The 72,089-nt window shown below is 40.5% G+C and overlaps 1 protein-coding gene across 1 annotated transcript; it reads left to right on the top strand.

The window, feature by feature from the left end:
* Positions 1 to 16,768: 16,768 nt before the first annotated feature.
* On the top strand, positions 16,769 to 66,885 carry TAFA4 (TAFA chemokine like family member 4). Its single transcript, XM_075714313.1, has 4 exons — positions 16,769 to 16,848; positions 19,954 to 20,069; positions 57,730 to 57,885; positions 66,734 to 66,885. The coding sequence occupies exons 1-4, from the start codon at positions 16,769 to 16,771 to the stop codon at positions 66,883 to 66,885; spliced, it is 504 nt and encodes a 167-aa protein (XP_075570428.1).
* Positions 66,886 to 72,089: the final 5,204 nt, after the last annotated feature.

Below are 72,089 nucleotides of genomic sequence, written 5' to 3'. Positions count from 1 at the left end.
TCTTTTACAAAGCTTTAGAATCCCAAGTGTAAAACCAGAGTCTGTTTTGATGTGCAAATATTTCAAAACTGTAGAGTGGATAAGCATTTAGACACTCGCATCTAACCAGTGCTACAGATTAGCTTCCAGTCTCTCAATTCATTACGGACTATGAAGCTTTTTGATAGTGTTTTCTATAATATAACTCAGTATTAGGGATGAACTCTCTAAAACATTTCGTTGAACTCCTGTAATAGTTTTTAATAGTTTTCTCCCTTTTCCTTTTATATTTATAAGCTTTTTAAAAAAAATCCATTATGTATATTTTAGTCCTACTGAAAACCACTAAGCTTTTGGTTCATGATTCAGACTTCTAGGACTATGAAAATGTGCTCAATAGCATTTTCTTTGGGCTTGTTAATAAAGTTAATGAATTATTTTTCTATTAGGCTGTCTTATCTTAGCTAATACTGCTCACTTGTTTGAGCTGTAGCAAATCAGGACAACATTGATTTTCTTTAAGAGATGAGTGATGAAAGATCTACATTCTTAAATATGTAGATAAAGATAAGTGACTTAATTAAAAATTATCAGTGGAAGGTAGTAAGATGAATTAGCTGTTTTAATTTGTTGTATATGTCAATATGCTGTAACATAACCTGGAGTACTACATAAAATCCATTTACGATATCTTTTTATTTTCAGTGTGATTTCAAAGTGTCTTCAGTTGCTTATTCTTTTGAAAATTGCTCATGTATTGGGAATGTTAAATTCTTGGAACTCATGTACTGAGAATGTTAAATTCTTGGAACTATCTGCTCTGACTTCAGCTTATGTAGACCTTGACTCTGCAGATGTTTAATGTCCAGTGCAATGCAGCCTGATGAAAATAGTTCTACTTTGATCAATAGTAATGTTTGCAGGCTTTGTCTTCCATGGTGGAAGTCAGGTTATGAGCCTGATTGTTTTTCCACTGACTGGCAAGTTCTGCTCTTTGATCCCGTGTGCTATGAGTATCAGAGCTGGCAAAATTCCAGGCTAAATTCCTTGCTATTTTTTGACTAGCTTTACAAATCATACATGATGAAAAAGGGACATCTTGGGGCCTCCGTCCTTCATCCAATGTTGCTTTTGATATCGTGTAGCTCTCGTCAGGGTACACAATATAGAGGAGGAGCTGTGAGGAGGAGCTGCCCTATTAAGACATGGTAGTTGATCTTATTAAAGGAGGAGATAAACGGCCTTCTGCTGGAAGGGCTGCTCTGTGTCTCAAACTCTTTTGGCTTTTTTTGGTCTCACGTAATAAGGCAAGCACTCCCCCAAGTTCCACTGGTGGATTCCCTGGTGGGAATAGTTATGTGTATAGTACTGTGCCTTGAATAAGACTTCCACAATTCTCATGCTTAAATTCTAAGTGACTCCCAAGTCATGCTGGTTTTCAAGCTTCAAGATCCTGTTTTTTCAGAATATATTTTCTCAAATTTCAGTGAAGCTACAAATACATCATTTGACAAGCATGGGTGAGCTTCTGCTTCAGGTTCTTGGGTCACTGCCTTTCTGTTGCAAATGCATTGTCCAATGGTTGTTTTGAAGGTTAGTTATTCCTATCTTTTCTAGACATTTCTGTTAGCTTTCTAGGGTAAGACAACAGCTGGTTCACAAAGTTTTTCAGACTTTGCCTTCTCGTAATGCTAGAATCATGGTTGCCCTGTTTGAAGTAATTTGGCTGGGTGATGGAAAAGAGTGGTTTGCTGTAAGTAGGCTATACTTATAATGGGAAGGGATTGGAGAGACACTTTATAAAATCTCTGCATAAGGTTGTTTGGTAGATAGGACATGAGTGGAGAAGTCTGTTAGGATGTCTCTGTAGAGCTTCCATGGGTCAGTTTGACAATACGGTGTGTGATTTGGGCAGGCAAATTTTACTCTTTGAGATTCTAACGAGCAACTTCCTTCCAAACTGCAAAGTGTTGAGGATAGACTGGTGCTTCAGGCTCTGCATTGTTTTATCTTGTTTTATTCATTTTGTCTTGCTTCAGTTTTTGATTAAACGTAATACTTGTGTCAATGAAATGAGTAGCAAACACCTGCCACATTATGGATTTTGCTATGCTAGGAGTAACAAATGGGAGCCAGTGTTTCTTGTTCAGAAGAGGAAAACTGCCAGAATCAAAGATGTAAATAAGAGCCAAGGAAAATTAATTGCAAATGTGTCAAGTCTGGTCTGTCTTTATTTTTATTACATGGTGCTCAGCAGATCTTTGTTAGAGATGTTTAAAAAAAAATCCTGCTCCTTGTGCGAATTCAGCTGAAACTGACCCAGTCACAGTGGCGATACTGTTACTGGTCTTCTGTGCCAGGGGAGCAACCTCTGGATTTTTCTTTCACTCTGAAACACTTTTGCTCCACACCATACAACACACAGACAGGATGTGGCTGTGGTTCTGCGCTTTGGGACATGAGTCTCAGGAGACAGGTGGGCCAGAGGTCTTTGGTGGATGAAAGCTCCAAGGGGTCCCAGATAACCTACAGCTGTGACTAGACTGTTGCACTGGAGCTTAGGCCAGGCTTGAGCACTGTATTCAGAGAGCTCTGCTAACTTAGCATAGATCCAAGCACAGAGCAACAATGGCAATGCTAAAACCCAGCCTGCTATCTCCTCAGTGCAACGCTCATGCTTCTAACCTGAATGCTGACAAATAGCATGCAGGTCTTGGCTCTTCATGTGACAGCCAGCCTGCTCTTGATCTGTCCCCGCACTTCTGCGTCTCTGCTGGAAGAAGACGCATTGTCATCGAATGATCTATTTGACCCTAAATCCTCCTGAGTGGAGAACAGGAAGCTTCAGAAAGTAATACTTTCCAGTTAGGGTGACTATCATAGGAATATTCCATTATTGAATTAGAAATTTTTCATATTCTTGAAGACCAGATGTTGAGACCTTCAGGTTAAAAAGGCAATAGATTATTTATGCAATAGTGCTATTCTCAGGTAGTAAGTTGGATGGTACTATCGCAAGCAGAGAAATGATTAGGAATTCATGTACAATCGAGTAGTCAAATTAAAAAGGACAAAATCATGGTTTAAGAAACGAACTGTCTTTGGCTGGAGTGAAAAAATAATTTAAAATGATAAACCATGCCCTTCACTGGCTGTTTATTCTGTTTTACACAGTAGTGTCAGTATACCAAGCAAGTTACGCTGTCTTTCTGACATACGGATGCTATAAAACGCTTCATATGCACAAATACCTCCTCAAAATTGTACAATATGAATGAAGCTAAACAGATAAATACCCAAGTATTTATTCTATTTGCTCGAAGCCATCAGGTTAGAAAAAGAAAAAGGACCAGGAGGGTAAAATAGGGGCAGTTACACTCTCTTGAAAATATCCTTTGGGTGCTCACCAAACAGCATGAGAAGGGAATTTTGACCATTGTCTGTGAATTTTAGGGGAGGATAGAGGCGGGCAGGACTTCATCCCTGGTTGAAAACCAAAGTATTAGACTAGATTGACAGTAGATAGCTATGTTGAAACAAGTGGGGTTTGCCTGAAATAGTGCAAGGCACAGCTCTAAATTAAAAGTCTGTATCTTTCTTTTTGGATGCAGTGGTACCCTCTGGTGAGTGAAGGTTCGGTTACCTGCAGGCTCTCCTGCTAATCTTGGCCAAAATGCTTGTCGTTTGCAAGGAAGGGGTTTCACTTGGAGAGGGGAAAATATAAATCCAGTAAATGATTTTTCCATACGCTTTTTTTTTTTTAATTAGTGTTGCTGCTTTACATTTAATCAGTGACCAGTATTAAAGTAAAAGACCCAACAAATTCCTGCTATGGTCCATGAGATGCAGTGGATTTTTAATAACAGCGGTTTTTAATCTAAACCAGTCCTGTGACTGTCTTGCCTACAGGCTATGGAAATGCTCTGTGCAATAACCCTAGAATTTGAATCAATGATGCAACCACTCCGTAGGCCTCTTTAAAAATGTATCTCACAGTGCAGGAAACTCAGATGGGAACAGTTAAAGCGAGAGAGTTTCACTTTGGTGTTCCAGTTCATCAATCTTTAAAGAGACACTAGTAGGTCAAATGGGTCTAACACTGATCGATTTACAAGAAGAATCTCTTTTTAAAGTGAATCACAATTCATCTCCAATAGGCAATTGAAAAAATAAAATTAAAAAAAATACAGCCACTGGGGTCCTGGTGGGGGAGTACTTAATTAGCTCAGCCCCTCACACACTCTTTAGTTAGTCATCCCTTAGAATCCATAATCCAGCCTGATCTATTTTTTACAGCTCATTACATTTTTGTTCAGTTAGCCCTTACTGGATCTGAGAACTTGTATTTGACTAATGCCTGCCATCAAGAAGGGCATCCCTTCTTGGCTTTGAGGACAGGTTCCCTGCAATGTAACAACAAAGCATGTCTGTCCCCCGGTCTTCTTACCAAAGGCTGCTGCTACTTAACTGCACCTTAGGAGCACACACAGGACATTGTCTGGCCACCACCCCAAAAGGCAAATATCTGTTGAACAGTGGTTCAGCAACAGCACAACAGAACAACAGCAGTTGTCTCAGGTTCTAGCAAAGTGCTCATGATTGATCTTGTTTTCCTGTAAGGATGACTGCATTTGAGTTACAACCAGCGTACTGGTAAAGGTGTATGTGTCAATGAGGCACGTTGAGGATATCTTTTCATGGGACTGTTGGTGGGGAAAGCAACTGGAAAGTTGTGTGTGAGATGGAGGGACTCTGTTTAGCTATGTTGCCTATCTGAAATCACAGAACGGTAGTATCTGCCGAGACATTGCATACCTGCTGCTAATTCTAATATGATTGAAATTTGGAGGCTGCTCTCTTTATTGTAGTTAAGTTTGAGTACTCTTTCCCCCAGGAAGTATTCATAGTTCATTTACTCAAAAATGGAAAAAATGTGTACTGTGGGGATCTGAAAGACAAGATTCTGTGAGTAGTCAGAGATCTGAGAAATGGAAGACTCCTGCAATCTCTTTCCCTAAAAAAAAAAAAAAAAGAAAAGTCAGCAGAAATAACTGAGTGTCCACCCAAAGTGACTGAAAATATTGGTTCTTATTCAGGTTCAAATATCCATAACAGCATACATCAGGAAGCACAATCCACAGAAAGAGAAATGGCAATTATTTTCTTTAGCTCTGCCATTGTGAGCATGACTGCAGACAAATTATATTTGGGGGAGGTGAGGGGAAACAGCTGCCAATATGGGACTAAACCTGGGGCTGTGGTAAAAGGACAGTGCTCTGGGAGACAGAAGGTGGAGAGAATCTTCAGAGAGAGATTTGGAAGGGGGAGAGCAGGGCAATGCTGGCTGTGACAAGGAGTACGAGTCAATCAGCACTCAGCTTGGTGGGTGACTATCTGTGACAGACATTGTGGACAAATACTAAGTATGGTTCACTTTTTCATGTTTTGTTTCCCCACCTCTCTGGCAAGCGGTATCTCGTTGTTAAAAGAGTGAACTCAATGTGCCACCAAGTTAACTTTTTTTTCTGTGAATCTCGAGGGTTTTTTTCATAAAGTCCCAGTTTCCTGGATGAAAATAATTGAAGGACATTTTTCTTTTCTGTTTTCTAATTATTTTTAAGACAGTTAATAGCTCTCTAGCAGTGATGAAAAGCTGATTAAAAGCTGATTGTTGTCTACCCTGAAAATAAACAGACAATCAACAATTTATTACTTTCAATGGATCCCGCATCTTTAAGGTAATCGTAATTGACTTAAAGTGAGGTAGGGAAAGTGGGGGGATCTCACACTTCATTTCCAGCCCTGAGCATTTCAAAGCATAATCAAAATGATGCTACTTACCCTCCCCCCAGCTCCTCCCATCGATCATGCACATGGTTATGTGATCATGAAGTGGTTTGTGCATGAATGAAGGGACAACAGAAAAACAAAAATCCATCCCAGGCAGATTGGGAACTGAAAGCCTAAAGTTCAGTCTTTCCTGAGCTTTGTGAAAAAGAAAATTCTTTTTTTTTTTTTAAAAAAAAAAAAACCAAATACAGAAGAAAGTCTCTAGCTTAGCCATGAAGAGGACATGGTGTTATTCAAAGTCTGGCTGTGGTCTCACTTCAGCCAGAGTAACTGACTGAGCCTCCTGTATAGAAACATGTCATCACTTCAGCTGTGACAGGTACTGGAAGGAGGACCCTCTGACAATTCAGGTGCTTGAGGGGGAAATACCATGCTAGCAACTTCTCTTACTGCTTCTGAAGAGCAGTTTCAGCTTGCTGTGGCTGCTGATGTCCTGCCTTGGTAGTGCAGCAACAGGAGGGTGTCTGGGACCGTTCTCCTCACCAGTCGCTCAGCACCTTTTGAGGTTTGCTCCTTTTCCATTGCAACAGTAGCCAGAGCTCTATCTGGCTTTCTCATGCCTGTGAAGGGATGAAAAGAGCAGCCAGCAGATAATTAACCTGCTCTAAACAGGGAGACCTTTTTCCACCATTGATCTCTATGTAACTCAGGTGTGGTCTCTTTCCTTGCCTGCCAACCATTCTCTTGACACAAACATGCTGCTGCCAAGCAGGTGAGCTTCCCAGAGGAGGCAGGAAGAGGTGCTAAGCAAACGAGAAACAGAGAGGCCTGAGAAGGGACAAGGAAGGAGGCCTGGAGTATTGGTCTGGAAGAGGAAAGGATGAAGGAAAAAATCCCTTCTGGAGGTGAGGAGGAAAAATGTAATTTATGGGACTTCTGAACTTCTCTTGTATCAGGGCATGCAGTACGTGGTACTGTTGGAAGTAAAAATACCCGAGAGAGAGTGTTACCTTATGTATTCATATTGGAATTTGGAATTTTTCTGGTTACAAGGAGAAAGACAAGGGCCTGCGGGAGAGAGGCAGAGTCACTCCATGTACATGTCAGTGGTCTGCTGGGGCAACCAAGCCAGCTAGGGCATGCTGCTTACACATCACAAATGATACATCTTTCTGAGGTCTGGCCACTGGTTAAATTTGCTTTTTCTTCTGGCAATGTAATATTGATTCCAGGGCCACAGGACCAATGGCTCAGGAGATAATTAACAGATATATCTATCTGCTCATTCTTCTTCTCAACTTGGGAGTAGGCTGCTGTCAGGAATTAAAAAACATTACCTGACTCCTGAAGAGCACAATACAAACAAGTGCATAGCTACAGCCTCACCCAGGTCTCTCAAACTCAGTGAGAGCTAAATCCAGCCACGCCATGCCCATGACTGTGGTGCTCCAGTTACCTCCAAACAAGCAGATACTTCTCCATGGTACAATGTTGAACAGAGACCAGAGTCGAGACTCAAGATCTAGTGCTATCCATGTTGGAATAGGAATTAAGTTATCCCCAGCTCAGACAGTGCTGTGTATAGTGTGGGTGCACTCTGTGTGATGGGCAGTTCTTCCATCCAGCATGATGTCGCCAAACCATAGAAAAGCAAATGCAACTTTGAGATTGGTTCTGAATATGTTTTGTTCATTTAACTAGGATCAAGATTGAACAAAATTGCATTCTCCTTTAAAATGCAATTGTTTATTGACCCAGCTCCAAGTCCTCATGCCATACAAATGCTTTGCTAGGTTATTAGCAGTATTTTGCCTCTGTCATTCAATTACAGAAAATGAGGAATGATATTACACTTTTTTTTTTTTTTTTTTTTTTTAGTACCAGTTCCTGAACTGATGGGTGAGGAACCCGGTTCTGGAATTTCCCTATCTAGTAGAGCAATGATTTTCTAAAATAACTTGAGGAGCAGGCTCCAGTAAGCAAACAATGTTTTCTAACACTGAGTAAAAAGCTTGTCCCATAGCATGAAAGTCAAGTGACAAAACAAGATCACGAAGTTGGGTTATAGCTCTCTGGTCTATTCCTCTCCCCTCCTGTGCAAGTTTTCTTCTTCACATTCTTTATTCTTTATTGCCACAAGAGATTCTGTAGGCTAGGGGCAGAATTTTCAACCAATCCCAAGCTGACTGTGCTATCTTTGTACAAAAATGGCAATGTCAAAAACGTTACCTTTTAATTTGCTAGTAGTTATCCTGTGTACTGCCCCAAGAATGATAGAGAGAACAGAGATAGCACACCACAAGATATTTTGCTATTGGCTTGTGTAGTTGATAACACAGGTGCTAAAAATGTGCGTTCAGCCCATAATTGCACTTATGGAATTTTTGTGCTGTATTTATGAAATGCTTTTCATTAGGATCTTTTAACAATTAGCTAATGAGTCCCAAGTGGAACAATTATCCCATATACCCAGACAGTTGGGATTCTTCATCAGCCAATGTGCATCCACTGCTCATAAAGCATGTTTGTGTTCTAAAAGCAAAACTAGCTATTCTGTGCTTTCCTCTTGGAGCATTTCATGAATTGAAACAAAAGCAGAGACCAGTTTACATCGGTGACACAGAAACGGGCAGACCCTGTTGGAGTCAGGGCCTAATACAGCTTAGGGAAGCATGAGTGGACATGCTGTAACTATTTACTGTGAATGAGGTGTTTTGGGGAATAGCAAGAGAATATAGTATTCTAATGCAGTAGAATCAGGAAGAACCAAATTTGGTTGCATAAGGACCCTCAGAACCACCAGAAAGATATCTAAATATAACACAAGCTGACCCTGTCTGCATGAAAAAAAATCAATATGTGTAAGAGGTATTTTCAGTTTCTTTCTGCCACAATTTTCCGTTACTAACCTCTGACTTGATGACTGTCTGTGGTCAGGGTACTGAGGATGACACTGTGAACAGCGACTATTTACCTTGCATTTATATTCCAGTGATTTTTTTTGCTCCAAGGCATAAAGGAGGTGTAGTCCTGTTACAGACCCTGAGCAAACATGTAATCCAGCCCTGTGGATGGAGAAGGGAGCCTTGACCATCTCATAGGTGTTCAGCCAATTTTAAAACAACTCCATCGAAGCAGGCTCCATGAGTTTTTTGAGCGGCTTGTGCCACTAGTTTCCCACACTTAGATACAGAAAGTTTCTCCTCATGCACAAACCAAATTATCTTTGCAGGACACTTCATTTATTTTTCTGCTATTTGCAGTAGCTACAGAGAACCGCTTTGTTGAATCATGGCCTTCCTTAAAGCAAACCTCTTCAAAGAGACAGCCTGTCTCCAACAAACCCTCTTTTCTCAACTAAACAAACACAGCTACTTCAACCTTTCTTTACTGCTTGCACTTGCTGAATCTCTTAATTTTCTTGTTATTTCCTTGCGATTGCCTCTTGTTCTTAATTTGAATGGTCACCCATAATCAGTGATCATCTACTTCTTGAATGCGAGCCCTGGGCTGGCCACCAGCCACCCAGAACAGGTCTGGGACCTCCCAGTGCATTCTCCAGAGACACAAACTGACATGAGGCCCCCTCCTCCACCCCTTCTCTCCCTCCCTTCCCGAAGTGATCTCTGCAAAGTAACCTATTGGCTCACCTGGGTCCCTGGTGAGTGGGAAGAAAGGTGAGTGACCTGCGGTATAGCTCTTAGGTTAGTTATCTTTTCCTTCCACGGGAGAAATGAAATTTCTCCATCAATTCAGGCTGTAGAGAAGGGTCTTATTGCTCAAGATAATCTGTGCAAAAACTTTACTGCTTTGCTACCTGGCAGGCAAATTTTGCAGCAGGGGAAAATGCATATTTGCCTTGTCTGAAACATCCCGCTGAAGAGATTTCCTTCAAAGACGTTTCTCTCCACATTTTCTGGTGTGCTGCCTGCTTTACATGGGTACTGCTCTGCTTCTGGGAGGTCAGTTGGGAGTGGAGCCGGGCACTGTCTCCGCTCTGCCTCCTCTTTGAACAGGGTCGAAGCAATTCCTGTGCTTCCTTGAACACAGTGCCTACAAGTCTGCCCATCTCTTAAGTAGGCCATACACCAAAGGGCAGGGGAGATTTTTGAACTGTAGTGAGGAACTGAAAGAACCTGGATAATCACAATGAAAAATTCTCTCTGATAAATGTAGTTGAAGACTTGAAACGCTGGGCTGTAAAGAGGAGATATGCTGTATTGGCTTTCCAAGTTGGGAAGTATGTTTGTGCAACCTTAAAAATGAAACCTTGATAGCAATACTTACCTCTTCAGGAGTTTAGTTTGGCAGAAGAGGATCTTTGTAGGATGGTGATGAGTAATAAATGATTCTGTATGGAGAAAAGGGTCTATTCTGATTCTACTTTACAGCTTGAATAATTGTACGTTACTCTCTGAGCACTCCTGTTGGTCTGGGCAGAATTTTTCTTGGAGGGAAGATGTGGACGCAGTTTGAGTTGAGAGAGCAGGTTCTAAAACATTTTCCTAAAAATTAATATTCTAAATAAGATTCTATTTAATTTAGGTGATTCTGTCATACACAGAGATTATACTTTTGAACTGCAAGTGATCAGTTATTTGTGCCAGCATAACTCATATGCTTCATTTGCAAGACTACTTCTTGCCACATATATACACTTGAAAGCTGTGAGTTCTGGTGACCACAGGTCCCCAGAATATACACTGGAGTTAGTGTATATGAAGAACCTACAGTTCCGTTGCCTAGAGGGGACCCGAACTAGCCCATGCAGTTTGCATTGCAACAGGTTCTGAGTAGACACCTGACTTGTTCTGCCGCAACACAGGAGGCAACAGCTTCAATTTCAAACTCCTCCTTACACTGTGTGAACTTGAGATCTTCCGGCAGTCCTTTAGTTCTCACCTTCAGTCCCTTGCTTGAATTTGTTTTCTGATTCTGCATGCTGCTGTTACTGCTTCTATGTGACCTGAGCTCCCCTGGATTAAACTTGGAGGGCACAAAGGCTCACTTAAAATTAGTCCAACTGAAAAAGGCTTTCCAACAGAGCATCCACCCAACTCACTAGTCTCACTCCGGCAGAATTAACTGAGGAAGGCTACAGTGACAGGGGCAGAGAATTAGGGTGGCTTGGGCATATTCTTACAGTCCTCCCAGCACATCCTCTTAACATGCCCGCAATGAATGGAAGGTTTGTTCTCATCTCTAAAGGAGACACTGAAGACAGATATATCCTAGAGAACTCCGAATGCTGGTGAAGATGGACAATATTTCCCCCAAAACACATGGCACGTAGGATGTCTGTGTGTGGATGGTCCGGCTGCTGGTATGGTCAATACTTCATGCTATGTGGATTTAATAGCAGTTCACTACTCCCTTGTTAGGAAGCTGTGGGTTTTATTTCCTTTAGCTCTCATTGGCATTGTTTTCTTTTCTTCCCCAGTTGCTGTTAAGTGAGGTTTTGAAATATTCCTGTAGAAAGGGCTGACTAGTGGTGACAGACCGAGCTGCCGCCAACAGAGACTGATGTCATAAACGGAATGTGATGTTATAAAAGAGCACTTCAAAAATTGCAGGTGAAACGCGTTGGGAGTCTGCTAGGGTCTGAGAGGTGCTGGGAACTGCCGCAGTCCCCCAGTGATTTTTCTTTTTTCCTACATGTCTGGCTTTCTTAAAAGTGAGGAAGCACACTTGCAGTTTGCCGCCACCTTGTTTAGCTAATTTTCTTGCTGTCTGAAAAGCCTTCTCAATTCAGTTTGCCTTAACAGAGCTTGATGTTATCGAGCCTCCCTCAGTGATACCTCTAGGGAAGTAGATGCAGCAGAAAGATTGATGTTTACCTTGGGAGTAAATGATAGAGGAATTGGGCTCAAAAAAAGTTTTGCTTTCTTGCACTGTGAGAATAATCTTATGTTACTATGTGCGTAACTTTGTGTCCTTTCTCAGTTTGCATAGTGCCTTCCTAGCTGGAGTAACTGTTACTTGGTGTGCGTAATTGGGCAGAACTGAGACCTTTAAGCACCTTACTTGTCCCCTTGTGATGTGCCAGCCAGGTAGACAAGCAGGATATATCTGGAGGGAACGTGAAGTACAAGCTGGAAGGTTTGTTACCTCTGTTTGTGGTATTGATAAAGATCATCTCTGGTTACTGTATCTTCTGAGGTTCACTTCAAAATACCCGATGTTGAGAAATTGGCAGCGATGAAGGGGAAAGCTGCACGATGGATTTGGTAGTGAAAAGCCTTCCAAGGAGAGGCTTCCTCCATCTCACTTATGTGAAAGTCGGGGACTTGATGGCGGGCTGAGAGCAGCGCGTGTGGGCAGCGGTACCGGAGAGCGGAGCGCGCTTCACTGCTGGCAAGAGGCCTAATGACATCAGAAGCCTAGAAGCCAAAGCTGGACAAATTCAGCTTAGAAATCAGGTGCAGCGTTTAAAGTGAGGGAGGTTTAGATTGGATGTTAGGAAAAATTTCTTCACGGAAAGGGTGGCCAAGCATTGGAACAGGCTGCCCAGAGAGGTGGTGGAGTCACCATCCCTGGAGGTGTTCAAAAAATGGGCAGATGTGGCACTTCGGGCCATGGTTTAGTGGGCATGGGGGTGTTGGGGTGATGGTTGGGCTGATGATCTTGGAGATCCTTTCCAACCTTAATGATTCCTAGTTTTACTTTCATTAAAAAATAATCCAGCCACCAAGCCAGGAAACATGAAATTACTGCTCTACCCTTAACTGTTTCAGTGGTGGACTTGGTGGTGTTAGGTTAATGGTTGGACTGGATGATCTTAAAGGTCTTTTCCAACCTAAACGATTCTATGGTTCTATAATGACTTAGCTGTGGTGAATTTACTGCCACTTGACGTCTTCAGATCAAGCTAAAGTTGCCTGACCTGACGTAGAGATTTCTGGGTGAGGGCTGAGGGACCAAATTCAGCATCTAAAGCGCATTATTTCCCTCTGGCTGGCCCATCTCTGCCCACGGGGGACCTTGAGGAGACGGGGCACAGCCTGCGCGACAGCGCGGGGAGCCCACCGGCCCAGCTCTCCGAGAGGAGGCTGAGCGGAGGAATCCTGTGACAGCAACGCGTTAATGTGATTAATGACAGAACTTAATTTGCACGGACAGTTCATTGTCGCACAAAGGAGCGCCGGCAAATTAGAGGCTTTGCTGCAGGCGGAGGCCTCAGGGCGGGCGGGGGGGATGTCTCTGAGGGCCAGCATGGCTCCGGCGGGGAACAATGAGCGGGGTTCGGCGGAGGAATTGGCGCACGGTGTAGGGATGAGATTTAATGAGATTTCCGAGTAATGGCAAAAGTTGGAAGTGTTTAATAGCTCGCCGCTAAATTATGCATGCGGCCGGGGCCGGGGCGCGGCGGGAGCCCTCGGGGCCTGGCGGGGCGGCGGGCGGCCGCCAGGGGGCAGCAGCGCCACGCCTCAGGACCGCCCGCCGCCCCGCCCCGCCCCGAAAGCGCTTCAGCACCGGCAAAAAAATAAAGTTACTGCACACAGACAAAACCATTTCCCCACTCGCGGCCCTAAAACGGCTGTGGGCTGCCAGGCCGGGCCGAGGAGGGTCACCCTTCAGGTGTCGGCCCTCCCCGGAGGGGCAAGGCCTGCCCTGCAGCCTGTGGGCCTGGGGCAAACTGCTTCTGTGGGGCCTTTGGAGGGATATTGAGAGAGAAATATATATATGTGTGTCCCTTTTATAGTCGTTTAGCCCTGAAACGGGCGGTCTGTGCTAGTTAGCTGGTGTGTAACAGGTAGAACTGGCCAAGCAAGTGTTCACTCTTGCTCTTTTCTTGATTTTTGTCCCTATTTCCCCTCCAACGCGAATAGCGGCGCTTTTCGAATATGTACAGTGACCAGACTAGATTTCCACCCCCCCCACTCTTCTAAGACATTGCAGATGTTTTCTCTCTGTTCTTTATTCAGTGGGACATGAGTTTAATAGGGCTGACCGTGGGGTTAAATGATCAGGCTGGCAAATCGCCCTGTGAAGTACGTGGCGTCCGTACTTGCTTCCTTCTTACCAATTGCTTTACAGAAGAGGAGTCCTTTAAGGGACGCACTATCTTTATTTTAAGTGAGGAATTACTGAGAATGGAGAAATTAAGGCCTTTTAAATATTTAATTGACGGAGGTTTTCTAAATTATTAAATAGCTTATTATAAAAGATGGCATAAAATGGCTTAGTAATTTATTCTTTACAGAAAGTAGCCTTAAGAAGGATTTTACAACATGTAAATATCAGTAAGAAAAGTACCTAATTTAAAATGCTATCTTACTCCACCTGTCAAAGGAATTATACAGCACCCATACAATTTTCAAATAACTTTAGACCTTTATTGTTTCTGTTCTTGAAACGCTTCTCCGGCATAGGGAAATGCTCTTTATACCCATTTTACCCACATAGAGAGGCACAGACAGGCTGTGCTGGGACTGAGGCGCAGCAGATGTGACCATTGCAATTCCCGCTAGATACTGGAACCCACAGTCTTAGTTTGAGCTCGTGGATGCCGTAAATACTGACATGGGAGACTTGCGTGGCCTGAAGTGGGGTCTGGGGCAACTTGGGTGCAAAGCAGGACAGTGGGGCCCTTCCCCTCTCCCCCTTCTTCCTTCCTTCTTTTCTTTTTTATAGCTTTGCTAGAGATGGAAGTGGGGGTTTGGTTGCCTCCCGGCTAGAGCTCATTGTATAAAAATGACCCCGTTCTTCATAAGATTACTTTCCATGGGTAACTTCTGCGCAAACCCCTCATGTCTAAATTAACCCTGCTGCGTTGAAGTCAAGGACTTCATCCAAAAAGTTCCAGCTGTTGTCAGACGTCTTGGCGCCTCTTGGGAGGTGACGTTGATTTTTATTTTGTTTAAAGCGGCACTGGGTTTGCTCGCAGGTGGCAGTGGGAAGGCTGGTGCCTGCTCTCCACGCTGCCCCGGCAGAGCTCCTGCGGCAGGAGGTCAGGAGGATTTGCTTGCTTGTGCAGCCTGCAAATAAGCAGCTCTGCTTTCCAAAGTAACACTGTGCCCTGAGACGAGGCAGGGTCCAGCATTAAAACCACCGATCACAAAATATGCACAAAACATGGTTTTGGTGTGAGAAGCCTGGAATTCCTTTTACCGTTATTAACCAGGTGAGCCTCTTGCTTCTGTTCTGATCTCCCTCCTTCACTGAAATAAAGCGGCTGAATCTCAGACTTAAGACTGCACTGTAGGAGTTTGCCTTACGCTCCCCTCAAACAGCCCTATTTCCTTAAGAAATATCACTGCCTGGAAGGCATCAGAAAGCCCTGAGATTTGCTGGTGGCTGTATCATCTGCAGCTTTTGCTGTATCCATTTAATTAGGATGAGTTAGAATAATCAATACTTCCTTGTCTTTTACTGGTGTTTAACATATGTTTACAGAACAGGTTATACTAAAGTTAGTATTTACCTGTAGGTTCATCCACACAGTTGTGGGGTTTTTTTTTCTCTCTTAATAAAAATTATGGCACAGATAAGTGCTAAAACCTGATTTAGTATATTGCAATATTGATTTCTACGAGAGCACTGTAAGAATATATTTATCTATCTGTCCTATTATGAAATGGGTAAAAATGTACCACCATTTCAGTCATTCAATACTGAAAATTGAAAAGCCTGTTTGTTTGCTTTTTCTCAACAGGCCTTTTGAGGCATGCTGATTTTTTTATTTTATGTGTATTTGTGGAAGAAAGGATTAATACAGGATGGTAGTGCTTTGTCTTAAGACATCTCTTTGCCCACGTTTAGTTTTGATTCGAACTGCTGCCTTACAATTTTGGCTCACTCTGAAACCCTCCACATTGGAAAGCAAAGGCAGAGTAAAATGTGATTAATTATAGATTGCTGGCCTGGTACCTCTTTAATTCCAGCAATTACTCTATTTTCTGATAGCGTTCTGAATAGAAAGGAGCTGAGTGTACTGAGCCAGGGGCTTTCCTGTCCTAAGCTTCTGAAAGGTGTCTGCCTACGTGCTTTTATGACCCCAGAGATGCTTTGCCCTCCAATGTGATAGTGTAATTTTGTGTTTCTTAAAAGCAAATTTCTAATTGATCAAAGGAAGAGTGAAATGAAAAGAGTGGTTGAGAAGATGAGAAAAGGTTATTGTGATCGCTCCGTAGGTGAAGACCACATTATTATTACTCTCACAAATTGCACTGTGTCATGTTTTCAATAGCAGAAGGTCAAGTTGAGCCCAGGGATAGAAGTGAGAGAACAAATATAAACAATAAAAGCAAAGAGACCCGAATGTCTATGAAATGGAGTATTTGAGCTCATTATTCTGTGGAACGTGTGTCAGTACTGCTGCAAAAAGGTCTCCATATAGCGACTTCAAAGTGTAGCTGCTGGGTATAGGTGGGCTGGGTGTGAGGTGTGATGCTAGAAGCAAGTAGAGACCAAAGTGGCAGAGGGTGCTGTAATGCATTGATCACACAGACACGATCCTATGCGACCCTACAGACCCTCTGCTCCTGAGGCAGCCAGACCCCAAGGGCCTTGGCCAAGTCTTTATGAAGACAATAAAAGATTTTCCCCCTGTCTTTAGCAATCTCCAGTTCAAACTGTTGGAGGTTTCACGTAAGCATGCAGAAATTTATTTGCACCGTGGTGGTGTCTTAGACCTTACGGCTTTCGCAGCGGTTGGGTGGCGAGAGGGCACGTGGTTATAAGGACACAGTGAGCTGTGCACATTATGTTTGTAATTTCTAGTATAGCAAACTCTGTCTTTAGTTAACGTAGTGATATTTCAGAGCTGCCTTATCACAGTTTCTCTGTGTTCTTGGAAACAAGTGAAAAGAGCAATATGACTGTTGCCTTTTGCCTTGGATTGCACTGTAGATGGCACTGTGAAACAATGATTTCAGTAACGAAGATCTATTTCATAGCACCATTCCAGACGTTAATTGCAGTGTAATATGGCTTTCTTTCTAGGTCCCCAAAGTGAGGAAAAATTCTGAAATGCAGAAAGGCTTATTTGCTGCCGCAAATGGGAATCTGGAATAACTATGAAAAACACACTGAAATAATTGTGTTTGACTGGAACAAAATTCTTGCAAAGTCCCCAAGGTAAGAGCACTTTTTATCTTTCAAATGACACTGAAGATTTGCTGTTCTGGTTAGCAACGATATCCACTTGAATCCAACAGAGAATGAAGGCTTGACATTTTTGAAAGTGGCAGCCCACTGACGCTGAAGGGCTTAGCACCCCTTGCTGCATCTGTCTGCCAAATTTCATTTTTTCCCTGCCTTTTTAACGATCCCCTTGTATTTCTTTATATCAGTGGGCTGAAGACTGGTGTCCTGTCTACCTGCAAGGCAGAGTAAAGTCTGCAAATGTTCTGTCATTGTAATGGCACTGGATGCTTTTAGCAGCCTTTCAGTTTGGATATAACTAAGTCAATGCTTTGTAGTGATACACTTATTCCTGGACTTGAATATACTTACAGAGGGGTAACATTACCCTGTTGACCTGATGAAACCTGGTTTCACATTCCCTGTCTAACATCACAGCCATGGCTTCAAAAGAGTCAAACTCATAATCTGGGAAAGGTCAGCGCACAACCATTTCCACCGAGACCAGCTTTGCTCCTGCACTGGGAATGGTGGGAACGCCTGGGTTCACTTACATGCTGAAACAGCAGCTTTTGAGCATGGGGTGCATGATTTGGGACTAAATGCCTGTCCCTTCCATCAACTCACACCAGAAAGGGCATGCTCAAAATGTCTGATCTGTAGTATTTAATTCTAAGCGTTAAATCCTGCTTTCAGTCACACCTCAGGAAGCTTGAAGGAAAGTCCTTGTCTTCAGTGTGGTACCACAGAGTGACACCAGAGCTGATATCTCTGATACTTGGATCAGATTCCTGTGTTTGCATTTAGGGCAACACAGGGATGGTATGGCAAGACAAACAGATGATGGCTTCCTATTTAGTGGTAACTGGTGCATGAGGGGTAAACTGTGTCTTTCTCATGGAGAGAGCAAGAAAACTAAGGTTAAATTGAGTTCTCAAGAAAATGAGGTTCAGTTACCTGGGGAAGATTTGGGTGACTAAAATCTGAAATGGTACGTTGATTTCAAAGCCTGCTGGGCAGTTTCCTTAGGCTGGTATTGGATCAACAGCAATAATAACATTTATGCTGGTTTCACAGTGACTCAATCCCATTAGCTGCAGTAGCATTATGTGGCTCAGATGGGTGCAAGAGGTGAATTATGTCCATGCTTATTAGCTGAAGTGTAGCTGCTCTGAATTAGCCTGGGAGTGCTCTATAAGAGGATACTTGTAAGGTAGGCAAGGACCAGTGACATCTTTATCTTCTGGGCTTGATTCATGCTTGCAGAAGACTCCTATATACTGCTGCAAAAGAGCCTCAGTGTGTTTCTTCTTGTACTGGTTCATTTGCATTCAGGGTGGCAATGTATTGGGCTCGAGCCAGAGCACCTTCTTAATGCAAGGAAAGGTACCTTTTTGCCAAATCAGTCCTTAAAGTGCAGCTTCTTTACGTATATTTTTTTTTTCTTAAATCTGTAGACATGGTGAGTTATTTTTTAACAATATTTGTGTAGCTTTTTAAAAAAGTTTGTAGGCTGGAGTAAAGTCTACAAGGACAGCTGAAGGTGCTGGGTTTTTCACCAATGTATTTTTTTCTAAAGTGTAAAAAGTGTTTGTTGCTAAAATATATTTACATGTAACAGGCTTTTTGGTCTCTTAACTTTTGATATTAATAAGTGCATTTGTGATTTGTTTGGGCTTTATCAACGTTTCCATTCATACACGATGAGAGAACAAAATTGTTTTGTGATGTGTGAAAGGGAAAATTATGCAAGAGCTTTTAAATGAGAAAACATGGGGTCTGTTTTGGTTTCATTTGTAGATGGTTATCAAATTTAAACCAGGATCCAAGTACTTTACCTGGCTTTGACAGTAGAGCTGTCTAAGGCATGAAGATTTTTTTTGTTCATTTGGTTTTTTTTTAAACTATCAGTCTATTCAGTGCTTGAATATTGGGTAAGCTGAAGAGTCTCAGGTATTTTAAAGGTATACAGATAAACAAATTATTTAGAAAATACTTGGAAGAATCAGAACTGGAATCTGCAGGGGAAAGGAGTTCTCAAAGGACTTTTTGGTGCAAATAAGTATGCTTATGATAGGCTTGCCCAAATCCCAGCATGCTGATTAACTGCAGACAAACGTCACTGCTATGAAAGCAGTATTTCATTCAATTTATGCAAATCTATAAATTGCCTTTAATTAATTTGATGTAGTCCTGCTTACAACATTTGCTGAATGTGTGGAACCTTGTATCTAAGGGTTCAACTGCATAATGCCCACTTATGTATCGCATGAGTAATAAATCACCATAACTGAGTTTAAGAAAATGATTAGATTACCTTTCTGTATGATGAATGGCATAACATAAGCTATTGAGGGATTTAATTGTAGATATTTGCAGCAAAACTACTGAGGGTTTTGTGATCTTAGTGCTCATACTAACATGAATAAGACTAACAACATCCGCCACCTTTAGAACAAATGTTTTCTGAGCTGTAGTTTCTAACACCCTGGCAGAGCAGTGAGTCCTCGCATATTTGACCGAGGTGCTGGTTTCATGAGTGTTTAACCCTCAGCAAACTTATTGATCTCCAGGAAAGCTAGCAGATGTGTGCTTGGGAGATCCAGCCAATTCATGTGCATGGCTACGTGGGAGTTGGTAGCTTTAGCAAGTATGTCCTGAGAAGTATTGAGTAAAAAGGACATTTTTCTGTGATGTTTCTATGAATTTGAGGCAGGTGCAGTTTAAAAATAGTAGCATGACTTATAAATATGTATATTTAAATTTGAGTGTGGCTGGATCTTAATGCAAAAAACCCCCAAGCCAACCCCTTATCTCAGATTCATAGAAATGTATTGCACTCATAATGTGTTATTACAAATACGTGTTTGTGGGTAATATGATGCGTGATAGCTGTTGCATTGTTTCTAATTATAAAACATGCTTAACAAGGAATTGATCCCAACCAAACCATGAATATGATTTTGTCAGTGTTGCCTTGTAATAAGCCATATTAGTTATTCTTCAGCATCTTTTCAGCTTTTCCTTCCCTGCATCATTTTTATGTTATTCCCTACTCACATTGTTCTTTCACTCAACTGCTTCCTTTTCTGCCTCCAGGATGAGATTCTGTGCCAAATCAATGCTTCTATCCGACTGGCTCTTTCTGGTCTATGTGCTAATGGTCTGCTGTAAATTGTTGTCCGCCTCTAGCCACCATCCCCGGGGGCACACAGGTAGGAGCTTTTAAACTCATTATGTGCTACTGAGACCAATTAATACCACTCACAGAATGTTACAGCCCACTTTTTAGCAATGGATAATTGATGAGGCTGTTGACAGCATGTTATAATCAGTGCAATGGGTTAAAAATACAACAACATCAAGAAAAAATGAGTTATTGTAAATGTCATGTCTTTTCTCTAGTAATTTAATGTACTGAACCTCACCAAACAGTTTTTGGAGTGACTTCATGACTGCTAGGACCTTGGGATTTGTTTGTGTCCTTTTGCTTTATCCTTATCCAAAGTTACTCTGAAATATATCTTCATCTTCTCCCTTATAATCCAGTTGTTATCAAGTGACTTTGCAACAGTAACATTGGCTTTGGTGGGCAATAGATCAAAGCACTCAGACTGATGTTAGCCAGTTCTTTCACTAAGTAGCACAAATACTGGACTGTGGTTTAGTTCAGCTTGTAGCATGCTCCTTCTTTTCCTAACCTCCATAGTGAGGCAAACAGAAAGATATTGCATTTAAGAGGATGCACTATTGTAGCAGGGTGTATCTACAGGGCACAATGTAGGATCTTCTTATAAATAACAGAAATAGCTCAGAACAATCTGGGCTGGCTTCATGAAGAGATACCAGACTGGATCTTTGAAGCAACATCTCTGTGCTAGGATCATGCAGACACATCAGCTTGAAAGCAGAAAGAAATATAGATGTACTAATGCTAATGCAACGATATCAGTGCAAGTCCTAAAACTGGATAGCTGAGTTAGCCCTATGTCACATTTGATCCCAGAAGAGAGAGAGGTAAGTTAACAAAATACCACCTGTGAGCTCTGCTTTTTAGGAGAGGTCAAAAGCCTGGCTGCGACACCATGATGAGATGGCTGCATTCTCAGTACCATAGTTATCTTCATGTTGGCTTGGGGATTTCTGCAAGTGTTGCTATTTGTGATGTAGTCTCATTCTTAAACTAGGTGTAATGCCTTAAATCCATATCTAATGTTCTTAACTCTGAGCCAGACTCTTGTGGGTCCAGGTCTAATGTTTGCATCTACTTCAGCTCAGCAGTAGGAAGCAGGGATGCATTTGTTAGAGGCTCCATCCCCCAGATGAGACAACCTATTGCTCTCTTTCCTGGCTGCTTCTGGTGATTGTCTACATAGGAGCTGAAGGCTCCTCATGCACTTGCCAAAATCTCTTCAGTCCTGGCAAGCAGGACTGTGACCTGCGTATAGCTGCTGTGTCTATCTACATGCTCTCAGCACATCAGCACCGTGTGTGCCTAAAAGCTACACAAAACACCTCCGTGCCTTGCCCCATGACCAGCTTTGTGTTCCCTGGTGCTGTGCAGCACTCACAGGTGTTTGCCATAAAATGCAGTCACAGGTTATGGAGAATAACTGCCACGTTGCAGCAAAAGCCCATAAAGTGATTCCAGTGAATATGGTGTTAGAGAATAATCCGTATTACCACTTTGCAGGTAGCTGTTATGGAAACTAATTGAAGCACTTCAATGAGGAAGGGGGTCTATGCGCAACTGCAAGTTGATTAGGCCCTCTTGACCTTTCCTGTAAACAACTGCTGCTTAGCAGAGCATTTCAGAGCTGACTATGCAGCAAAACCTGGAGAACAGCCTTCTGTAGCTTTTGTCATTCAGCGAAGTCTTGTAAAAAGAAATGTTATTTTTGTCTTTTAAAGATGCACTTTGCATGTGTACCTGAGGGAAATACCTGTAATAAGACAGTAGTGATCCTGTGTTGTGGGCTCGTATGATGAACACTCATTATGTGTTCTGTAAATTATGACGATCTTTTTAACATAGCATTTTGGAATGCTTGCCTGCATACTTTTAAATGACACTAAGAATTCTTTCCCCTGTATCAAAGAGGTACTGCAAAACAGAATCACGCTGCTCAACTGTTAAGCAAATTTGCGTACAGTGCTTTCTCTGGTAGGCTAAAGAAAGGTTCTGCTCTTCATGAATCAGATGTTTGGTCAGATGATGGAGCTCTTTTTCAAATAGACACCCTTGAAGCTGGAGCCTTCATGCACCATTTTGGACTGGGGTGTCATATTCTTTCCCAGACATGAGTTTCTCTTATGTGTACACTGAAGTGACCCCCATCCTGCTTTATGATTCCATGTAGCAGGTGAAATGGTCACCCCAGTTTTGATTCTCTAGCTCCCCGTGTCTGATGTCTGGCACCACAGAGCATTTAGAGGCCTTGGGGGGACTCTCCTCAAGGGGCCTGCGTTTCCCAGCCTCAACTTATCTTTGCTGTTTGATACAACACCTAGATCGACCTTCTAATGTATGGTCAGATCTGTGATGGAATCTGATATGTGAGCAAGACAATGCCTTGTTCATCAGGAAAGCAAATAATTTAGAACTTGTAGTGTAGCCCATTTTGTGGAAAACAAATAATTAGCCTCGTTTGTTTAATACAAATTAGCATGTTCTTGGATGGAAATTGAGATAAAATTTTTGCAGTCAATAGACAACATGAACATTTTTCAAAGTAGCTGAATGCACATTAGAGGGATGAATTCAAGCTTTGGATTTGGCAAAGGCTTTGTCCTATGTCCCTTAGGTCAAGCATCTGTAACCTGACAGGTATGTACTGAGGTGGGAAATAGATGCTGTTTCTCAGGCATGAGGTGCCTAGCCTGGAATGCTGTAGGAGAAGCTGTTTTGTAAGAGCATACTGTGTCTGCTCCTCAAAATCAATGTGTTTCAAGCTATGTACTTGACATCACTAGTCATTTTTGAAAAAATGCTTACTTGTCAAAGCTAAGAAAGTTTATTAACCAAGAGTAGACAATAGAATTTAAGATGAAAAGTGGGAATTGACTTTTTTCTTTTCAAAATACTGCCATTTTTAAGGAGCCTGATGCGGGAAAAGACAATTATTGACTTTGACCATGTTAGTTGGTGCCTGAAAGAATGACATTCGACAGCTGTCTCTGCAGTATTCAGACAGGAACAGAGACTAGATCTTTAAGGACCCAATAACCACCCTGTTTCTGAAAAGTGGGAGAGAATGCCATTGAGCAATCCCTTTGACAAAAAGGGCTTCTTCACTGTAATAAAGTGTAAGACAGACCTGGTTCTTCCTTTTGTTCTGCAAAATATTCACCACCATCAAAAAACTGTTAGTAGAGAAAAAGGCTGTTCAATCTAGCAAGCCAGTCCTGCCATTGCTTTGAAGCAGTTTGGATCTTCAGCCCAGCTTGGAGGCCGCAGACTATTTTTCATTCGAACGCTGTAATTGCTTTGACTGGCAGAGTTAACTAGGCAAAAGGTAGAGGAGAAATGTTCCTTCTCATTACCATTAGATCACTGAAGTTGCTGCTTATGCAGATTATTTCAGCAGGCTCCCTGTACATCTATGTAGAGCAGACACTTCAGAATATTCATCTGACTTTGTTGCTCTGAATTACCCTTCTGAAGAGTTTGTCTTTTGCAGTGACAATAGCTGAGGGAAGCGTAAGCACAACCTTACTACAGCTATTTAAAATTGGGCAGTATTTCAGGCTCCCAGAGTACCTAACTGATACTGATATAACTATCAATTCCATGCTGTGCTGAATGAAGCAACACACATTTAGTACCAGAAAAGATTTGTTTTCACCTCAGTGCTATAAGTCAGGATCCACAAATGATGAAGCATTGAAAAGACACTTCCTCAGGTCACCTCACGTAGGGGCTGGACTTGCAGACCATTAATTGCTATAGCCAGCTGAGCAGTTTCTATCATGAATTGCCAATGCAGCTTGGCTTTTTTGAGTCTGCTGTGTTTTATTTTTATGTGATGATGCTCACCTGAAATGCTTCCAGCCTCCTCCTGCTTGCTGAAGGGTCTAGATTTTTGGAAAGTCCATTATTATTAACATGCCCAGAAACCATATATTTAATAAACATCTGTAGCTTAAAGCAGGGCCAAATTTGTCTCTGAATTGTCTTACACAGTCCACGTTTTCTCTTTTCTTTGTGCTTTCAAGTGAAGACTTCAGTGGTAGCCCTAATGGTTTGCTTGCTTCCAGTAGCTGCGTGATGATGCAGATCATAGGGATAAATCACTGTGTGTGAGTGCACTGCGACAGCTTGGTCTTTTAGCCAACTGAAGGAATAAGTAGCAACTTCTTTTCATGGAGTTTATTCCTTGTTGCGTGGCAGACAGTTTTATTTACAGGGTTGTCAGATGTTAAATGGGAGAAGTCTTGTTAAAAACAGCAGTGGCAAGCAAATATGCATGACCGTAGAGATGGGGAAGTGGGTTCGAGAGGGAGTTATCACCAGCCTGAGCTGTTGTAAACTCTATATCTTTGCTTAGTGAAATGCAGCTGAAAATTTGTAATTTGCTACCCGGCATCTTAGATGTGATCTCCAGCAACCAGGATGCTGGTTTTCAGAGGACTGCTGATTTCCATCAGGTGTGAGAGATGAGCTTCTTTTGTAGACTCTGCTGAGCAGGGCCTGAACTGGGACCTGAGATAATTTTCTGGGATTCCATGAGTGTTCTTTGTTTTCTTCTGAATGATGCTTCAACAGGGAAAGACAGATGTATGGAAAGGCTTGGCTTGTGTAGGAGCAATCTGAGTGAATAATGCAGAATTGTGCTTGATACAGAAGAGAAAGACTCTCCTCGCTGCTGCTCCCTTTCTGCCCGTGGAAAGCAGTCTTTTTCAGAATGCATCTGTCTCTTCTTTTTTTTGTCCTTCTTTGGTTGCCCTCTGAAGAGTTGCTGGTCTAACCCATCAGTGGGATGGTCAAAGTCACTTGTTTGTCACAGAAACAGACCTCCTGTCATTTGGGAATGGTATTGTATGTCCATGGACCTGAGGCAAAAATCTGCCCTTGATGGACAGCAAACCAGACCGGCTGAAGGCAGTACAGAGGGTATGTGTTGAACTAGGTGTTTAATAATACTTTTCTGTGTCCCAAACAGCAAAGAGAAGTCAGTACCCTGAAGGAGTGGAAGAATCCCTCCCCAAACCTAGTGACCTCTCTAACACACTCGGCAAGTACGTGCTTCACTGCCCTCTACTAGGTAGCGAGAGAGGAATAGCAGTCTATGATAGGTAAAACCTTGATGAGTTGTCAGCGTGGGGTGAGCTCTTGGTAAAGCAGGTGTCAGGTGAAAAAGACATGAACATCACAGTTCATCTGAAGGATGAATAAGGGATTCAGTGATGCTGTTGGACTGGACTCGTGGGCTGAGTGGCAGGTGGGCTTAAATGATGCTGGGAACATCCCAGCAGAAGGTTGCTCCTTTCTGCACAAAATAGCAATGTGCTGAGGCATGTATTGGACATTGTTTTGGTCTGCAGGACCCTCTGAGTCTGCTCTGCTTTTTTTTTTTTTTTTAAACTCTGAATGTGAAACGTCACTGTCAGCTGGGATTCAGACCTGTTAATACCTCTTGATCATGCTTTTGGTTTCAGGTGGTCTGGTAGCAGACTGGATTGTTCCGCATCAATTGCAGTTTTTCACAACTTTAAGTACTTTGTGGACAGAATCCTGTCCCCATTGGAGTCAGGGGAAAAATTCCTCCCTTACACAGGCTCCAGGACTACATCTACTTAAGTGAAGGCTGTGTGTCTGAAAAATGCAGTGTTATATTAGAAATATTGCTACTTTCAAGGAAAAAGGGAAAACCCAGGCTCCTTGTTCTCCCCTTATTTTTGGGTTGGAGGGTAATTCTTCCTAGCGGTGCTGTCTGGTTGCCCTGGGCATGGTTCCTGGTTCCAGCAGAGGGCCCTGCAAGGCCGCCAAAGGGGCTCCAGCACACAGCAGCAGACAGGCACCGCGCTTGCTTTCTTGTGATTTAAATCATAACTGTGCATTTTACTAATTAGAATTATGAGTCCTTTTGTATTTCAACGGGTCAGACATGGTTAGTGCACAATAAGTTTTAGCCCTTTATTCTGTTTAACTCCTTTTATGTCTTAATGTTTTATTCAGTGTGTTATTTATGTGTTTTATTATCCAGCTTCTAAATATAGGGTAGCTACAATATACAGCCTTGGCGGTAATCTCTTCAAGTAATAAGGTAGGGAAAACTATTCAGTTGAGCAATAGGTTCCCTTTAAGACAAAAAGGAGCAGAGTTCGCTGCATGAAGTTTGCTGGTATATTTATTTTTGAGAGGAAAAAAGAGGAAGAAATACTTCTTATTTTCCTGTTTTTCCTTATATAACAGTGGGAACTTCGAATCTATATGGCAGATTTTGACGACGACTTCAATTTGGATGCATAGCTATGTTACCAGTAAGGAGTACGGTGTTAGTTTAGTCTTCTGTAGAACTCTCATTTAATATGTAAATGGCCAAGTTCAGTGTATCCATCTGTATAGCAGGAGGCTGAAACCAAGCTCCTTCCTGCAATATGAAAGTGACCTTATTTTAAAGCCATTGGGGAAAGCCTGTGAAAATACTGTCTTTATTTTATTCGTTTTACATTGACAGCATCATTTTTTATATAGCTGCTATCTGCAATAAATGATAATCTTTACATTCCATTGACCAAAATTCTAACCAAGAAAGCTTTCTTTGCTCTTTGCCTTTTTTTAATCTACTTCTCCCAAACTTAGAACTCATAAAAAAGATTGTATTGCAAATGGGTAGGCTTGTGCTAATGCAGGGAGAAAGAAATGGTTGGATAAGTGAAAATCCACAAATAGGATGGAAAGCATCTTGTCCTCAATGTTAATTTGGGTGAAGTGATGCAACCAAAAGTAGAACATGTTCTACTTAGGAGCTCTGCTCTGGGTTTACATAGAGGTCAACACGCTAAGTCCTTGGTAGGATGGATGCTTGAGTGATGAAGGCAATAGATTGAAATGTAAAGGACTTGCATTGAATTCTTTGCTCTGAAATGATTAAAAGACCTGCCTAAGATGAAGTCCTGACCCAGCTGAAGTGGGAGTTTGTGATTCTTCTGTGATTTACTTTCCAGCCTGCTCTGAATGTGTCATATGGTTTTTGGTCCCAGCAGAAAAGTTAGACTTCATAGTTATGATTTTATTAACCCTTAAGCCAGTCATTCTTACAGAATACATCATTCAGTGTTTTGCAAATCACTGCCATTTTGAGGGATGGAAATTGCTTTAGGGCCTGTTCTACTATTGATCGACATGTCTGTGCTTACTGCATGGGCTGCATTGCCCCAGCCTTGCAATTACATTAACTGTAATAGCAGCACAGAGCCTATCCCAAACTTAAAGTCCCATTTTAATGTAACTGTAAGGCCTTGTGCTACTGGAGAGTTTCATCCCAAATGAGTGACTGCACAGGCTTGTATAAAAGTCCATGGAAATGGATAGCACTTTCTGTTGATTTGGGGGTTTAGACTTAGTGTCTATTTTTTCTGTGCTGCCAGGTGAAGGGTGATTCCGAAGCAGGCTAGGACATGCTGACCCTCCATGCTGACTTCCATTTGCCCATGATTTTGGCTGTAGGTGGGTACAAAATATTCACCCTGCATTTAAGAGCAGGAAATGAGTTATCATACTTGGCTGTAGCATCAGACATGCCCCAACTGTGCCTTGTCTGCTCAGACCGCATGAGGAAGTGCTCAGCTCTGCTCTTGTGCCAATCATGGTATTTTCCCCTCACAGACAGCTGCCCCTTGATGTTAGTTTGAAAGTTTACGGTGTTGATGTCTGGTTTCAAGGACATGTTTGAGCAAGCATTTTTTCTTGGAAACCAGAAAATGTTTAATTAATAATGGAAGAACCTGGAGATGGATTTTTTTTTTTTTTTTTAAACTAACATTTAAGTGTTTTGTGTTTTGTTGGTGGAGCACCTCCAGGTTGCTGCTGATAGCCCTTTGCTGCAGCTGTCTGTTTTTCAGTGTTTGGCAGCATTCTTGCATTCCTTCAGGAGAGTGACAACTGGTAGAGGACAATGGATTCTAAATCAGGAGATTAAAGATGTCTTGTAGGGTTCAGCAGGGTAATCTCTCCTCATCAGCCTGGAGATGCTATCCATCAGCACAGGAGTGGAGACTACACCTGACATTCATTATCTTTCAGGATGGCAATCTTTAACGATACCCTGCAAATGACAGAAGTTATGAGTAGAAAATTCTAGGATCAACGGTTCTATTGCTTAGTGTTTGGCCTGCCTTTATTTTTTTTCTGTCTTTCTTTGTTTCCACTTTTGTTTCTCTGATGGACAGCATCCATATGCCTTGCGGTCCAGTGATGGTCACTATTCTTTTGATTTACATTGTTGTTTAAAGCAATAATGACCGGATAAGTGCGAGGCAGGATTTCTCTTAGCATTATTTACTGCTTGCATCTTCCTGATATCAGTTCTTCCATTAGTTTTACACATGTGTTTCCTTAAAGTAGCATCCTAAGATGCAGTGAAGATTTTGGAATAAACAGATTTCTTTTACTGCCTTTTTTTTGCACAGAGACAAATTGTTGCAAACTAGCTTGGTGTGTTATACTTCTGGGGTGGAATGGCAGGGTCTGTGTGTAACATCATGATTGTGTTAACAGGTGTTTGTAGGGTGTTGCATGTAGCTGATTTTAGTTTCATGTTGGCTGTTGATGCCTGAGAGCAAAAATGAAACTAAGCAATTGTAAAGCAAAAATTTAAATGTATCAAGGTAGTATTTCCTATGCATCTTATTTTCCAGTTGGGTGAAAAAGGTTAGAGTATGTCTTGTGCTCTGTCTATCCTTTCCTCTATAGCTCCCTTTTTCCTTGGGAAACTTCCTTCTACCTAGCAGGAAATAAAAGTTGATAGAGAGCACGCTGACCTTCCTCCTTTGTGCTGCCCCCGGATTGTCACTAGACGGGACATGAAGATGAGGGGGTTCAAGGGCTCTAAGGTGGCGTTAGCCTGCTTGGTTAGAGCACAAGTGTCCTTCAGCAACAAACAGCGCAAAAGGGGAGAGAAGAACAGTCCCTCATTCATACCTTTGTAAGGTACCAGATTAGATTCAGTGCTCTTCCTAATCCAATGCACAACACAATGAAAGACAAAATCTCTTGAAAAAGAGCATGGAAATATCAGTTTTCCCTATAAATACATATTTACAGCTCTTTTATACTATGTGCCATACAATTTGAAAGTATCAAGGCTTTCTGACACATTCCCCCCCATCCCAATGATATAATTTGCACAGTCTGGTGATATAATAAAAAGTATATTGAGGCACTGGAAGTTATGGAACCAGATTATTGCATTTCATGAATAAGCAATAATTGTGCAAACACTCTGTACCTGCCCCCCCCCTTTAAAAAATAAAAAAATGAGGCACAAGAAATAACTAGTCACCCACAGGAATGGTGTCTGTCCTCTTATGGCTTACCATTTCGAGGAGATGCCCTTTGCAGAGGAAATCAAACAGGAAGATCTTAGGCTATATTGTCACTGATGTTTGTTGCCACTCCTGAGTATTCTTAGATTGTCTTTAGAAAATATAACTTACTGAAAGTATGAAAATCAAGTTACAGTATAATTTGAAAAAAGTGCAAATTATGTCAGTTGGCATAAATTACCCTAGCAACATGAGTGTCTGGCCCAAATTGTGGATATGCTAATGATTTCTGTCTATTGAGTCCTTTCAGCAGATGCTGGTATACTTCCAACTGAAAAAAAAAAAAAACCAAAAAAACAAACGAAAACAAAAAAACCCCAAACCTAAATCAACTGAAATCTCTCATCTGAAACAGTTTGAATGTAGAAGGAGGTCCCCACTGTTCTGTAGGTGCACCCTGTTGGAATTAGCACTGTTGGGTCACTGAGGAATTAAAATGTAACTGATATTTTTATTTTCAGTGTTTCTAAATGCATCTTGCTTAAAAAGTAAAAAGAAGCCTGATTGCACTGGAAGTTGCCTTTTAGGACTGACACTTGCTTGACTGTGTGTCCAAATGAGTTGTCTGTTTTGGGAGTGCCCACTCAGAGTTTAATAATTCACTTGCATTGAGTGATTTTTTTTTCAGGTTTTGTTCTATTTCCAAGGTTTCCGAAATGGGGGGGGAACAACATAGTGGATTTTGCTATCAGACCTATGCTCATTTTTTTTCATTGTTTGAACTACATAGGAAAAAGCACCACTTTGACATTTAATTTGGAAATACTGTGCAGGTGTGCTATTCACACCCCCCCCCACCCCCACCCCCCATACACTAATTTTACTGGAAATACAAAAACCCCAAAACTTTGTGTCGATGTTCTTTAGAAATGGAGTAAAATTGCTGCCCTCGGCAAAATGCAATTTACTGCAAGGGATGCCACAGTCCCCAAACAAGGAGCCAAGATAATTAGTCTACAACTGACAAATAAGTCTGCTATGCTAATGTAAAGAAACATCCTTTTTTTCGGAGTGTATCACATGGTAGTTTGTGCCAAGCTAGAGAGAAAAGAGAGTTTACTCTGAAAATATGTCCTCTTCTGGGGGAACAAATCTAATCTAACAGTGACTATGGAAAGCATTTTCTTGACCCTTCCCCCTCATCAAGGCATTTGGATTAACTGAATTCTGGATCAGAACCAAGGCCTGAGTAGGGTTTTTTGCAAAATCATTTCCACTTTTCTTTCAGCTGTAGCAAGAACTGCATCAAAACAGCATTAAAAAGAGCTATGGCTGCAGAATGACAAGTTTACCAGAGAGATAAAGGTGACCCAGCATTCTCTCTGTATTGCCTCGCAACAAAAGAGAAGGGTCTTTGCTCCAAGTGCTTCAGTCTAAATAAACAGTGATACACTGGAGTAACTCTACTCTGGCAGCCAGACTTGCTGAAATCAAAGCAATACAAGGTGTTTGTCAGTAGAACATGAAGTGCTTTACAAATGAAGTGTGATTATTCTCATTTAACAGATGGGGGGCTGAAACATGCATGTATGCATGGTGAATGCTTCCAGGTCTTGGGAACAAATTGGGCTCAGTTGCAGAACAGTGCCAGAGATTATATTTAGATTGCCTTGCCTGGGACTTGGCGGCTGGGCTACTCTTTATGCAAACAACACAGAGCAGTACTTAAATACCATCATTGCACTGGGCTGGCCAGCAACAGTGAAGGTATACACCTATCAAAGCTGACAAGTGACCAGTAAGCTCCTTCCCAAATTTATTTGCCATATTTCCTAGTCCAGAGTCCATTAGCTGAGTTGGTCAAAAGGCCATGCAAAGAAATGGGATTTTTAAATTATTATTAACATTTTGAATTGAATGCTAAATACTTTATTCTTACAGTTATTAAGTTTTGCTCACTATATTTTTTTATGGAGTATGACATGGGCTTTCAGTCTGAGAGACCATTCAGGTTAGCTCAGTTGGTTAGAACATGGTGCTAATAATGCCAAGGTCACAGGTTCAATCCCTGCTCACTGCAGGGGGGTTGGGCTCGATGATCTCTCAAGGTCCCTTCCAACCCAAAGCATTCGATGAATCTGTGATCTGTTAGATAATAAACGGCATTAGCAAGGTCATTCCTTGACCAAGGGAAAACTGCATATTGTGAAATGATAAATTCAGTCAGGGGACACGCAATGGGGAGATGTCTGTTTTGTGGCAGCCTCAGCAGATGGTTGTAAAGAGACAATGGATGTTGCTAATTGCCTCTGCTCTTACGTTAGCATGTGCACTACGAACTGGTTTGCCACTTGCCTGTGGGGATGGGGGAGCGAAGAAGTGGGGTCCTTCTGTCTCAGGCAAGTGAGGTGATAATACAGTCATTGCGTACCAATAGCCTGATACTCATTTATCGCAGAAGTCGGTGCAAAGCACAGGTAACACTAAGGTAACTAGAATTGAGAGACAGTACGTACTGACCTCTGGCAGAGAAGGGTATGACCACCCCTTCAGTAATATCATGATGGCTCCTTGCTAAATCACACAGTGCTAGCTGAGTGAGGAGGAGTGGGGGGAGGAAGCATCATTGTGCCCTGCTCGGATACCCTGTGAGAGATGCAGTGACTGTGACACTTAGGTGACAAGACTGCCTCTCCATTCACTATGTAGAAAGCCAGAATGCCAGGGCCCCTCTTAAACTTAGGTCCTCCAGCAGTTGTGATGGATCAGGTTGCGCCCATCTTAGGAGGTGCCAACAGCACTCTGGCACTGCCCCATTGAAATGACTCATTGATAGCATCACTCCTCAGGGCATGCAGACCACCGAGCTTCTCCAGGGGCAAGGGCAGTACCATTCCTCACCACCATTTGGCCAACCTCAGTTGTAGAAGCCTTAAAAATACAACCAAGTCCTAAGACAGAACTAGGATATGTAACATTCTTGTTCCCACAAAACAATAAGCTGTTTTTAGTGAGACACTATTCTTTCCCTGTAAAGTTGGAGTGACTGCTTAGTTGAAGAATGAGATTACAGGCTTAAATAAAAGAAAAGGTGTGAAAGCACAGGGTAAGAAGCATGAAAGGAAGATGCAGATTGCTGGAACTATCTGGGTGCTGTGGTGTGTTTAGAGGTCTGTGTTTTAACAGATGAGTTACACTAGCATGTGAGTATGTATTTCAGATCTTAATTCCATTTTGTGTTAATGGATTTCTTAAATACCCCTGTCTTTCCATTTCCTCTTTACCTTTTTTCTCTATCTGTTTGAAAATCAATAAGCAGTATTTTTTTAAAAAAAAGTCATTGATGTTCTAACATACTGTAAATAAAGCATTAAGCAAAGAGATGAATATAAAAAGAAGACAGTATGAAATACACAAGGATAAACACTGTGCTTCGATAAGAGTGTGCGTAAAGAACAACATCCAATTGCAAAGTGCTCTCTGGGGCAATGAGAGCTACTTGTTATTTTTTGCATAAATCTGATGACTTAAGCTATCTGCTCTGTGAGAGGAAGATAATGTCAGGCTGATTGATGGAGTGAACAAGACGACAGTCTTCAAGGAAGAAGAAAGGCAGAAATCACTTTCAGTGGAGACAGGACCTCATGATGTCATTGAGCACTTGATAAGCCAATTGAAATTCAAAAATCACATTTAAATTACTGAATGATGAAATGAGAGGGAGATAAATAGGTCTGTGCTAACGATTACATATCCTCTTGACTAGAATTAGAGATTAAATAACATATTGTACATTTTCAGTTAGTTCTGCTGTCTTGTATCCAAACAAGTGTTAAAGTTTAAAACACAGTTAAGTGGTAACCTGGTAGAAATGTGCAAAGGCTGAGATTATTTTTTATGTTATGTGCTATGCAAATCTTGTCTATGCAATGTTTGTATGGGTGTGTGAATGACCAGGGCTTTAACGCTGCAGTTAATTTTTTTAAAAGGTAAATGGGCTTTTTGTGTTTTGGTATAGGGGCAAATCAAGGACATCTGTTTCCTGACAAAACATAACTATCTTAAATTAATCCTTCTGAAATTAAGCACCGAGAGGGCCCTGGTCTTGGTGTCTTGCTCAGACAGAGCTGAACAGAACATATGGCAGAAAACAAGGGCAGCTATACTTGCAGATTCTCTGTAGAAAGCTCACTTGGTGCCTGGTGTAATGTGTAGCAAGGAATCACAGGGCAGCTCTAAGTTTTGCATGTGACTCAAGTAGAATGTTACTTATAGCACCCAGGACTTGCTGGAGAGTAGAGGGGTTCTGGTTGTATCCCTGCTTTTCAGGAAGGTTAACTGCACAAGGAGGACAACGTATCAGTCTTTCCAACTGCTATGCAAATCCCAAGATAATCAAAGAGTTAGGCTGATGTGGATAAGGTCTCAGTAGTCAAAACAGATGAAATGTGAATTATGATTCTTCCATTCTGCTGATGGTGCAGTTGAATGTCAGTACTGGTAAACAGTGTTTATTATTCACCTACTTCCTCCCCTACATCAAAAAGAAAGCATCATCCCCTTCTCTGTTGACTGCTACACCACTACTGCTGTTTGGGAGACCTCTGTGTAGCAGGATTTGATGCTGTGGATTAAATGATAATTTTATGTTGCCTGTAGTAATTTTACAGGGAATATTATAAAGGTATGAAAAATATGGACATAGAGAAACAAGAGTTGGTCTCAGCAGCATCTCACAGTCTCACAAAGCAGAGTGCTGATTGTGCAGCTAGACTGCTGAGGAAAGCTTTGTCTTTTCCTCTCCTAGTCCCAAGTCAGTCCACTCCCCCCTGCTTCCCATTCTCCTTGATTTGCTGGAGGAGTTCTTGCCTATTGATGTCTTGCTGTTGAGTCCTATTAGCATCAGAAATTTATCTTCTTCATAAATTGCCCTGTAGACTGTACCCTGACAATTTGAGTTAACTTTAAATTGTTGTCACTGCCTCTGCTTCATCATCCACAAGTAATGATGTTGATAATGAAAACTTTAAGCTATCATTTACCAATTCTGAGCCCCCCTGTTATCTATAAGGGGATGCTAAGTAGATAGCAGAGTATCAGAGTCTCATTTTGCCCTACACATCTGTATTCTGAGCTCCCAAGGACTGAAATAAGGCAGACATGGCCTTTTAAAGCTAGATTTAATGAGATATTTAGATACCTATCACTGCAGATTAGCAGCCAGTAGGATTTTTCAAATGTGTGTATGCAAGGTAGTTGCTGAACTTCCATTTTAACTGCAATGAAATTTGCAGGTTGGAAGACTTGAAAGTTGTGATGGTATAAGCTGAGATCCTGCATGTTACAAAGCTCTGTGTAACCATCCCTCTGTCAGCTCCAACATCTTTAAACAGCTAAACAGCTGCAGGATTGAAGCGGATCAAGTCCATAGAGTGATTTCACAGGCAGCACCAGGAATGAGCCGGAGCAGCAGAGTGCCTCTTTTGTCCTTGTGCAGAAGGAGCAGACTGTTACAACAGTTTCTTATTCAGCACCTGTTTTATTTTACTTTCTCTGAAAACTTTTGTCTTGGATGGCATTGACAGCAAGGTGCAGAATAAGCATCAATCTGAGTGACTCAGGCTCGCCCCTTGTTAGCCATCGATCTTTACTCAAGTGCTTTCTACTCAACCTCCCCACTGGATGGCAGCAGCAGAACACATCCATATATTCCTTTTCTTTTGTCTGAGTAGTGGGACTGTCCAAGTTAGAACATATCCTCCCAGCTTTCATGTGACTTTCTCCCTACTTAATCTTCTGTTATTTGCCTCTGTATATCCAGGAGAGGCACAGCTTGGTCTTCAGGTTCCTTTTCTCACCGTGTCCAAGAATGCATGTTGCTGTACTAGATCTTCAAAAAGCTGGGGGTCTGAGTGAGCCAGTGAGTAGGTGATGTGCCCGTGTAACTGCTGTGGGTCAGGCTGCAGCAATGACCAGCTCGGCTTGCTGAATGTCCGGTAGAACTTTACCTGGAAAGGGAACTGAAGCTGAGCATGAGTGTTTCCCTTCCAATTTTTATTAGGCTATATCAACAGCAATTAAAACAGGCAGGTATTTACTGGCAGATAGTGTGGACAAATAATTTAATTTCCCGCTGCTTAAAAAATGATCCTCATCTTAGCAGGCTTTGTAATTAGATTTGACCTTGAGCAATCCCTCATTCCTCATGTTACTTGAAGTAGTATCTGAATTTTTGAGTCCATTTAAAATGTAAATTATATTACTTAAAATTTGTAACAACATCTTGTGTAGCATTGTGCCTTTATAACATAACACGTTTCTTAAATAAATGTCATGATTTTATGATGAGTGCTTGGACCTACGATACTTTATATGTGTGCCAGCATTTAAATGGGATCCAGCTCGCCTCCGAGGCTAACAATCCATTAGGATGAAAGTATGGGCAGCTCACCTCAGTGTCAGTGCTGTATTTTTCAGCTATTTCTGTGCTGAGTCTGTACAGTAAGAGAAAAGAGATTTGTACAGTTAAGGTGCTCTCTGCAGGATAAGAAATTCCCACAAAAATTAAAATTCTAATGATGGTGACATTTTTGGGTATCTAGGTAGAGACTGAATTTCAATCTGCAGAACTAGAGCTTTTTTATTTTTGACTCCTGTTCTCTTGCAACTAAATGTTGAGAGCTGATATATATATATATTTGGGTTTTTAATTGAACAGTAAATACTGTAGCCAAAATGAAAGTAAGATATAGTTCTGAAGATATCACACCTGCTTTCTTTGGAGGTGGTTCTAAGTTTAAGAGGAAAAATTTATATTTACTTGGGGGTGAATGTGGTGTTAAGTGGGTAGAATAAAGATAGTGTTGTTTGTTGCAAGCAGGAAATAAGAGATCAAAACACAGACTATTTCCCCAGAGCAGCAGGGCCTGTAAATGCCATAGCAGTGACACCCAGCGCAGTAATTCCACAGTAGCTCCTTTTGGATATGTAGAAGAGACTTAATCCCAGCCACAGGTCCTAGAGATGGTGCTAGACAAGAAAGTGGAGATAATAAAGTAAGGAAAATTATTATGTGGAGAAAAATGCAAGCTTGGAGCTAGTACAGGCTTGATCTCTGTTATGGCCCTCAATCTTGGAATGAAACGAGATTTTGACAACTTGTTCACCTCCTTCGAACTTGCTTGCAGAAACAGTAACACAAACCTGTTTGAAACTTATCAACACAAGCCATGTGCACTGGCTGAATGTATTATCTGATGCTGTGCTATGGAAATTGGGACTGTTTGACTTATGGGACTGTCCCAGCTGTTGAATTTATCTGCTTGGCTTAAAAGCCTGCAGGAAAAATCACTTTGGAGGAGGACTTTTTAGAAATAGAGAGATTGCTTAATTAGGGTTAATAGTGTCATTCAGAGAAGGTAACTGGTTAGCATTATTAATCTAGTTCTGTGGTTGACCCTTTGGGAGTGGTGCTGTGTGTGCCCCAGGTGACAGATGATGGAAGATCCACGGAGAGGACAGAACATCTCTAGCTGGCAGACACATGAAATAATCCATACAAAATTGGGGAGTTTAAGGCAAATTTGGGAGTTTTAAGGTCACAGAATAGATGTGTACTGGGATTCTCTCCTGTACATTCATTAGGAAATGATACAGTATAATCAAGAGATGATTTATGTATTTGTAATAGTTGTGTAAAAAGGCTGCTGCTAAGTGGATCCCTATGTTGGTGTCTTGTTCCAAGTATTGGGATTAGCTACAGGTGGCAAGAACAGTGCTTTGGTTCTTGTTCTGAGCAAGTTGTTTCTTCATTCTCTTTAGTCCTCCTTTGCAGTTTGCTCTTGTGTATTCTGATACTTGTCAATCCAATAGTCCAGCATGTTCTGAATTAATTACAAAATGCTTCAGAGTAAATGGAATTGGGACTGTGGCAGAGAACAAGAGGTGTCTGAGTCTTACTGTGTTTAGTAAGACTGTTTAATTCACGGTGTTTTCCAAAATGGGAACTGTGTGTACACCTTGCATTTCAAACACCTCTTAACCCTGAAGGACTAAAAGTTCCTAAAGGAGCAAGATGTATGTAATTTTACAGTCCCTCTAACTGTCACTGACTCCCCAATAATTTTTTGAAACTGCTGGGCCAAATCCAACCAAGTTAAGATCTTCAATGTGATAGGGTTTCTAGGAATTTGAAGAAAACCAACAGTGAGGTACATTATTGCCCCCACTAAGAAAAAGCAACAGTGTAATTGTGAGGGTTACCTGTCCTGTGTGTCCTGGCAGCTTGCTGAATAATACATTGCTACGGTGGAACTGGCGCTTGCCTTGTTGTAGTTAAGGGGCACAGAAGATGCCTGAGCACTGTGAAGTGGATGAGAATGGAAGCCAGGGCAGTGATGTGGGATGGGGGCAGAAAACAGACATGTGTCATGGATGCAACTTAGTGGAACAGCATGATCAGTGAGGGATTATTTCTTACAGTCACCTCAAGAGGTGATGGTCACCTCTGAAATGGGATTTGGTCTGTTTAATGTAAGAAAAATTGGTTTCTTCTGATAGGAGAAGATGGTGATGATTTGAATCCTGGTTTTCTTGGTGCTGCCACTGTGAAATGGGCCAGAAGTAAGATTGTCTGTGGGGCAATTCCATCCAGCCTGTGGTGATAGAGGAGCGGGAGCAGGTATTGCCCTAACTTGAAAAATCCAATAAATGCATACATGGGCAGCTGCTTAGGGCTGTGAGCTGTAGCTGTTGTGTCAGTGTGGACCATGATCCCCACACTGTGCTCCATCCCTCCCAGCACAACCATTGCCATTCTCACATGTGAGTGTTCAACTCACACTTGATTTCTGTTCCATTAGATTTTGAATATTAGATATAATCCATTTGAGTTAGTAGCAACAAATACTGAGCAGGAAAGGTCATTGTTTTCAATGCTTCTGGGTCACCTTTCAGACACTTCTGAAAATCTGATCTACAAAGTCTGACTCTTATTAGTCACTTTTATTGTATGAGCAATGTCACTCGTCATTCTGAAATGACAAGGAAACACCAATGACAGCTTGCCTGTTGTGTCTCTTTAATCTTGTTTCACGTTCAGTGCCAAAGTTATAGAATGTATTTAGCAGGTTCCATAAATAATTGCAAGCTGAGAACAGAATAATGATGGAAAGTAACTATTTAGTTAGCCAGAGCATAAAACTGCAGTGCTATGTGTTGCCAGCAAGAACTTCCAGGTTGCTCAAAGAGTTGCTGTTTTGAACCTTCTTGAAACCTGGAGGAAGTCTAATTTGAGAGATTTTTATGGATTTCTTTACGTAATAGTTCTAAGAAGCCTTGCCCCCAGTGACCTAATTATGTCACCTGCATGCTGCACAACTTTGTACTCAAGCAAGACTGCCACAAGGCATGTGAGCTTTGTACTGAAATTTTTTTGTAAATTGGATTTCATCTTTTCTTTCCTCCTCTCCCAGTACAAGCTGCTGACTACAACATTTTACCTGAGGTTGGAAGCTCCACTGATTTTTGTTTTGTTTTGGATTTGGTTTTTTTTTTTTCCTTTCTAAAAGGCCAAGGATGCAATGATAATACTCATTTGTCTTTTTAATCTTTACCTTGTAATTAGAGCTAAGAGAGGCTGGAAAGAGATGCCAGGCAAGTAAGCTCTTTTCCTTTAAAAGCTCTCCGGGAACATAACTGAGTCTTGGGAGAGCTTTAAAGGAAAGCAGTAATAAAAATCCTGCAGAAAAGGAAAAATAAGCAACAAAATTAAGACTTAAGTGTGCTATTTTTATTCAGGACTGGGGGTAAAAAGACTCTGCTACCTCCTGGGTTTATTCTCAGATAAAATGTTTGAATCACTAATTATTTTTAAATGTTCTTTTTGTATGGATGAGTTTCCCTGTTTGTTTCTGCCCCACTGATTTCCCCAGTACTGAGATTTTAGGTGATTGAAGATAATGTTGATCTTATTTGGAGTTTTTGGAATTGTTTTACCTCAACTTTGTTTGAAAATCAGATTGTTTTTACTGCGAGATCGGTAATTGTCATGAAGTTCTGTTTTTCTGGAAGACAAAGACCCCAAACACAAAAGACAACTTACTTAATTGCTAGAAATCCAACAGCTATGGAATTTAGGCACCTGCATCTCAGAAAGTGTTTAAAAAGGCCGCACCTTTCAGGCAGAGTGCTGAATTAGAAACAAAGCACAGTCACAGCTGTCCTTCTTGATAACTGCAAAGAAAGTGATGGTGGTGGTGAGAGAGACTGAATGGCAAAGGGTCAAGGCCCCAGTGCTGGTCTCTTGAGAAGCTGAAATAACAGTGTTTATCATGCCTTTGGGCAGGATTCTGCAGTTTTAAGTCAGTAGATCTCCAATGGTAGAGCAATGCAAAGCTGCATTTGTGCATGGATCTGCTGATAGGATTGCTCTAGCACAGCAGATTCTTTGTTTCTAGGAGATGCATATGCAAAAAATTCCATTATTTGTTCTCTTCTGAATTGACCTAACGCAGTGAACTCCAAAGCCTTTCTTTTGCCAACTGACCCTCTAAGAGTCCCATGACTTCTGCTCTTGGTGGCTTTTTCCTTAGTCTTTAACAACCTTTGTTGTATCAATACTAGTTTGTAGAATCAAAATGATGACTCTGAACATAGTTCTGAAATACTCAGAGAAGTTGCAGAACTAAACCACATTTTTCATTGGCACATCATGCTGTGCATGAGACGTACAGCTTTCCATTCCATATATGAGAAGGAACATAAGCCTCATCTTGTGCTTGCATTCCTGAGGACAAATGAAAACAAAGGGTTTTGAACAAGATTCCTTTTGATAAACCAGGTACCCGTTTAAAAATGAAGCCCAAGCCCTTTTTTACTTATGCAAGACTAGCTTTCAGTCTTTTTAAGGAAGAGATATCCAGGTGAATAGACTGGGCCTTAGCTGGTATTGCTTAAAACTGGATTATTCCTCTCACCCCTGATGGGGCCATGAATGGTTACCTTTCCCTTATTTCTCTCTTTTTGATTGGATGTAGAAGATTGCAAAAGTGGTTTTTTTCCCCTGTTTTTTAATAACTATCCTTTGGGGTTTTTGAAGTGAAGGGCTTTGGGGTTTTTTGTTGTTTTCAGTGGCTTAGTAAAGGCTGCTTTCTATGCTGCCTCAGCTGGAGGAAAAGGCTGAAGATCAAAGTGACATGCCATCCATGGTCTGAAGAGAGAGAAGGACAAATAGCAGTTATGATTTGTGAGCTGAATGGTAAACAGTGGGGACTTTTATATTTCTAAAACTAAATTTTGGAATCTAGCAATATCGCCCATCATCAAGGGTGTTCTCAACTATGCACCTAACTTAAGTGTATTAGTTTTTCCAGTGTTGTCAACAAAGTCAAGGGGCCTGACTTTTTTATTACCTGTGCCTTCATGCAGTCACTGCCCTGGTATAAATGCTATCATTTGGACGTTAGCAAGCAGCTGTAAACCTCTATTCCTGATTGCTCCCTTGTAACTCTGTGCTACGATGCAGCTCAGCATGCAGATTTTTGAGTAAGGAGAGGCAATAGTTTTCAACAGAAACAAATCCGCTGGGTCACATTAACCTCCTTCAGTCTCTGTGTTAAATAATTAAAATAAACTAGGTAGTGTTTAACTATACGTATTTAGAGGCTTACTGGAGGAGCTTATTAGTTCAATATCCTAACACAGTGTCTTAAACCTTTCTGAGCTCCAGGATCCCTTATTAAATATTTAGTGCATATTGCTGAAAAAGTCAAGATTTGCTTTATTTTTTAGAAGCAATTACTATTCTCAAAATTCTTTTAGCCCGTAAAATACTGGCCATCTATAAATAGTCCTTTACTCAAGTTGTCGCTTTTTGCCACCAAGGAGTATTTTTCATTTGTACTGATCTTAATAGTACCCCAAGAAATAATACTTGCAGAAGGCTCTGCAATGCATCCTTGCTGTATGCTATAGAACCACCTCAAATACCTTTTCAAGCAATTCATTTGACAGCAGCTCCTTTGGATAGAAAGAAGATGGGTGTCAGCCACTGACTGTAGTTTGGAGATGTCAATATTTCTCCTCTTCTGTTTCCAAAACTGTCAAAATGAAATTAGTTAACTGGCAAGTATTTTTGTGTAGTTACTGTGCGATAGTAATTATTGGTGACAAGGGCTGCTGGATGTGTGCAGTAATACAGTACAGCAAAACCTAAAATTTGAAAATATAAGGCATTATCCTGCACTACTATTATGACTAGTCATTTTGCCATAGTCTGACTTGCTATAGATTCAAACCTTCAAGTTCAAGGTCTTCTTGCCAGGAGAGGGAAGCTTTTGCTTTGTACACAGCAGACTTTTATAAGACTTGCCATATAGCTGAGCTAAGGCGGCTTAGTGGATTAAAATAGCATCAGTGATATCTCTTGTCTCTAGGGTAATGAGTTATGAGCAAAGCAAAGACCTCCAGGAAGGGATTTTGTTTCTGTGGAGTCTCTATTAGATGATACTGTATAGTAAACAAATAACAAATTGTTTCACTGAGTCCATTCTCATTTTGCCTAATTGCCTGTCTTGGTTTGGTACTGGTGAAGATAAGACATAAGCCACGTTGTATTTACTTTTACACCCAAGGACTGATTGCTTACTAAAAGAAGCTAGGCTATGTGTTTTCTCTCTGCCTGTAGCTAAAAACTGGTCATTCCTTGCTACAGGTTCTTTTTTAAAGATTTTAATTCAGCACTTTCCGTGTTGTTCCACGGTCTGACATGGCAGCTGAAAGAAGGAGTCCCTGTTCAGCTTCAGTCAAAGCATCAACTTTGTAGTGTGAAGGTATCTGGGCAAGCTGTTTACAGAATCCTGAAAACAAAGATGTTTTCCACTTCTAACAGTAAGCCTCCATATATTGTCTGTGTGCCTTGAAACATAAACTATCTAATAATCCACCTCTATCCAAATGCTTAAGATTACTTAAAAGCTGACAAAGGATAATGTGTTGGACTGGCAGCATGTTGAATCTCTAATATAGGATCTATTCATCCCAGTAATTGCCATCCACCTCTCATCTGAAATATACCTGTTCTTTAAGCAGTGAATCATGATCAGTCATAACATTATTCTCACTAATATTAGGAAGGACGTGTGAGAAATTCTTTCAAAGAAGGTAGTTCCAATTTTGACAAGGTAATTCATGCACAAATATGTCTGGTTTTTCACTGTAGTATTTTCATGCTTTATGGGGTCTAGATTAACAGACTTCTATTCTGTACTGGAATTTTTACTGAAATTTGATGGACATGTAAAAAGTTCATTTAAAAAAAAATCCCTCTGGTTGAAACTGACAGGAACATTAAAAGAAAGAGAAATCTATTCTCCCTTACCCAATTTTACTGTGTTTTTAATAACAATATATTACCAAAGTTCCTGATAAAATGTCAATGATTTTAAATAAATTAAAAAAAGGAAAAATAAGTTATGATTTTCAAGAGACCGCACCTTTTAATTTCAGAGTGCAAAATACATTCCTGCAGGAGATAAATGATTCTGTTTTTTCCAGTCCATTGAAAGTAGCTGTCAGGTTTGTTGCCAAATAACCTGTCTGATTTCATGTCTAATAGTTAGCAAAATTTAATGAGTACAAACTGAAAAATGGAATAGTTCTCAGTAGGAGGGTAGCTGAGTTCTTCTTTTGACACACCCCGTTGTTCATTTTATTGTAAAAGATATGTATAGGTGGCCATTCAGTGTTCTCAATGCCTCGCCTGTGTTAAAGAACGAATGTGAAGCCAGGGCACCTTGGAAACGAATCCACCCCAGCTCACAGTCTAAATAGATTTCAAGAGGAGGGAAAAAGGGCAGCCTTTGTAGCTAACAAGAGGGCGTTGGTGGTCTGAGATTTTTACTATTGAAATTTAAGGTACTTGTACCTAAAGCTCAGGAAGGGAGTGAAATTTATACTAAATACAGTGATTCAGTCCTTCAGGTGCCTTACTGTTGCAGTCAGTTTGGAAGCCATACTCAAAAACTTCTCCAAGCTTTTCTGCTGGGAATTGTCTGCCAGCTGGCATCCTCAAAACACAGTGTGCTATGGCCTGAGCAGGCTCTGCGGAGAGGCAGCAGAGAAGTCCTTGTGAGAACTATCGTGCTTTTGTTTGAGTTTCCCATCCCTGATTACATCAGAATGTGTGGCTCAGGGACTCTCTCGTGGATGTTATCTTTCTTGGAGTTGTCATGGTACCTGGGGGAATCACATTTGCCTACATCCTTGTGATGGTTCAGTTGTTCAGCTCTTGTCACTAGGACGTGTTAGAGTTAAAATAGTCCCCGAGGAAAAGGCGGTGCTGAAATGTGTCATTTAGCCACCCCATGTGGAACTGTAAGTGCTAGGAATAGATGTACGTTCTGGTGCTTCCCTGCTTTTTTAGTGAACTTGCATGGCAAATTGCCTTCAGTACAAGTAGGATATTTTAAGTGAAGAGTCAGATGTTTTTAAAGGTCATACCTGAAGGTCTAAGTCACTCTGGTGCTGAGCCTTGTCAGTCAACACTTCATGTAACTTGGAGTTAGGCATACTCTATATATCACCAGATTAAATTCTGAATGTGTTGACTTATCAGCTCATTGGTCAAGCTTGCTATGCAGTTTCGAGTTGTTGTGATTAAAGATAGATTGTTATTTTGCACCTTCTGAGAGCACAAGATGCTTGGAACTTGATAGTGGAAAACCTGCTTTCCTGTTTATAAGTGAACTCTTTTAGGGTTATGTTGTTGAGGACAGATATCTTCTCAGCTAAGACCACTTCCAAAGTGTACATATTTACGATAATTTCAGGCCATCTGCCACCAATTTCAGAATGAATAAAAATATTCATCCTAGATGCATCCTTCCTTATCATAGCCACTGATTCACGGCAGAATGTATATTTCACTGTATTTTATTGTTCTAAACCCAATAAACTATTTCATACTCATTCCAGAATCTTTTAAATCTTCTTTCTCCTCTTAACCTTTGCCAAAACATAAAAGGATATTTTGCCTTAACTTCTCTACTGCCATTTTTACATTTTCAGAAGCAACTTCTTGGAGACCTCCGTTAAAATTTCCTCTTATTTCATATGTAATACATGAGTAAAAGGTAAATGACTTGGTGTCATGGTTTAGCCCCAGCCAGCAACTAAGCACCACGCAGCCGCTCGCTCACTCCCCCTGCCCTGATGGGATGGGGGAGAGAATTGGAGGAGTAAGAGTGAGAAAAACTCCTGGGTTGAGATAAGAACAGTTTAATAATTGAAATAAAGTAAAATACTAATGATAATAATAACAATATAATAATTATAATAGTAATAATAATATATAAAGCAAGTGATGCACAATGCAATTGCTCACCACCTATTGACTTATACCCAGCCAGTTCCCGAGCAGCGATCACAGCCCCATGGCCAACCCCCCCCAGTCTATATACTGAGCATGATGTCATATGGTATGGAATAGCCCTTTGGTCAGTTTGGATCAACTATTCTGGCTGTGCCCCCTTCCAGTTTCTTGTGCACCTGGCAGAGCATGGGAAGCTGAAAAATCCTTGACTAGCATAAGCAGTACTTAGCAACAACTCAAACATCAGTGTGTTATCAACATTATTCTCATACTAAATCCCAAACACAGCTCTGTGCCTGCTACTAGGAAGAAAATTAACTCTATCCCAGCTGAAACAAGGACACTCAGTTAGAAGTATTTAAACAGGAAGCTTGCAGGCAATAAATCATATATAAAGTGACTAAACAACTTTTGAAAAACCATTTCTTTGTCAGCATTTTCGTGCTGAATAATGCCATGCCTGTTGCCTAACAATAAAATTTGGCAACATTTTTAGAGCAAAACTCAGATTTTTATTAATGCAGAAATGTAGGTATTTTTAAATTACAAAATTCAGACTATTTCATTGAAGAAGTCACAGCATGGCAGTCCAGGTGTGTGAATTATTTTCATTAAATGTTCTGTTTGCCAAGGTAGAATTAAACTGGACTAGCCAGGACTGTCAGTGTGCTGATAATTGAGGTCTCTTCATGGGGGTGGTAGTGCAGAAACAAATGCATTAATTATATTGCTTAATCTCAAATGGTCAGGTTTGCATGCTCCAAAGGTGTATAGTCACTATAAAGAAAGTCTTTTAATTTCTTGTGCTCGAAAGAGGCACTTGTAAATAATTACAAGATGCAATCACATGAGAACAGGAAGCCTCAATGGATTAGTAATGACATACAGAGCCTTTCACCTCAAGATCATTGTTTCTAATCCAGATCTGCTTGGTAGCGTTTGGAAGTGTCATCAGACAGGTGGTTATTGTGAAATTAGTTGGAGATCTCAGGGCTGTTAGTAAGTACATATCCACCAAAGAAAAATTGCTGTGGCTGTGGTTTTCTTTCTGGCTGTCTCCTTCCCTCTTATCTAGATAGGAGACAGAATTTCTGCTGTTTTCTTGTATTGAACCGACTGGGTAAGATTAACGTGATTCTGGCCAGTTTCACTGCTGCTGAGAACTACCTGCTGGGCAGCGATGATGCTGTCAGACACGAGTCCTTTGGCGTGGGCACTGGAGGGATGACAGTGGAGGGAAGCAGTAGAGTAGTTCACGTTTAAAGGGGAGGCTAGTCGAAAAACAGTGTGAGGGAGGCACTCCAACAAGACAGGGTCCTAGAAAGCTCTGAAAATAACAGGAGTTGAACGGGCATGAGCAGAAGAGAAGTCTTTTTCCGTGGCCTATTCAGCCAGTGTGCAAGTGTGTTGTATAGACTATGAAGGACTTCACAGCTCCATAATGACAGTGGCACTAACACAGTTGTTGCTGACTTCTGCTGTTGTGATTCACCACAGATTATACTGACCTTTTCTTGGGTTCCCAGGAACTTTGAGCAAGGGGTCTGGCAGAGGCATCTGCCTTTATGAAGCTGTTACTGCTCTGTAGAACAGCTGTCACGAGCAATGCTTGTTGGTCCTTCCCACACTGAGTTAAAGGAAGTACCAGAAGGACACTATATATAATCTGGTGATCTCTACAGACTTCCAAAGTTAGTCACCATTCTGACAATTTATCTTGCCAGTGAGGCAATGCATCTTTTAAGATCAAGAAAAGCCAACCACGTGAGCAGAAACTGTTTTCTAATGAGTTGAAGTCAACAAAGTTTTTAAAGGTAAGAAAAATAAGCAGAGTAACTGTTGATTTGGCTTTTTTTTTTTTGAGAGAGTTTGATGAGAAGAAACATTTTTAAAGTTTCCCCTTTGTAATGTGCACACTGCAAAAAGAAAAAAACAACCATTTTAATTATAGTACCATCTTTGTGGAAAGAGAGTGGAACTAATGACAACTGTACCAGGTCACCTTTAGTCTTATCAGATAGGGGAGATGGTGGAGCATTGCTGTTAAAGTCAATGGCTCTTGGGGGAGTCTAACCAGCATTGTGTAAGTTAATGGTGTGCCCTCTCCTGCCACCTATGGCTGCTCCATTATCCTTGAAAGCAGCCGTCAAATTTGCACGGCTTTAACAGGAACATCTGCTTCTCTCCCTTGGTTGTTTCCTTCACATCTGCAGTGGTTGCGACAGGGCACGTGCTCTTCTTCATTCACCCTCGTTTCTTTGACCTTTCCTGTGGCTCATTTTTTATGCTCTGCCTCCTTAATGACTATTCTAATTCATCTCTGTGTTTGCTGATAGTCTTATTAGGGCCAAGGGAAAATTCACCAGGTGAGGAAGCCTGTTGTTTTCTGGTAAGAATAAAAGTTTGTCAAATCTGACAAGCTAGTTGGGATACTTTAGAAAGACAATTTCACCACGTTGTTTCTGCAGCTTGCCCAGTTGTGACAAGTGTTCCTGCTAAAAAGGGCAATCCCTCTCTTCTGTAGTGAATGAAGTATGTCCCCTTTTCTGGCTGACCTGGGGTTTTTTTTTTGGCCAAGATCGAGAAAGATATCCAAGTGCCTTCCTGCTATTTAAACATCTTATTTCCATTGTTTTCAAATAGATTTCATTGCCAACATAAGAACTTGACATCTAAAAGGCCTTGGGAATATGAGAGTTCCCCTTCAATTCTACCTCCTTTGAGCCTCCAGTCCAAATAGGCTTTGTCAAGAGTCCTAGGACTAAGCCAGTGACTGTCTTGCTATGTACAGGTGTAGGAAAATGCTGTTATTGCAGCTGCTACATCACAAAATGTGCTTAGTTATCAGGGAGCACGTTTCCATCTCATGGTAGAAACCCCCCTTCCAAATACAATAATCTGCAAGAGTCAAGAGCCTTCTTACTCCTTTGAGTGATGACAGTGAGGCTTGAATATGATTCAAGGATTAAACTGGTGGACTTTCTCCCAGAGTTGTAGTCTCTTTCTGTCAAAGCTAAGACATGGTGTGGAGGGAGACTTTTGATGTTACTCTCCAGTCTGTTCCTGTTGTACAGGTTACAGGATACAGTGGCTTCTGTGCCATTTTAAAGTTATATTTTAATTTTTCACTTTAAGCTGAATGGCTTAATTAAAATGGGAGATCTACCTAATCATTGTCAAGGACTGTCCATTTTAATAAGAGTGGACAAGGGTTGGGTTCTTGAGTGCTTGGAAGGCAATCTATGGAACAGGGAAAGAATGTCTTAACCTCTAGTTCTTCCGTTTCTGAGAAGGGTCTGTTAACACTGTTTTTTTACTGATTCATATAGGTTTTTCATAGCAACTCACATGGGAAGCCTGGGTGAAATATCTTTATTGTTGCTAGTTGCCAAATGAAAAAAGCCAAATTTGGGTAGAACGGGAAGTATACTGATTGCCAAAATGCTTTTTGCTGCATAAGATCATAGGGTTAATAATATAAATAACATGGAGGAAATAAGGTGAAAGATCAGCGTAGGATGTGTGTTGTGGCAGCCCCTCTTTGTGCATGCATCTAGTTATTGAACGCAGATCTCCACATATGGCGCTCTGACCTGCACTTCTCTGGGATTTTCTTGGGCTACAGCCTGCAACTGACGTGTCAAAATTTTAGATTTACACCTTTATTCTTAGGTAAAGAAAACTAAAAATTGAAAGTTGCGAGGCTCAAGAGATCTGTAGAACCTTGAAAAGAAAAAAAAATGTTAATGATGAAGCTTTGAAGAAGAGTCGTCAGTATGAAATAGGAAATGTACAGACCCTCACAACTTCTGAATTCTGACCTTCTTTCTAATTATTATTTAATTGTTAGCTGTGTAAGTCAGGGTCATGAGTTACAATGTGGGCCTATGGGAAATTGTTATCAGGTTCTGATTCTCATTTTATTTGATTGTGATTATATTGTTGTCTGTTTCACTGTTACAGTGCAGCATAAAATGGTGGGCACTCTGCAGGGTCATTTTTTTTCCATAAGAAAAAAAAGTCATTCAATAATACTGACTAAAAAAAGTCTGTTGGCATTCTGGAAACCACACTTATGCTTTGCACTTACAGATATAATAGTTAAAATAGCTTAAGTTCAATTGGCCGTTCAGCCAGGTTTGATACAGGCTGCACATGCTGAAACCATTTAAAAGTTCTCATGCCACTCAGAATTAAAAATGCATTTGTGCAATTTAGTTTTATGGCCTGTTATTGCTTAACTGGCAGCTGGATCTTATACTTGGACTGCTGCGATGCTTTCCTTGTCCATTCCATCGGAATAAACCCAAGATAACCATTACAGCTATATAAAACCTGATACAAAATGGGGCAAACTCTGAAAATAATTAATCAGTGGTGATCAAGACATAGGGGCTTTTCCAGGGATTAAAGACCAGCTGAGGAGCTGATGGCCTGGTGCCCAGTGCATTAACCGATCTGATTGCTTGCAACGTTCCTCGAAATTCCATTTGCCTGATTTGCCTATCACATGAAAATTTCATCTCACTTCAGCAATGAAATGTATCATTCAGATTCGCAAATTATCCACTGGTCCTGTTTTTTGCAAAAGACAATTCTTCTAGTAGCAACAAATACTGCTGCATTATTTTAATAAACGCAGAGCAATTAATGGAAAGAGAGATTCACTGCCAAAGTCACTCTTTTAAATTAAGACTGTCAAACAGGACAACCAGAAAAACTTTCATAAACTATACCATTTAATGACAACAGTTATGTCTGGATCTTTCTCGAGCAGATTCTCAAATGAGGGTTGACTAATGAATAATTATTCATTTGCCTACCTCTAACTGCCAAATTCAGGCACAGTCCTATTACTTTACTGTCCCATAAAAGCAATTTCATTTAAGGAGGGAAATGCACCTTTGCATTTGAAAAATAAAAACCAGAAAAGCAGTTGTTCTTTGTGCCTTGTAAATTTAAGCTGTTTTGAGTACCAAAATGGAACAGAGTACAAGATTCCCTGGTTGCCCTCCTCAGTTTTAGCCACTATACCTGGACATGAGAATAAAGATTGGATTTTCACTTGAAATGAAGAAAATGCTTCCTTCCCAAACATCTACTTTGTTTTCTGGCAACAGCCATTTACTTAATCTGCAAAACCTAATGGCTTAGATGATAACTGCTGTTTCATATTCTCTAAACAAATATCATTCTTATCTGATGAATGACCTTGAACTGGGTTAAAATACTTCTGGTATTTAGTAGATTACAAATATTTGTTTTAAATAGCTAATACCAAAATGGTCATTTGATATTTCAGGTGATGGAGGAATGCTCAGAAGGGCACAAGGCCTAATCATCAAAATTTATTTTGTCGCATACAGGAGACAGACTTAGAGAGTTTTTCTTTCTTTTTTTCTTTCTTAAAGTTTATGGTAATACTAAAGGAACCTCTGGCACGCCATAGGTGTGAAGTAATAAGTTGTACAAGTACACTAATGAGTTTGTGTATTGTGAGTAGCTCCAAATGGCAGAAGGCTGCTGGGGACAGTGAGCTCACCTGCGCCCTGGTGCGTGCTAGGGCTGCATTGATGATGTCTTGGTCAGGGTGGCCTCTGCCGTCGAAGAAGACCTAGTTATGGATATGGATGGGATAGTTCTTCCCAATTTGCAATCCCAGGTATGCTACTTTTCCTTTCCTATGGCAAGAGTGACCCTGTTTTTACAGGCTGTCAGCCCTCGCAATTGGGGCAGAAAATTTAATTTTTGCTTACAAACTGGTGAATAACCATAAGCCTGACCTATACGGATGTGCATGTACCTGCTTTCTTCAGGCAAGCAGAAATCTCTCTAGGGAACTAGTTTCATTCTTTTTCCCTTTCTCTCATGATGAATTTGTGAAGGAAGGAACAAATGAGAGAAAAAGAGTGGTCCGCATGTAATAGCGAGAGTGAATGTTAATGGGACATGTGGGAAATACTTCTATATTACAGACCACAATGTTGCTCATTTACTACAAGTTATGATGGAAAACCAAATCTTTCCCTTCTATTTTCTTCTCTGCCTCACCTAAAATAGCCACATAGTGGAAAGTTTCCCGCAGGAAGTGATTAGGACCCCTTTACTCCAGGGTACTTTATGAAGTTTTATGCTCTTAGATTTCATTTGTACAAGTGATATGCGTGCTTGAACCAGGATGAATATTACTGCCTGGCTGAAAGGCAGTCCTTAATGATTAACTTCAGCATAGCACCCCAGCAGGTAGAGAGGCTCATGTTCTAATTTGGTTTTGCTTCCAGGTCACTCTTCATCCACCTTTCTTTTCATTTGCAGCAACTTTTCCCTCCTCCCTCCCCAGTTTGCAGGACCTACTTTGGTCTCAGCTGTTTTGATTTATTGACCACTCAGATTTAATGCTTCATTCCTTGGAGAAGTCTCAGTGCTTGTGTCTGCTCTAAGGTCACCTATACTACTTATTCCAGGGGACTTTAATCTCCATATGGATGTGACCTCTGACACTTGCCAGAGAATTCACTGTATTACATGATTCTCTCCAGCTGTGTCAGCATGTTCCTCCACCTGCACTGAAAGGTTATACTTTTGATTTCATTAACTTTTTGGGTCTCATTATCAGGGTTTGAGGTCACTCACCTTTTTTTCAAATACATGCCTAGATCTACAGTACCCCTAGTGTTCCTCTCAAATTAGTCGCTCATTTTGAGAGTTGTTGTTTTCCTTGGGTGTCACTTCTTGCCCAAAACAAGTTAAGGTAGTTTGGTGCTGGTTCCCTGGTTATCCAGTTAAAATGCTGATTGTGGTTTTGCACATGCTGTAACTACTGGCTTCCACAACCAATGAGACACAAATGTCTTGACTGGAACAAAGGCTGTAACTTTATGGGCTGTGATAAACTCTTTGGTTTGAAACCTGCACACAGTGTGAGCATCAACTTCAATTCCTTCATTTGGGAGATCATTGTATCTTTGCTTGCTTGTTTTGTTGCAGATGTTAGCTCTAGTAATTACAATACTGCTATGTATTTGTGGAACGTGAGAGTAATGTGTAGCAAACTGGATTCCCTGCTCCCTTTTTTTTTTGTGTGTGTGCTACATCTTACTTTGCCTATTATCATGGGCAGGTGATTATGGGAAGATATTTGTCTATTTATCAATAGAGCAGTTGATCTGGCCTTTTGTGGCAATTCTGGACTATCTCTGAACACTCCCTTACTGCCAACAACTGAAAAGGTAAAACTGGACTGAATTGTATATGTAGAGACAATTTATGAGAAAGTATATATATAAATATTGTATATCCTCGAGGAAGGAGGGCATCTAAGTCAGGACCTTGACATGAATGTGAAATTATTATGAAAAAATCCAGTGGCTGATGGAATGGTAGTAGAGAAAAGCTGTGCTGAAATTCCTAGCCTAGAAGATGGTGTGTTAATTTTACATTCTAAGTGACTTTTAGCTTCTTCTCTTGAGAAAAGGTATCATCTTCAGAAACACCCCTTCTCCCTTTCCCCCCCAAAAAAACCACCCCATGACCTGGATAGGTTCTCATAAATATGGTAAAAAAATGTGTAAAATAGCAAATGTTATTTCCTTTAATATATGTGTTTTTCTAAGAATATTTGCCTCTTGGTGTATGCTTCTGTGTGTTCATATATTTGTAAGCAAAAGCCAGCATGAGATGAAGGTGGAATAGATAATGAACTGGCACCAAGCTTTTTAGAGTGCTTTCCTCTTCCAAACAGCATCAGCGCTGACTTCTAAACTCACTTGTTTCTCTTACTGTTGTCTCCATAGCCATTCATCTCCCTATTGACAGACATCCTCTTACTCTTCAAATAAATGATGCAATTGATTTTGTGCAGACCAAGCTTGCTGGTTTTGAGGCTTACTGAAGAATGTGCTGAGCTAGGGTCATATTGTCCTACCGTCTAGATGTGCTGTTCTCCACAGTACTAGTTGCTTTCTTCATCAAATAGGGCAGCTTATGAAAAAGAGATAAAAATTCCCTTCAAATGTGTCTTTTCCATATGTTTCTTTGCTAAGAAATTAGGAAGGAGGCGGTTATTCAGGATTTCTGATAAAGGCATGCTGCCTGCATGTATATTGCATTGAAAGGGTACTCCTTGGGAGCGATTAGAATTAGTCACAAAGACAAAATGGATGTGGACAGAATTGGCGAGCAACCTTCTGAAAGCCTTCCTCTTTCTTTGATATTTTCCTTGTAGTTTTGAAGTACATCACTGTGATGTTTGATATTTTATTAACAATAATTGTATTTCCCTCTTTTCATTTGAGGATTTCAAAGAGTTTTAGAAACATTAATTGCATATCTGCCCCCTGACTTCTATGAAGAAAGTGAAAACAAGGTCTTTTCAAATAAGTGAGTTGAAAAAAATTTACTAAACTGAGAATAAACAGATCAGTGGTGATTATTCAGTCAACTGTACTCACAACACTTGTGCTGGCTTGTAACTTGCAAACCTAATAACTTCCTAGTTTGTACTTTCTTGTTCTTCAGAGATGATGACTGCCTTCTATGAAAACTATGAAGGCTGCCTACCATCTTCTTGACTGGAAAGCCCACAGATAGCAAAGAAATGGTCACAGAGCCTTTTTGTGGCCAGTCCATGAGGTCATTCTGGACATGGGCACCTGGAGGCTGTTGTTATCTGTAGGTAACTCATTATGAAAGGCAGCACAATTCATAGCAAGGAGTGTACTGGAGGTCGCTTCCATTAGCGAGCCATACCCCATTATGTCTGTGCCCTGTATGGAGAGATAGGGAAAGTGTCCTTTGTGAACTTGAATAGCATTGGTATTTCTAGGGAAGATAAGCTGTAAAGAAGTTGGGATATGGAGAGCAACACGTGTGCTGAACTCCTGATCAAAGGTAACCCAGAGCCCCACAGTTTTCAACATTCATCCTCTGTCCTCCATGGTGCCTGGCTGGCAGACATCCCCTCTTCGGTATGCGGAAGGTGTTCCACGACAGGAACCTTTCTCTGGTACTGTTGCTGATAAAATGTATCTCTCCTTGGAGAGTTTTCTTATTTAAATGTGAAGATGTAACTGAATTTCAACTGCAAATATTGACAGCCCTTAGGTTGCAGATCTGAATAGGTTTACAGGTGAAGAGCTATGAATTTATGGGCTTTTTATAAGTGAGCCCAAAGGGCCTTTGCTCTCCAGAGCCTGGCTTTCTCCCTATCTCTCATTGCAGTTCTCCCTGAAATGGCTTTCCTGATGTGTCTGGCATAGAATTCACTTACTGTGATCTCCACACTTTAAAAATTCTTCAGTCCCTGCTCCTCTAATGCCTTGGCTTCCTTGAGAATCCATTGATTATAAAATATTTTAAGGCTGTTAGTGAGTTTTTCTGTCATTGTGCTCTCAGCTGTACCTTAAATGAACTTTAAACCTGAGATGAAGTTTTATCTAGTGCAAGATGGAGATTAAAATGTGCAGGAGAGTATTCTTATATTCTTTCTTTTTGCTGCCTTTGGGCACCTGAATGTAGATACAACAGGTTTCAGTAGATCTAGGCAGAGAATAGACTGAGTTGATGGTTAGTTTTTATGATATTCTGTGAGTATTCTTAAATCTGAAAGCCACTCTGCAAACTGAGTGCTTGTCCTCTAGATTGCTGAACACTGACAAAAACGGGACAGAAAGCTAGCGTGTTAACACTTAGCATTTGTTCAGCACCTGTTCACAGATGTGTCTGAATATTAAGAAGAAATGCATATGGTGTTCAACAGAATAAAAAGTGTTAAGATGTGCGTGAACAAGCAGGAGGAAATATAGATGTGAATATGTAGGAGGGGAAAGACTATTACAAGGGCAATCCAATTAATGCAAATGATGCATGCAGATGTCTCTGGCTTTCTAGTACCTTTCACTGTTATACTCCATAAGATCTGCGCACTAGGGACAAGGGAGGAGAGCGCTGTCTTCCTTTGCATGGCAGCAGTACTTTCAAACCTTAGCATCCTACCCCTGCCAGCAGACGACGAGGGGATACCTTCTCTTACCTGCTTGTGTAGCTGCGAAGCATGAATAACTGTACGGTAAAACAGATACTAAGCCAAAGGATGCATTCATGAGGTAACTTAATTTTGTCTTTGGCAAACATCTGTGTGCCTGTTGACCCCTGGCACTTCAGGGTTGGCCACTGGCACTGTTACTGCTTTAAAATTCAAACAAGATAATTGAAAGTGAGCCCCAGGTTTTTTTAGGCTCTATGCTCAGGGCCAACCTGTTTGATTTATTTTGGTATTGACTTAACAGGACTGTTCACCTAAAGGAAGCCGGATTTGAGCTTGGAAAATAGACATTCTTTCAGCTACATATTGATCATTGGAGCTGGATCTCCTCCATCCTTACGATGTACCTTCTGAAAAAATGGCTTCTGCTCTTATCTTGGCATCTGATGTCTGGTGAATAATTACTTTAATTAAAAAGAAGACCTGGCTGGTTGGTCTTTCAGATGAGATACAGGGTGAACTCAAGTATGTGGCCTAGGCAGTTCCAAATTTTTGCTTTTTCTTCCCTCCCTCATAAAATCTCCTTCTCAAGAGACAGTCCAGACTGTGACCTTGCTCTCCTGAAGTCACTAGAAATTTTGTTGTTGACTCCAGTGAATGCAGGACCACCACAGTAAGCACTGTAGGAAACCAATGGAAATTTTCCCTATTTACTCCAAAGAGTTTTGACTCAGGCTGGAGATCTAATAAATAAATAAATATACTCTCTTAAATTAACAACCTCAATTTAAAAAATCTTTTCCTGTCAGAACCCCTGGCCATCTGCTTACTATCTCTGAACATTGTCATGCAAGGTGTTTTGTAAAACAATACTTTGGAATGAAGTGGCATGGCCAATTTAATTTCTCTATTTGTGTATTTATTTTCCATATTGACTTAAAGAGAAGATACTGTTCTGTAAGCTGGTAGCTGTTTTCATTTTTTTCATGTTTATTATGATATGGGTATGAGGTATTTGCTTGAAAATTCACACTCTGCCAATAAACTTATTACAGTAGCTATGTACTTTTATGCTGTCTTCAACATTTTTCCAACTTTCTGTAAAATACATTATGCATTTTTCTGCTGTAGCATATTTTGCTTAAAAGTACAGTGTAGCTTTTTCCTCAGGAAAAAAACAAAAAATATCTCTGTATATGTAATTTCTTTTTACATGTTGAGTGCACAAATAGAAGACTAAATTTCCTTTCCAGGATTGCATATACATAGTTTCTTGTCCATTGAGGTTGTTGTGAATACAAATTTGGCAACAAAAGTCAGGCAGCGCTTTAGCTGTACTTGAAATACTTGTGAAACACACAACACAAAGCAAAGGAACATTGCAAAGCCAAGCTTTTTAAAAGTTATATATATACATATATATATAGGTTTGAATGCTCTCCTTTTTTTTTTTTTTTTCTTGGAAACCCCCCTTAGAAGTCTAAATTGCATTGCTAACTCTTTTGAAGGTTAAGATTATTTCCCACTTAATCAACTCATAAAAATTTTTGCCCAAAAAGTACAGTGATCTTTATCACTCAATAAGATTTCATCTATAAGGATGTAAGCCTGGCCATACTGCATCAGACCCAGGTGTTCTCTATCTCAAAATCCTGTGTCTCGTATTAGTTAGTAACATACACTATAAAAAAAAAAACCCCAAAACCAAAAAAAACAAAAAAACCCCACCCCAAAAACCCAAACCAAAACCAATAGGGCAAGCATGGAGTGAGTAGGAAACAGGAGAATCCTCCAGGCAGCAAGCCTGGAGGATTGTCTGTTTCTGAAGAGTGCTCTCCCCTTCACCTTCCTTTCTTTAGTCTGTTGTACCTTTGATATTACACACATCTACACCAATATCTGTACTGTAATCTCCTCTCATTTAAGAAGCCTGTACTGCTTTGATGGTGAATATTTTTATTATTCTCAGCGTTGTCTCTCTGTCTAGCTCACTTATTAAAAAACCCACCCTGTTCTGTAGTGCTGTTAATTTACAAGGTGCTTTACAAACACAGATAAGAGCCATCCAAGGCTCTACTCTAAATAAGACAAGACAAATGCAAGATGAAGCACTTGAAGGCTGTTCAGGGAAGTGAGCACATGGAAATGACTTAGGCAAACAGGAGAGGGGTTTTGTGAAGTGGGGTTTCTGAGAAAGGGTTTTAGGCAGGGCAGAGAGTAAGTTTGGCAGTGGAGGAAAATGGTGAGGTGCAAGGAGTGGTGGAGCTAAGATGTGAAGGCAGGAGCAAGGAAAGGAGAGGAAGGGAAAAATAAACTCGGAGAAATAGGGGACTGAATTGTGAGGAAAGGCACTTGAGAGGAAAGCAATAGGATAGAATATTTATCACAGGTTTGTTCAAAATAGGATGGGAGGGAACTCAAGAAATCCATATAGTTTGGGTTGGGGTTTTTTGGTGTGTGGTTTGTTTTTTTTTTTTTTTTAAATAAAACTTGACTATCTATGACAGCTTTTCAGTCTACCTTGTTCTCGGCCTACCTGCAATGATAGGCATAGCAGTCAGTGCTTAAATCATGTTGTTATGTTAGAAAGTTTCCCTAGTATTTAAGATAAGTCTCTCTTGCATTAAATATTATCCTCTCCATTGTGTCCATTTATGAAGGGAAACAATTAAATATGAAACCTAATGCAAGACAGGAAGCCAAAGGAAGGAGGAGCATGCTCTGTCTCCGCATGTCATCTTGTCTAATCCATCTCATTGATTACCCCAATCTCCTTTTCTGCCTATGGCTTTGGAAGGGACAGGGGAGATAGACTGAAAAATTGACTTGTTATGGTGAACTGATCTTTATTAGTAAGAATAGGATAAACTGGGGGAATAAGCCAGATCCTACAAGTTGCTTTGCCCCTTTGTCTTCCTGGTGTTTAAACTGGTGTTCGAGAGATTCAGTATCTTGTAGGACTCTACAAACTGGCTTTTTCTTTATTCACTGATGTTTTCTTTTGCTCTCCATCACTTACCTCTGTAATTATTAGGCCAGCACCAAGTCAAGCAAGGGACATGTGAAGTTGTGGCAGTGCATCGTTGCTGCAACAAGAACCGCATTGAAGAACGATCGCAAACAGTCAAGTGCTCCTGCTTCCCAGGGCAGGTGGCTGGTACGACAAGGGCTCAGCCATCGTGCGTGGAAGGTAAGCAGTCTCCTGCTCACTCATGGTTCACTAAGATTGTTTGAGAAGTTTAGTCTCCTTGATTGTTTGACTTCCCACTGCCTCAAAAGCATAATCCTTCCTTTTGTTAATTTTGGAAACATCTCTGTGCATTGATGATAATGAGTCTGTGCATAAATCTGGGTGTAATTAATCCTCTTAATATATGTACTCGTCCATTTCATGTCTGTGCCAATAAAACTTCTTAATTTTTTTCACAGAAGAATTCTCCTTTAAAACTAGTCTGAAAACAGCGTAAGCCAAGAAATTCAAGCTTATGGTATTAACCCTTCCAGTTGTCTTTAGGCTTAGTAGCTTGGCTGAAAAGTCACTGGATAATAAAGGCAGCCCTAATACTGGGTGTGCAGATAGTGCTGGGACATTTTAAATAAAAGTTACCAGATCCCCCATTTCATTAATTCATAAGCAAGACCCTTCTGTTTTCATTCTTTTTTCACACAAAATTGCAACCACAACAAGTCAAATGTAAAACAAAAGCTTCAGAACCCAATTTTTAATCTAATATTCAGAGATATTTAAACTTAAAACTCTAAATGTATGCGATATCTTGATTTTTTCTTTTTTTTTACCCTATTATCTGTTTTGAGAACCTCTTATTTAAGAAAGTTGTTTTTTTTGTTGTTTTTCTTTTTTTCTTAAAGGCTTAGTCTTTTCATGCCTTGTAATTCAGGAACACAATCAAATTTAACTGTGCAATTCGTTAAGTAGTTTTCTTGTCAAATCAGAAGTACTTTCTGTATTTTTAGGTGACACATCAAACAGCAGAAATACTTGTACATACAATAGATAATAAAAGTCAGGCGTTGTTTTAAACTTGCTTAAGGATTGTAAAGGTGACACTGTCTTTCCATGATAGAAAGATATAAATGTATGATAGCATAGAAGCTTAAATCAGTTTGTCAATGCAAATAGTTGCTGAAAGAATTTAGTAGCTGTTTTTTTCTTCAAGTGTAGTTGAAATTAAATATGACAAAATATTATGAATATAAGATTTTGGTTTCTAAAGTGGAAGCCTTTGATTCCCCCTCATCCCTTAGGGTAATGCTTTAACATGCTTCGCTTATTTTTGCAAGCATATGGGTCTACAGTTGATGTTATTCAGTTGCTGCAGCACAGCAACCATAGCTACCTTCCCTTAGCCTCAGGATTAGATGTGTTTTCTCCCACTCTGTACATATCCTTCAGTAGGCTTCTATGCCGTGGAAGCCAGAAACAGTTTATGTCTTGAATTTGCGTATTTCAGTCTGACACAGACATTTCATTTTCTTTTCCAGCGCCTCTTTTCTGAATGCAGGGCTGTTTAATTTGCCTATATTTTGCACTGAGCTTAAAGACAAGGACATGCCTGAAGCACAGACTTACTTTTCTAACCAAAAGAAAAGGCTTTATAGAGCAATTGGCATGTAGTAGTCTTTTAAAGAATTTTCTTTGAACTTCAGAACTTACCATTTACATTAGGGCAGCAATTATCTCTCTGCTGTTGATCATGCATAACATGCACATGGTGGTTGGTACCTGTAGTTCCTACCTCAAATCACAGAATCATAGAATCTCTCAAGTTGGAAGGGACCCATAAGGATCATTGAGTCCAACTCCCTGCTCCTCACAGAACTACCTAAAAGTAAACTGTATGACTAGAGCATCGTCCAGATGCTCCTTGAAGTCTGACAGTCTTGGTGCTGTGACCACTTCCCCGGGGAGCTTGTTCCAGTGACTGACCACCCTCAAATTACTTATGTGCTAATCTGTGTTTGGACAAAATGAAAAAACAATGTAGTTTACATTAATTGAGTATGTGTCCAGAAAGTACCACCCACCTGTTGCATCAGACTGCACAATTATTAGTCATATGCAGGGAGTTGCTTTTACCTATTGGAATCCTTGGTAAAAAAAGGCTAGTGCTTAGTAGTTTTTATAGCAGTTCTGTTTTGATTTAGAAAATGCATTCTGTTTGGATTTTAGCCTCTTCTACACACACTCAAAAGGAAGATATCTCTGTGCAAGTCATGCTGGAAAACAGTAGTAAATAGGGTGAAATCAGTTGCCTGTGAACTTTTCAGGGTTTGCATGTTTCAGTCATTCTTGGGCAGCTCTGAAAAGACCATTGGAGCAGAGTAAATGGGATGGTATTTCATGTTCTATGCAGAGTAGGAGCCTTTCTAAAGCTATTGGAATGTAATTCTGTTTTCCTTTTTTGACCAAACAAATGGATGGTTATATAATAATTACAACTAATTTCCTTGAGACCTGTATGATCTTTTTACAGAAGTCTGCTTCTCCTTGCTGTTTTAAAATGAAGGTCTGATTTCTGCTTTAGCATTAACAACCCAGGAAAGCAAGAGTTGATTCTAGCTTTTCTTCAGGCCAGGCAAGCATATCACTGGTCATAGGTTGTAGATGCTCCCTGAGAAATTAAGACTACTGCAAGAAATAGATTCTCACAGAATATGGAAGACTGCAAAGGTCTGTGACTTTAACAAAGTCTAGACAAACTGTATTTACTGTTCTGTTCTGGGCTCAAACTTGACATTTGAGCAGCTTTCTGATATAACCTATTTGGATTTTTTTCCTCAGTAAATTGTAACCAAATTAAAATAAGCCTTCCTCATTTGAAATTTATACATCCAGTTTTAGTATTTTACAGGTTTTTAATTTCGTTGGGTGTTTTTCCTTAGTTTTCTCAGTCCTGCATCATATGGGTTTCCTGACCTAGATCCCGCTGGGTTTCAGTGACAGCTTGCTTGTTAATTTGGGTGGGGGTAGAGCCTAGTTCATCAGACAGAGCTCCTTGTTGATGAGTATTGGGCATTGTGCCCTGTTGTATATATAGGCCATGAAATCGGCTTATAAAGCCCATCATCATGTTTTTAGGATACAGTCATAGGCCAGCTAGATATTTACATTCTGAAATAGGTTGACAGATACTAAAGAATTTTACACGAGGTCAGATTTAAAGCAGCAGTTTATTGAAGCAGCACTATATGTTAAGGCTAAGCCCTGCTCAGAGAGGTGGTGAATACATGTACCAATATTCACAGCTACCAAAATTTCAGGAAGGCCCGCTGTTCGAGCCAAGTCAGAATGGATGTTTGCATAACTACATTCAGGCATACACCTACACATAGAAGTGACATTTTTTTTCTCATGGTATGTGCTAAAGAGGAAACTAAGTACTTTGGTGTTACAGAAGAAATGATAGATATCCAGGCGAGTTCCAAGGAAAAGGTGTTGAAGTGGTGCAGAAAGGAAAGTAAAAGCTAGTTAAATATTGCCAATACATAAAGTGAAAGTCTTAAGTGCCTTGATTGCTATAAGTCAGTCCTTTTCCATGCTGTGCAGTAATACTTACTGTGTTGCGGGGCCTAACTAACATTTATAGAGTGCTTTGCAGATCTACAGCGTCTTTCATCTCAGAAATTTTAAATATCAGTAGTAGGAGAAGTCAAAGTACTTAATTTAAAACGAAGGATATGAAGGTGAAAATCAGTGTTTGTTATAGACTGAGCTCTTCCTAGCATTTTTACAAGCACGGTAAAATCACTTGTCATAGCCTAGATGAGAGTACAGGGCGAGAACTCTTTGGGTCAGGATATTTTTTATCCTTTGCCCATGATAACACACTTACTTAGATAATTGCATTTTGCATGCATCCAACAAGAAACTCTGTCATTTGTGTATTTGAACTTAGCTGTGAAAGCTGTTGACAAGCATTGGCAAACATAAAAAGCAAGGCTAGTTCTGTACACATTGCACACCTAATTTTCGTGGGGGTTATTTGAGCTTCCAAGCACAGGCCCATCCGATACTTTGAGAAATGTTGCTGGAGATAAATTGAGCTACCAAACTCAGAAAAAAGCAGAGCATATGAAAGAAAGTAAATATGCAGAGAGGACATACCACACAACCTATATACCCTACCTTGAGTTGTAGCTGTACTACTTGACTGCAGCTGCAGCAAATTTTGCTAAGCAAAGGTCAACCCATTCTTCTGACAATGACTAAATTACATTTAAAGTAGTCATGAGATTTTGTTTATACCCATTTTCTTTATGGAAATAAACATCCTTGAGTAAGTACCTCCGGCTTGTCTAGCAGCTACTGCCGAGAAGATAAAACATTAATAACTTTTGTCTGTAGAGTAGCTATCTTAGCGAAGTGTGTTAAATGCCTCTAAGTAAATCATCACTAGCCAAATCATCTTCCATCCAGGCAATTCTATTAGTCCTAGAATTTATGAGGAAACACTCAGATTGGAAAAAATGTGAATGGGACTGAGGAATTGTTTAAGAATTTTCTGTAGGGCCAAAGAGCTGCAATGAAGAAAAGGGACAATTTTGGCTGAAAGCCCATCTGGGTTCCAGACTAAAGGGAAGAGAGCATGTAGAAACAAGAAAACAAAAAAATCAATATATAAGAAATAGATAAAAGAATAAATAGCTGAGAAGATTTCCCTCCCACTGTTTTCGAATGGATTTCAGAATACTTGAGAATTCAAAAGGATGCTAATGCTGCGTCAGTATTCAAAGAAAAAAAGGAAATATACAGTCGAATGAATAGTGTGCTGAAAACTTATATGGAAGAAAGCTTGGTCCAGTAGAGTAAGAAAGACATCTGTATTTGTCCAGACTAAAGACAATATGAATTTGCTTGTTCAAGTAGAACAAACAGAAATCCTTAAAAAAAAATATTGGCCCATAATGTATGAAATATTGACATTGTTAATTCTGAGGTGGATCAGTATCATATCATTTCTCCTTTTGGTAAGAAACAGGATGGGGAGGTACTTTAACTTACTGTTAACTAAAGAAGGTGCTAACCAACATCTACTGGGATTTTTTTTTTTTTTTTTTAAATTCTGATCCTGGGTAGTTTAGAGTCCTAACAAGCTGGCTAATAGATCTCTGGTCAGTTGGTGTAATTCAAAATGTATTTCAGAATACTTGGGGTATTTTAAAAGAGCACTAGTACTGTGTCAATCTTGAGAGGGTAGGCAGCATGGTCTAGATACTTAGGGACAACAGAGGCTGATCTCAGTCCTGGGCAAATTACTGAGAAGCTGATATGGTATCCAATTAGCAAGGAATTCCTGGGGTACAGGTCACAAGAGTTTATGTGGCTTTCTGAAAAGAGATTTGCCAGACACAACCAATTTCATTTCCTGAGGAGTTTTCAAGACTAATACAGGTAGTTTCTGCATGTAAGCCCATGTTTTCCAAGTTACCTTGGAAGATAATGTGTAATTTATTCAACTGAAGATTTGGTTACTAAATACATTTGAGGATTTAAGTCTTTCTTTCTGTAAACTATTTAATTTTGAACCATATGCCATTGTGTGCACTGCTCAGTGTCAGTTACCTAGCATACCTCAAAAACACATCTCTCCGCAGAATCATCAGTGGGAAGTGGTAGTCAAATGGCACATTCCTGCCGGGATTTCACAGCACTTAGCTCTACACCTGACACTCTGCAACATTTTCAGCAGTGACCCAAAAGCAAATACAGAATCTCTCCTGACAAAAACATGTATGGATTTCATCTGGTGGGGCAAAGGAGTAATTAATGACAAGCCCAAGGCAGTCACATGGCATAGTCCTACTCACAGGAAGTTGAACCTATTTGAAATAACTGTGTTAATAAAGACAAATGCATTGTGGTACAAAACTGAAGAAGTTCAATCAACTCAGCTTATCAGGCAGAAGATTGAAAAGTTACTGGATTGCAGCATGTTCAGTACATTCACAGGGAGAAAATGATTGTTAACAGGTGCTGTAATGTAGGAGAAGAAAGCACAACAGAAGAGGTGGGAAGAGGAAGAAAGCTAAAGCTGTGTGTTTCATGCTGAGATGTTTAACTGCCAGGAAAAAATGACAATGGGAGAAGTTTCTTTCTTCACCTCTTCCAGATTGGTTTGGAAGACACTTGTGAGGGCACAACACAGCCAATAGCATGAGATGAGATGATGTATTGACACTTTTTGGCTTTATTCTCTATGAACCTACTGTTTCCATGGAGTCAGGTTATCTAGGGAATGATGTCAGCAGAAGATTTATTTCTGGCAGGGTTTCTGGCTGGTTTCTGGCTCATTTCCAGCAAATCAGCTGGCTAATGTCAAACCAAAGCAGTCTTCTTTCCCTTCAGGAGGTTGGTTGTGTATGAGAGTGACATAGCTTCTCTCATTTCTTAGAAAAATTATCTGTTGAAACCTTTCCAATAATGCCTCAATCTGAAAAGAGGGAACCTTTATATTCTCCAGTGAGTTGCACAGTTACAGGGACAACGATGGTTAAAGAACTCTAGTAATGAAGGTGAGCCTAAGGCTCCAATGGAGAATTTTAATGGACTAGTCTCAGGGGAGTGTTTGACACAAACAGCTAGAGCCAGTTAGGATATATAGAACAGCAGAGTGGACATTACAACCACAAAGAAATTGGACATAAAATGGATATAAGAATTAGTGGATTGCTACAGCAAAGAATCAGGGATTTGCTGGAAGCTAATGGAATGAGATCTGTAGTAAGTATTTCAAAGTGTTGCCATTAGTCTGAGGAGAGGTATCTGCACAGAATAGAAATCAGTCAACAGAAGGGTAGGAGTTGCTTTCTATGAAAGTGTCTAAACAAGAGATGAACAGGTGGTGCAATACGCAGTCTATTGAAGAGCTTGTGGATCTTGTTTGAGTTGCAGACTGACTCAGCAATGTTTCCCATCCACATCTGGAATGGAAGATGGAATGGAAGATGGTACTGCTGGAGATCATGGGCCAGTTTCACTATCTTCAGTTCCACATGGTCCACGTGGACCGGGAAGCTGCATGGACACAACTGGTCAAGAATGGTGTGTGAACCCACTCCTGTGCTGCACTTCTGGCCAGTCAACTAATGCCTTTTTTTCTTTAATCAGGTGTTAGGAGCAGATTGATGCAGGTTGTATAGATAAATAAAACCTGCCATGTTTGGTGCATTTTCTGTGGTCTCAAAACATATTGCACCGAAACCAATATGAAAAAGGTTGGATCTAAGGAGTTATCAGAGTAACTGAGGTGCAAGGGATTCTAGGTACCTGCAGGAGACAGCTGAGTGAGAGGTAGTTTTCAAGGTCTGAAGTCGAGCTCACGTTTTTAGGGTAGCACTAAATATATGAAAGCATGTTCACATGTCAGAGTGCAGGCAAAGTCGCAGCATGTCACCCCATCCACACTCACAACAGCACTGTGCAGAGCTGTGTAACGCGGTAGCTAGGCCTCCCAGGAGGACTCTCTGGCTTTGAAGCACGGCTCTGAAGACACAGCTAGCTTGCTACCAGGATCTGCTGCTTGTTTAGGGACCTCTGCACGTGCCCTCAGTCTTCTTGAATCTGGCTTTCTAGACTTGCTCATGTTTACCTGAAATAAATGTGGTATAGAAATCAAAACAAATGTAGAAAGTAGTAGAGATATAAAATAGATGACGGGGCTGTATGTCTGGAGTGGAAATGATCTCTCACCTCCTAGGAAGCACAATGAATTTTCATCTGTTTTGTCAACAGTCAATCAGCATCAAAGCAAATGATCTAAGATCCAAATGACTGGTGAAAGGAATCATGCATTTATTTTATAATTTTATGAGATTGAAAGAATAGTTTATAAAAGCCAAACTGGTGTTCCAGAAGTACAGTTTTCATAGTGCTTTTCACGTAGGCTTAGAGTGAAAGTGCAAAACAAAAGTAATTGAATGAACATTTCAGCAATATCCTGATGTCAGCTTGCCTGCTTGTCACCCTAATTTGAAGGTTGCGGAAGTATGAATCTACCTTGAAATTAAAAGGAAAAAATGTGCTTTACAAGAAATAGACTAAATTATTTTTGTTAATCTCTTTTGGATGTGGTATCTTTTAAAGCATGCAATTCAATATTTTGTGCACATAGCATAATGCAGACTAACTAAATCAACATTTCAAGCCATATCTTACTTTGAAATCCAATTTAGATTATGTAAGATTGTGAACTGATATATTTCATAATAATTTTCTGGGATTTGATGAATCCCATGAACAATGCAAAACTGAGAAATGCATGCAGCTGTTTGCAGCTGTTTGTGGGGAAGTATATCTGTTGTTAACAGCAGTATTATAAAGTCACAACTACATTTGTAAAAATAACAAGCATGGTCTTATTAATAGAAATTGGCTTAAGGGTAGAAAATTAATAAATTTGCACAGTTAAGGTGTACTGCTGTAGTCTTCCAAAACATACTGCAAAACTGGCAGTGTAACTGCAAGTAGATTTTTAGTTAATAATCTAATGCTTTCCAGTGGTTTCCACATTCTTATCTGCACTATTTGCTGACAGACCTCACATGCTTACATCTCTGTGCAATTCTATTTTCTTGCCCAGTGAAGGGAGAAACTGGCATTTCTTCGTCCAGCCTTGCATATGCATATCCGGGTTAAACAAGAAGCCTTAGTTTCATTCCACCTTATAGCAGGTACTTGACTGAAGCATGGAAATGAAGGAGGCAAGTCATCTTTGTAGTCGGTGGAGACAGAAAGGCACTTCCAGAAGTCAGTTCAAATGTTGGAGTCAGTCTCTGGCGGTGCTTGCCTGTCTTCACCATTTGCATATGGCATTTACCCTTCTGTGTGCTGGTGAAATTTTTTAGACGCATTTTTAGCTCCAACACAATCAGTCTGATAAGCTATTAAAACAATAACTGTTGGTTTCTACTTTTTGTAATCAAATAATTGAACCAGCACAAAGACCACCTCCCTACTAAAACCAATATTATTCAAAAAAAGACTGTATTCTGTTTCTCTTCCCTATTTCTTTTTCTAGCTTCCATTGTCCTACAGAAGTGGTGGTGTCATATGAACCCCTGTTTGGATGGAGAGGATTGTAAAGTACTACCAGACTATTCAGGTTGGTCTTGCAGCAGTGGAAATAAAGTCAAAACCACAAAGGCAAGTACAGAGATCACCTATATTTAAAGGTGGCAGTCTGCTGATAGCACTTGCTTATTACATTGCATCTGCGGTGTGAGCACCAGTACTGGACTCCTCAATGTTTTGGAAAGTGTTGATTAATGCAATTGTTCTCAGAGAGGGAAATGTTGGGTCAGAACTGCCCCTTCACTGCTGGCTTAGTTAAGTTATTGGGTGCTGGAGTCAAGCTGAAGAAGGCCCTGCTTCAGTCTTTAGCGAGCGAAGAAACTATTCTGTTGTGACCAGTGCTAGAGGGATAATCATGTTCCAGGATCAATTCTTCAATTTGCAGACTGAGTACATGGATCCGAGGTCTTTACCAGTGTCACCTGAAGTTAGATTCCTGTGCTACTGGAAAACCCTTTTAGCTTTTGAAAGTAGCAGCCTGTCTTGGAGGTTTTTGAGAAATCTGCACTGATGTCAGTGGGAACTGTGGGACACTGAGCACCACTAGAAATCAGGCTGGTTCAGATAATTCCTTATTATAAGCCATCCTGTAGACAGCTTTTTAAAAAAAAAAAAAAACTTACTATGTCATCCTATTTCTTAATTAATGGCCAGCAGAAAGAAAATATCATGTCCTCTGCTTAACAATGTAAAATGAGTTCAGTGCATTGAAGTTCAACAAGTCATAGCAAACTGCATATCTAAATATATCATAAAACAGGATTCTTTAGCAGGCAATGCCAAGGAAAGACATATGCTCAGCTTTTCCCTTTACAGCCTCTTCTAGTTGGGAATGAATGTTGTTGATTAGGTTACAGCCTGAGTTAATAAGCAAATACTGACACCAAATGTTGTTTAATAATGGCTGTTCTAAGGAGTGAAAACTGTACTAATTTCTGGATGAAGGAGAGAAAATTACATGGTTTGGGCAGCTGTGTGGTGATATCAGTGGCCTAAAGCCCAGCTACAGGCATTGCATGGTGGCAGGCTCACTGGAAAAAAATCTGACCAAACCAACCGGTCTGAAAAACCTTATTCCTGTTTTTAAGATCAGAGGACTTGTTGCAAATCAGTGTTATTTATCAAATGCCAAGGATGTGTTGTCTAGTATGCCTAGGTCCTGCTGTTCTCCTGTGATGTATACTACACCTGAAAGTTGACCTGTACTCTCTAGAATCAGTATGGGTAACTGGCAGTCAGTTATTGCAAGATATAGATCACCCTCAGCCTTCAATTTTTTTCACAGGCACTGACTTTTAACTACTCATATAGATAAGGGGTAGTGTTGTAGCATCACACTGAAGGGCGAGACTGGTGAAGTAGGAGTTCTAGGTATTGAATAAGACAACTTCATCTCTGGACATACCAGAGGACAGCTGACAATTTATACCAAAAGGAGCTTACTGGAAAAGAGTAAGCCAGGGTTAAAAATCCTTGATGCCTTCAATAGATACTAGAGGGATGGACGGTAGAAGAAAGAACTTTGTTAGCATTGATGACTGAAGGCCTGAGGTGTCAAGTCCTCATCCATGCAGCTGTCTTCCTTCCTATGAACAGTTGCCTTTTAATTCATTGAGGTCAACTGACCACACAAGTCATATAGCCTGTGTTTATGACTCTTGCTCTTAAGCAGTGAAAAGAGGCAGCCTGAGTCAGTGGGAGTTTACTAATAGAAGGGCAAATTTGGCACGGATCATTTATTTTATTTTCCATGACAAATATTGCAACCAGCAAACTACAGAATACGGTAATGCATTCTGATGGGTTTAGGAATGTCTTTATAAAGCTAGAGTGGGACAAATCACCCTGCCTACAATTAGACCTGTGCAAATTCATCCACTCCAGTGAGTTTGTGTGGGTCTAACAGAGGGCAGAGTGTAGCGATATGAGTGCAAATGTTGTTTCATTAAACTCTTCCTCTGCTTTGCTAGGATGTGGCGTAGTGCACTTTGCATTGATTTTTATCACCGTAGGAGATTTCTTAGAGGGGCATTTAATTGAAAGGATAACCAAACAACTGGCACTTGTGCTTAGATGTGAATCATTCTACTGTATTACTCACATGAGAACTGTTCATTTTCCTTGCATGACGTTGTTTTCCTTTTGCTGCCCTGTGTTGTTTTAGATTTGAGCATGTTAAGGTGTGACTGCGTTTTCTTGTGCATGCGGTTAGCGACGGCATAAGGGAGATCCTGATTCTGATTGGGGTCTTGGAGTACTGCAACAATATAAATGTAGTTATGAATAACAAAATTACATATTCATATGTAAACTTTACATTGAAATGATGCAAGAGACTCCTAACCTTTAACTAGTGACTGGCCATGTTAGAGAACGGAACAGGCAGACATCCTTAAAGGGCCAGATCCTGTAAAAGGTGTCTCAGTCCCTCCCTTTTGAATTACTCATTGCTGGAAATTCTTCCATTGTTTGCTGTATGTGTTTTATGTGTGGATACTTCGGGGAAACAATTACTTTCATAGAATCATAGAATGCTTTGGGTTGGAAGGGACCCTGAGAGGTCATCTAGCCCAACCCCCCTGCACTGAGCAGGGATTGAATCTGTGACCTTGGCGTTATTAGCACCACGCTCTAACCAACTGATTCATGCTTTTGAATACTTTGGTTTTGACCCATAAAAGCTTTTTCCATGTATTTACCTGTGGTGTTAATAAGTGAAGAGTTACTTTTGGAGGCTGGAGTTTTAACATAGCTATATCCTCAGTAGTAGTGACATTTCTAAAAGCCGAGGACTTGTCATACTATCACCAAGTTGTTGTACTCCTGTAGTTATCTTTTAGTATTGTACCTTTCGAAAATCAGTCTGAAATCATAAAGTTTGTCATCTTTATTGGTCCAAGTAAGAACGGACATGATTTGTCCAGGGTTTCATTGTGCCCAGCTGCAGGCATGTTTCCATCCAAGCTGAGCTGTTTAGAATTCTCCGAAGTCACATGGGGACAAATGGGTGATCTCACAGCATGACTGTGCACATCCACAAGAGTGTTCCCACAAGTACTCCTTTCCCTCTCCTGTACCTTAAGGGAGCCCTGGATGACAAGCTTACATGTAGTTGTCTGCTTGCTAGGCAGCAAAAGCTGTGCTACAGAGTCTGTCCTGGCAACCATATTTCCTCTGTAGGTATTTTCTGAGTCTTGTGGGTGGTTTTCTCTGTCTACTAAGATATAGTTGTTGCACAAATATAATGATTAATGGTAACTCCAGATTCTGAACAGAAGCTTGTGGCATGGGCAATATTTAAGTGGAAGGAAAATAGAATGGAAAGAAAATTTCCCTTATTATAGAGTAAAGGAAAGTATGATATAACTTTTTTATTTTATAAATGAACCAGAGATCTGTCCAAACTCAGCTCAATCAACAAAATATATAGTAAGTGCATTATTAAAACTTTACACGAAGAGGACTGTATGAAGTGTCAGACCAGTAGTCCAAACCATACAGCAGCCTGTGTGTCTCAGTGCTATGATACTTAAATTGGAAAGACACAGCAAAGCCCTTGTGGACAATTACAGAAATCGTACACATACATGAAATTCTTCCAATTTAATAGTTGGCTTATGTCTAGAACACGAGAGCTGAGATCCATTCCATATTAATTTTTTTTTCTGTGTTATGTAACAAAGATGATCTCATTACCATTTAAATTTCTAATAAATTTTTAAAGCTTTCTAAGACCCTGGGATCAGTGCTAGTTGGGACAATGTCTTCCACAGGTTAATTATACACTGAAAGAGGAAATGCTATTTAATCAGTTTTAAGCCCTCTATCTTTTCATTTTGTGAAATTATTAGAGTAACTTGAAGCATGTGAAGCACAGGAGACTGCTGACACTACTCAGTGTTTAGATGAATAGTTAGTAGCTGAGTGGGACAGTTAGAACGTGAAAAGCTGAAGAGCTCACATCTTACATCAGTTACCTCAGGGAAGGAAGTAAAAACTTCACTACACTCAGTGTCTGTTTAGTTTTGTAACACATGGAGACACTACAGAGCAGAGCTGACAAAGCTTTCCTCCTTGCAGGCTGCCTATTGTCATCCATTTCCAGGATGGGAAATCTGACGTGACCCCCCCTCACTGTAAAGCCAAACCCACCGGGTTTGCACAGCGCTGTGTGTGTGCGTTAAGGCTTGCACATACATCCCTGACGCACCCGACTGAGTGTGCATATGGTTGTAAAGGGAAGAGACCGCGGGGTCCCAGGGGAGAAGTGCTATCTGGGAGTGGCTTCTCCTGCAAGACAATTCATCCCCTCTGCAGACCATGTTCTGTCGGATCCCCAGCTCCCTCCCATAAGATGGACTGCTGGGAATGGGTAGCAGTTTGCATGAATGGTCCTTTGGGATGTCATTCTTACACTTGTGCTGTAGGCATTGGTGTTGAAAATGACACCAAGCAAAATAAAGCAGGAGGAGATTTCCATGAGATGTTGGTGGCAAATTTAATAGTAAATGGCCATTTTTTTAGTCTGCAAATCTCCCTTATACCATGGAATAACACTGTAATTAACATTTGCATATAGATTCTGTTTCTGTGCAAGGTATGTAGGTATGGCTGGGGCAAGTTCATCCATGATGTATTCATGTGTACAGTTCCTTTGCAGCAACAAAGCATGTGCTATCATCCTTGTTTGATCAATTCTGTGTGGGTAACTCTTTCCCCTTCTTTTATAGGTAACACGGTAGCAAAGAATAAACCTGTGGGTCACCTTCAGGACAATGGCATATGCAACTGTTGCTTGGCTGTTACACAGAGACCCTTTTTTGTGATGATGCTATTGACTTAATTCTTTGAACTTGCAATATTAGTCAGCAAAAAGGACAATACTTCTCCTTTCAACTGTGGCTGCAGTTCCTGAACCTGGATTTTGCTATACAGAATGGTACATTTTAATTTCACAAGAAAAAGCAAGGAGATTTGGTTCTACCTGAACTGCACCTTGGATTCCCAAGGATCTGACGCCTGGCAGAAATTTGTGGAAGCACTCACCTGAACTTTTGCGGTGCATCAAGGATAAGACATTCTTAATGACACTAAGATATGTAAAATTGTTTTAAATTAGTTTAGATCATGAATGTAACCTAGGGGGTCATAGAAAGAAAGTGCTTATGTTACAGCCAACATGGATGGTCTTAATGTTCTTTTCCAACCTAAATGATTCTATGATTCTATGGATTTGTCTGAGATACTTCTTACATGCAGTACAACATAAAAATGCAAAACTGATCCCAATGCTAAGTGAGTTG

Source organism: Pelecanus crispus, chromosome 7, assembly GCF_030463565.1.
Source record: "Pelecanus crispus isolate bPelCri1 chromosome 7, bPelCri1.pri, whole genome shotgun sequence".
NCBI lineage: Eukaryota > Metazoa > Chordata > Aves > Pelecaniformes > Pelecanidae > Pelecanus > Pelecanus crispus.
Note: the sequence above shows the minus strand (reverse complement) of the source record. Positions and strands in the feature narration are given on the sequence as shown.

What these genes read in the sequence shown, in the direction of transcription:
- TAFA4 (XM_075714313.1), top strand. Translation starts at nt 16,769, where the DNA reads ATGGGAATCTGGAATAACTATGAAAAACACACTGAAATAATTGTGTTT. An exon ending in CCATCCCCGGGGGCACACAG is followed by an intron (nt 20,070 to 57,729) that starts GTAGGAGCTTTT and finishes TGTAATTATTAG; the next exon opens with GCCAGCACCAAGTCAAGCAA. An exon ending in TCAGCCATCGTGCGTGGAAG is followed by an intron (nt 57,886 to 66,733) that starts GTAAGCAGTCTC and finishes TTCTTTTTCTAG; the next exon opens with CTTCCATTGTCCTACAGAAG.